Source organism: Anopheles cruzii, chromosome 3 (assembly GCF_943734635.1).
Source record: "Anopheles cruzii chromosome 3, idAnoCruzAS_RS32_06, whole genome shotgun sequence".
Classification (NCBI taxonomy): domain Eukaryota; kingdom Metazoa; phylum Arthropoda; class Insecta; order Diptera; family Culicidae; genus Anopheles; species Anopheles cruzii.
The window spans coordinates 71,901,283-71,972,231 of NC_069145.1; the positions used below are offsets into that span (position 1 = coordinate 71,901,283).

General features: G+C 51.7%; 3 protein-coding genes across 3 annotated transcripts in view; 1 reads left to right on the plus strand and 2 right to left on the minus strand.

The window, feature by feature from the left end:
• Positions 1-30,790: 30,790 nt before the first annotated feature.
• On the minus strand, positions 30,791-31,675 carry LOC128273746 (COP9 signalosome complex subunit 8). Its single transcript, XM_053011780.1, has 3 exons — positions 31,556-31,675; positions 31,417-31,487; positions 30,791-31,344 (listed from the first exon to the last, which is right to left on the minus strand). Exons 1-3 carry the CDS (start codon positions 31,610-31,612, stop codon positions 30,909-30,911), a joined length of 564 nt encoding a protein of 187 aa, XP_052867740.1. The 5' UTR covers positions 31,613-31,675; the 3' UTR covers positions 30,791-30,908.
• Positions 31,676-32,485: 810 nt separating this feature from the next.
• LOC128273717 (MPN domain-containing protein CG4751) lies at positions 32,486-37,531 on the plus strand. The gene is made up of 6 exons (XM_053011746.1): positions 32,486-32,563; positions 32,650-32,757; positions 32,830-33,082; positions 33,152-33,254; positions 33,320-33,738; positions 33,804-37,531. The coding sequence occupies exons 1-6, from the start codon at positions 32,486-32,488 to the stop codon at positions 37,529-37,531; spliced, it is 4,689 nt and encodes a 1,562-aa protein (XP_052867706.1).
• A 6,895-nt stretch (positions 37,532-44,426) lies between these two features.
• Positions 44,427-70,949, minus strand: part of LOC128275652 (mucin-19) — a 105,212-nt gene continuing 78,689 nt past the window's right edge. The window contains exons 3-10 of the mRNA XM_053014232.1: positions 63,984-64,164; positions 63,669-63,794; positions 62,292-62,437; positions 51,706-52,818; positions 49,972-50,371; positions 49,667-49,817; positions 48,189-48,394; positions 44,427-48,116 (exon numbers count right to left, since the gene is read on the minus strand). Of these exons, the coding sequence (XP_052870192.1) occupies positions 44,546-48,116; positions 48,189-48,394; positions 49,667-49,817; positions 49,972-50,371; positions 51,706-52,818; positions 62,292-62,437; positions 63,669-63,794; positions 63,984-64,164 (5,894 nt within the window). The 3' untranslated portion in view covers positions 44,427-44,545. The remainder of the gene's footprint in view (positions 48,117-48,188; positions 48,395-49,666; positions 49,818-49,971; positions 50,372-51,705; positions 52,819-62,291; positions 62,438-63,668; positions 63,795-63,983; positions 64,165-70,949) is intronic.

The following is a 70,949-nucleotide window of genomic DNA, read 5'->3' on the forward strand; positions in this document are numbered from 1 at the left end:
AAAAGGATTTCTGAGACGTAATGGAATTCCCATCGAAAAAAGCTCGCATTTGATTAAAAACGGACCATGTGAAATGTGACAAGTAATGTGGGCAATATTTCCCGCGAGTAACGAATGGCAGCGATACCAGCCTCCTGCGATTGTCACATCCTGACCCATAAGTGTAAATTTGAGACACCGAGTAGCTCACACGTTTTTTATTTATTTATTTATTTATTTAATCGAGTAAACGGGCTGCATAGCTTGATTGACAACTTACAGGAGGAGCTGAGAACGTATAGCACAACTGATCACAACTGCAACTAACTGGTACGTTTATAATTATGTTTATATTTAATATAATAAAATATAAATATGTTGTATTCAATTAAGTCTTAGCTCGTAAATTGCTCATTTTACTTCTTGCTTGCTGAAAGTCGGTGAAGTTATTGTCAAACCCTAATATTCGCTTTCTTTATTTGATTCTTATAAACGCTGCGTTTGGCTTCGGCTTTCGCTTGCCAAGTTTAAAGTGCAACCCTGTACCTTATGTTATCTCAAAACTTGTGTGAAACCCTTCACAACGAGATCGTTCCCCAATAAGATCCCAACAACCAGAACTCGGGAGCCCGGCAAGGACTCGGTTGGGATTGAGTCATCTGCGTGCACGAGAAACTGCGAAACTTGAAAACGTTTCGAAACGGGTGTCGCCGCGGTTCCGCGCCCGTTTCGCGAGGCCACCTACGCTGGTTGTCAACGTTACCGTCCGTCCGTCCGCCGTCGCCGCGAACCAAACGACGGCGACGACGACGACGATAACGATTCCGTACAAATGGGAATAATTTTCATCATCGCGCCTCACGGTGGCGCGGCGTGTGACAGATGCCAAAAGTGGCAAATTAATTAGATTCGCTCGTTCCCGCGGCCCGGTCGCGGGTTGCCGACAAACGCAGGGGGTGAACGGTGGGGTGGGACGCCTCACATGGCCATGGGGCGTGTGCGCGCCGGGCAACATTACGTAAATCGAAATTTAATCGATCAAGGAAGCGGAACGGAAAACGAACGAAAAAAAGAAGAAAGAAACCGCCACGCCAGCGACGAGCGGCAGCGGTGACGGTGGCGGCGTCGCGGGGGTGCACAAGAAAGCGGCGTGTCCCGACCCGAAACCGATCCCGACGGTGGCTGGTGGTGGTCGGATTGGAGTGACATTTGTGATAGGTCGGGTGTCGGTGTCGGTGAAAATTAACGTCCGACCGAAGCACGAGTGAGACAGAGAGGGAGCCAGAAAGAGAGAGAAAGAGAGCTGGAGAGTGGAAAAGAAACGGGGCGCTTTTCAGCACTTCGCCGTCCTCCTGCTCCTAGACTCGCGCACGTCAGCGCCAGCAAACAAACAAACGCGCCACAGGAGGGTGAGTGAGCGAGAGAGAGTGAGCTCGTCCTGCCGCAGTGCCGCCGCACACACACACGCGCGCAGAGCGAACCCGAGTGGGCAGGGAAATGGCCACCTGTTGCTGGTCGGACGGGCGCCTGCCACGTCGGCCATCACGGCCCCCTGCGCCACCCCACGTGCACGTGTGCGCCTGGCGCGCGCACTGGAGTGAGTTAATTGAGAGCGAGCGAGTGAGCGTGAGTGAGCGTTAGTGAGCGCGAGTGAGATGTCCGATCCGACAGCCTCCGGTATCGGTGGTGAGCCCGAGCGACCGCCGATTTTTTGCTCCCTGGCATGGCGTTTGCGTGTGTGCGGCCGCCAGGAGCTGGCTCACTCTTGAGGTGAGCCACGGAACGTCGTGTCTGGTTGGGAAATTATAAACTTCCGGTTCGCTTCACTGCCGGGGCCGTGCTCCATCATTCGCGTGACACGTCGCTGGGTTCTCTCTCTTTCCCTCTCCCTCCCTTCGTGCGTGTGCCGCTGTGGCGGGGCGGCTTATCAGGGCGGCAACAAGACAACACCCAGGCGAGTCCCAGGCGACGACCGCGGCTTAGCAGCGTGACACGTGTGCGTTCCCACCGCGCCCTGACGCGCTCTGATATGCGCCCGGTTCCACGTGCTCCGCCGGCTGTCGCCGATGAGTTTCCGTTTCTCCGCCTGCCCTCCTGTGTTCCGTTGCGATGCCTTCCGACGCCTTTCGACGTTGGACCTTTTTCGGGGTTTCACGCTTTTCTTGGCCCGAGCCATTGTTTTCCTTTCCCATTTGTCCACTCGACCACGCAACGGTGCTTATCACACGGCCAGGCGCCGCCACCGCCGCCGGCGAGTTCCCCCTATTTTTCTTTTGAGGCACCGAACCCCGAAAAACCCGGCCGAACCCGGCCGCCCCGCCGCTGTCACAATATTACCCTCTGCGCGCGCGCTTTCGGGCGTGATTGAGGGTTTAATATTTAATGTGGCACCGATGGGATGTGGAGAACCGTGCGGTTCTGCGGTAGTTTGGCCACAGAAACTTGGCCCGCCTTCCTTCCGCACGGAACACCTGAAGCTAATCCTTCCGCAAGGCGTGCGTGCGTGTGTGCGCGTGTGTCGGTTTGTTTGTTTGTTTTCTCCATACGCGCGAACCGTTCGCAGCCTGCTTCGGCAAAAGGGGTTTGTTTCTATTTCGTCGTCGTCCCCTTCCGTTTGGGAAGGGACGCATTTTTTATATCTGTCATCCCGAATTCGCTACGCCACCTCCGCCACGCACCAGCACCTTCCTCCGACCGCCGATGACACTTTGTTTATGCTCGACGCCCGCCCGGGGGATTGTGAGTTGTGACTTTTCTCCGAACGAGTTCGGTCTTTCCCGGCCCGGCTACCCTTCCGGTCGCGGATCACACTGGACACTGGACACGTCCCTCGGGCCCCTGGCCCAAAGTTGGACCAATTTCGCACGAAACGTGATCCTTTTTACCCCTTTCGGGCGGTGCACGTGGCCGGCGCAACGCCCGGTAATCCAATCGGTAAGGAAGGTGGTGCTGGTGTTTCTAGGACCGGTTCCGGCGGCAAACTACTTCCGTTGTTCTCGAAGGGCACTGGGCAGGATGAGGAAAGTGTAAAAAATGGTGTAATTGAGCCATCATTCCGATAGCACCGATTCGGCGTGGCTCACACGCCACTTTTTAATATCCTTGAATCGGCAAGGGGCCGTCAGTTACGTTGAGTTGCAAAACTATTCAAACAACATTCGATGTGTAAATCTACCAATAATTCGCTCGACTGACAGTCCTTTGCTTGATAGACTTTCGATGATTCCATTCCATTTCCTTTTTTGATCTCCTGATACGACTCGACTTTTGGCTATTTGGCTCACCCGACTCTAACACTATCTGCGTTACTGAGGACTAATAGGTGGTCTTGTGGGGGATTTCAATGGTCCTGAACACATGAACTGCCACGGTAGTTTAAAGAAAACGAAAGGGTAAATTTAATTTAATCACTTTGTTACTTCATTTAACACTTCTAGTGCAAAGTTAACATTAAATAGAGTCACTAAATAGTCGAGTGTTGTTCGTTTTTTAATAATACTATCAGACCCGGCCAACTTTGTTCCGCCTCAGAGGCAATAAGGAAACAGATTTTGCATTTTGTTCAGGTAATTTTTTTTATTAGGAATAGGAAAAATTTATAAAAACTAGTATTTTACTGATTCTTCAATAGGCTTTTTCAGATTTTGTCAGATTTTTTTTCTTCAGTTAAGCACCTTGTGACGCACTACATTTTTTGTTTTATTATCAGGCACAAGAAAAAACAACGCAGACTCGTGAACATGCTACATATAATTGACCATGGGAAAAACATTAATTTTCCATATTTAGGACACAAACTTTCAACCTTGTGATTTGTTTATGGTCCTAGCGAGTGCAAGACGGATCGGAAATTGAAGTCTTTTAAACTGAAACGGCATATCGATTGAGATCATCGGAATGAGAACTTTCTCACCTTAGAATTTTCCTCTGTATATCGGCGCGCAAATCACATTGTTCATCAATTTTCTTACCACCAAACGCGTACCGTTGCACAGTTTTGGCTGGTTTATGTATCGAAGCATGATTACTACGGAGCCAACCTTTAGGCTTAAATTATGCGGTGGTAAATCAGTCACATCGAAGGAGTTTGAAAATTCAATTGGATAGTAGGTGGCTTCATCTTCATTTGTTACACAGTCAATAGACAAACAACAAACAAATAAACAAACATTCACTATTTTTGTAGTTGGAAATGATCTTTGGCAATACTTTGTTGATAAGTTCGTCTTTCGATGAGACAAAGTTGCATAAATTCTGAGGAAATTAAATGAATTCGCTTCATTCGACGACAGGTACTCGACCATTGCCAAGTTCCGGTGAGCTGGACATATCATGGCGCACCATGAACCAGCCCCCAAAGTCTTCTTGTGCCCTCCAGGAGGTAGAGCCTTACGCGCTTATGTAGGTATGCGCTCTTAAAGCGGTCCAAGTAACGAAAACTAAACACACCTGCCACACCGGCCGGCCAGGGGTTACCGGTGGCAACCTAAGCAAACCAATTCCACCCGAGCCCCGAGGTCGCGCTCCCAATCTGATTAACCAAATAAATGGTGAATAAAAAACAACCTCGGCATCGGCAGAACTCGGCGAAACAAAGCGCCGGACAAACTCCAAACACAAACAAACAAACCAATTGCAAGGAGACGCGCCTTAAAGAAGCACCCGACAAACCCGGCAAAGTGAGGCGACACCGCCACGGCGGGTTGAAAAATGATTCCCTCCGGGGGACCAATTTTCCACCGACCTACTCTCGCCCCCCGTGCCGGGTGAGAAATACCAACCCAAACAAAACCAAAAAAAAAACCAAAAGAAAGCTGTAGGGAAATTTTCCCCCGTCAGTTGTGCGCCTCCACCGGCCAACCTCTGGCCTCGGGCTTCGACCGGCCGACAGATGGATATCGGTGTCCTGCGAAAATCCAGTGGCGGGGTTACGAGACGAGCAAAAGGGTCACCGGTGTCCCCCGGGGGCAGCGCGCTAGGACGACGACATCGAACCCGATCCTTTTCGGGGGCGGAGTGGGGGTCAGAAGTTTGTCATTCGGGTGTGGCGGAGTGGCGCAGCCTTCCAGCCACAGCCACCGTGCGCCCCTTCATGCGGCGCTGAAGTCGGCATCGGGATTGAAATGGAGAAGCCTGGGAAGGAGACGAACGAACGAGACTAAAATAAATTGCCACACTCCGAAATCCCTGCTCGGGTCTTTCAGCGCCGGCTGTGTGATGGTTCTCCGCTGTCTCCCGAGCTGAGAGATTGCCCGAGATGCCGATTGCCGGAACGTGAGGCGCTGGTTTGGGTTGCCTCCGTTGGCATCTCCGTCGGCGTCTCCGGCGAGCTTTTCGAGGGGGAATCTCGTCTCGAAAGAAAGCGGGCAGCTGCCCACGCCACGATTGGCACGAGCACGGATTGCGCATTTTGCTCCACTTTCCATCGGCCCCTGTTAGAGAGAGACGGAGGGAGAGAGAGTGAGACAGAAATAGAGTGAAAGACGGAAGCCGATAAATGCAGCCGATTTGGTTTCGCCTTCGACTCGAACTGCACTTTGCATGGCCGCCTGCCGCCCGAAGCCATTTGCATAAATTTGGAACCACAACGCCCGTGTGTGTGTGTGTGTGGTTTCGGGAAAAGCAATCCCCGCGCGATCAGCGATGCCAGGTGAGCCAAACGTGACACATTTCGGACACCGAGGCCAACACCAACCACGTGCAAGGCGCGCGCGAGAGCGCGGTCGTGAATGGAATGCTAAAGGAATGCCGCTTCGCAAAGAGTTCTCCAACCCCCGCCACCGGAAGTGCACCCGGAAGCCACTCCGGAACACGTGCGGCTTGTTTTGTGTTGGAACTTTCTTCTGCTGCTGCTCCTTCTTACGCCATTTCCTTTGCGAAACAATTTTCCCAAACCGAACCGGAAATTGCCAACACCGGGCACAACACCGCGAGGCGCTCAACGATTCCTTGCGCATCTTCACCACCAACCACCGGAACAATCGAACCGGCGGCGAGGCGGAAAAAAAGAATGGTTGGCCCCCCCCCAAACAAAACGGTGGTCTGCTCGAACGGAATCGGAATGTGCTGCACGAGGAAAACGAGTTGGAAAAGCGAGTTCGAAGATACGGGAGACGCGGGAAAATTGCGCCACGGTGGACGACATCAGCCCCAAATCATCAACACACAACGGCCAACCGGATGCCGTGTGAAATGGAACTAGAAACCGATGCGAGGGGAGGGCCTGCCACCGCAGCCGAGCCCACTTCCGCTTCCGGAGGGTCCGAGCTCGTGGGAAGGATAAATACTTTAACCTTTTCTGAACCGCTTCCGGGCGGGCGCAAACTTTTGACTGCTCCGGGCCGGCCCGGGCCGGGTGCAGTTTTCCTCGTTTCCGGGGGGATTTTCTTTTTGTTGTCCACTCCCACCCGGCACTGCCTGATGCCTTTTCTCTGCCAGCCAGCTAGCAGTTTGCCGGGGCTTTTGCTCAGATCTGGTCCCCAGCACTTGGAGGGCGTTACTTCGATGGGCATCCTTTCTGTGCGCGCCCCGCGTGTGTGTGTGTGTGTTTCTCATTTTACACCCCCACACCGGGCGGATCCGTTGCCAGTGGCAGCGAAAGCGGCAGTCAATAGAGGCACCACCGGCACAGGAGCAGCAGCAGCATTAGCAGCGTGACGCTTCCTTCTGCCGGTGCATCTGCTGGAAAACTCCAACAGCCTGCCCCATGGCGCGCTGATGATTTGTGTCTCGGTCTCGGCACAGGAAGTGGGTGGTGCCCGGGGGGCATAATGACAGCGGGCTGCGGTGCCGGAAATGGCAATGGATTGCTGCCATGGCACGCCCGGCCATGGCGGTGGTTCCGTAGGGACGCACCGGGAAGCACTTCTGCTGTCAGCTTGTGGCAAACTTTCTTCTTCGCTGCCTTCGCCTTCGGGGTCTCTGTGTGTGTGTGCGACCGTGTGTGTGTGTGTGTGTAGGACACTCTCCGCACCAGAAAAACTTGCACTTCACACAGGTCCCCTCTCCGGAGGGATAAGGCACGCTGAGCAAATGCGGCTCGCGTGCTTTTCGTGCGGCCACCGGAAAAATATTGAAAAATTGCCCAATTGTTATCCCTTTTTTTTGTTTTGCTTTCTGAAAACAATAACCAGCGACGACGACAAACGAAAACAGTACACTTGCGATTCGCTTCTGCCGTGGTGCTGTTCGAAACTCGAAATAAAATACGTCTCAAATAAATAGCGGAAAATAAATTGCGGCAAACCCGACTGGACAAATCCGTTGCGGCAATGGAAACGAAAATATTGCCACCGAAAGCGGCAGCGAAAGAAAATACAGCCCTTCCAAGGGTCCGCTTTCGGCGGAATTAATTAGTTAAAGTCTTTAATTGAATGTGGAGGCGTGCGAAGTGCAAGTTGCCTATAAGATCTGCAGCGACTAAGTATCATCCCAGAAAATGGGCTTTTGATGACTCGCTTATTAGAAATGAGTCAAAGTCACGCAAGTCAAAAATGTTTGTCTCTCTCGCTGGAAAATTGTCCTTGAAAAAGCTCATTCGGTTCGGATGAGCTTAAAGATGAGCCACACGGACACAAGGCATGTTCCACGGCCAATCGTCTCTACTTTAAAACTGGTAAAGGATCCTTCTAGTCTTGAAGAAGTCACACCACACAAGACACCAAAATGATGGCCACCGGCAGTGGCGAAGAAAGCCCACCGTGCGCGGAGCATTGGGCTTGCCGTCGAGAGGCAACGGACGATGCCAACTGTGTTTTCGCAATCCCCACACCCAGCACCATCATCGGCACCATCATCGGCGTCATCATCGTCAGCGGGCATCAGCAACAAACAGGCAGCCGTGGCGAGTCATCGCATCAATATTTTTCCCTTTGCTCCGTGCTCGGTGTGCATCCTGTTGGCTCGGCCCTGCCACCCCCAAAACCACCCACCAGCGTCGCCCGGGCACCAGTTGCCTCATCTGTCATGCTCATGATTCCCCCCAACCCAGCCCTAGGGCCACCCACCCAATTGCCGTGCCCACCAAGCATTACGCCGGACGCCCCCGGTGCGCTCCGGACGAAGCAGGCGTCCTTTATTTCGCTTTTCTCTCTTTCACTCTCACGCTCACTCTGTCTCTCTCGGGCACCATGGATTCGGAGCGGTCATAAATAAGAAAGGAGCCCGGCAGTGGCCACAAAAAATCCTCCCACCCACACCGCATCGCCCCCACCCCTCGGAGGGGTGTGGGTGTGGGAAAAAAGGAAAACTTCGTCGAGGGAGTTTTGTTTTGTTTTTTTTTCGCTCCACTTTCTGGGCCACCATTCGTCGACGACCCTTCAACGGCCGGCCTCCGTGGCCATCGATGGCGCTCGACGGGTTTTTCTTTTTTCCGCTTTTTTCCCGTCTTTCACCACAAACCGCCATCGACCACGACCCGCGTGCCACCCGCCGCTCCACCGGCAGCCGGGTTAGGGTTAGCAGCAATCGCTCATTCGACCGACGCGTTCTTCGTCATTTTTACGTCCACCATCGCCGTCTTGTCCCCGTCTGGGGTTGGCCGGGGGCCGGGCGATGGGCCTGAGGATACCTGGGTCGCTTCGTAGCCACCGGCAGCAGGCGCGTGTCCGGCTGGCTTGTCATTTGCACAGGTTCACCGCCAGAACGACGGAACGACACGGACCAGGAAGCCCAACCCAATGAACCCCAACCGCCCCCCCGCGGGAGCCACATTAGTCTGCTGGCTGGCTCTGCTTCCGGGGCCACCGACAAAGCCACCTTCGCTCGCAACACACACACACACACGCGCCCGCACACACAGACCGACACAAACAGTTGCAGACCGCAGTCCACCTTCTCCATTTGCCTTCATTTGGCCCGTGTCGGTCGGGGGCCGGTGGGCCGGGAAACTGAAACTTTCCCATTGGGCAGACTAATTCCTCCCCAACGCCATCCCCCCCTGCCGGTGGTGGGCGCCCGGCAACCTTTTGCTCTTGGCCACCACTCCAACCCAGGAGAGAGAGGTCGGGTCGGGTCGGTGAGGATTGAATACTCTTTTTTCGCTCGCCTGTTACGACGCGCCGACGGCACACTGGGAGGGCTGTCAAGAGCCTGTAACGAGAGACCTGCCGAGAGGCGAAAGGAAGAGCTTTCTGCTTCGGCTTTTGGCCTCGGTCTTTCGCACTTACTAAACATTTAATAAAATTTCATAAAATTTCATAGAATTCATAAAAATGAACTAGATGCAGCATACTAGATGGTGTTATTGGAGAAGGTATGACTTTAATGGTAAATCAGGACGATGCAGTTAATTATCCAACAGACTTTCTTAACTCGTTTGATTTACCAAGACATTTTGAAGATTTTGAAGTTGAATGTTTGTAGCTCTGATTATTCTTTTGAGAAATATCATCCGCCGAAACTTTGCAATGGTCCTCGGCTTACCATAACAAGGTTAATGAACAACATCATCAAACCCATCATTTTCAATGGAAAATATAAAGGAGGATTGCCCGAATTGCCTAGTAATAAATTAATACCAAATGAGAAACAAAGTCGAACAAACTTTCGGTCACATTGACTGGTGGTAGATTCACTCACTTAAAACAGAGTAGGCAACTCGCCCAATCCTCTTCTGTATAGCTTTATAGCTGGGATCCAGATTTTTTTTCTGTTTTACTAATAATACAAAAATTACGAAAAGGATGTTGTAAGGTTTGAGCCGAAATTCGGCACAATATTCCCCCAAAAAGGCATACCGTACCCCAAAGTAAGGATCACTGATCGTGGGCTCTCGACAATCGTTAGAAATTCGGTTTTTATTCGACTTCCAGCGCTCAAATAAAAAAAAAAATATTTAAAAGGAAAAATTTCAAAATATTAACACTAAGGTAGTAAATAAAAGAAACGGAGCTTCTTTTGTAAAATGACTTCTTAAGAAAAAAAAATTTGTCACGAAAAATGGCCACGATTCGGCAGATCTCTCGGAAGGCTTCTACGGCTCTGCCCATCCGACGGGCAGGACCGTCCATCTATCAGCCACCGGTCTGCTGTCACCTCTCTCGCTCTCGCTCTCTCCATCCCTCTGCAACCCCGTCTGTTGCTGCCTTCGTTCGAGCGATTTGCTTCGCTGTCCTGGCCCACACCACACCCCATTGCGGTCATAGTCCTGGTGCTGCCGTCCACGCTGTCGATGCCAACCGTCGCCGTGTGCGCGCCCGCGTGTGTGTGTGTTGCTGATGCCCACGGGCTGCTGGGATGTTGTTTGCTGCACGGGTGGAAATTCAATGTTCCGTTTCGAGCAGAGGCAAAAAAAAGCCCGGGGCCAGCGATGATGGCGGGACCCTTCCGGTGGGCGGGCGAGCTGGCGCGTTCGTGATGATGGTCGGTGGCTGTGGGACACGGGGCGAGGATTTGGGGTTTTTCGGGAAAAAGTTTTCGCCGCCAGCAGGCAGAGGCAGCACACAAAACACCAACAACCAATACACACACACACACACACACACGGGTGCGCGCACGGTGAGGGATTTGGCCGGGAAAAGGACGAAAACCGGGGTGGGCGATAGAGCCGGTGGCAACGGAGCTGGGGGGGGTTTGCATCACGCCAGAAATGGAACGGAAAGCTGATCCGCCCGACGCCGTCGCCGGTTACGGTCGGTTCCGGCCCGGGAGGGGCGATGCCGGAAATGCGGGGTAGGATTATGGTCGCCCAGGATTGGGGGTTTGCCCAACCGACCGGGCGTGTGTGTGCGACTGGTTTTCGTCCTTTTCGCTCGGACGCTCACACCAGCCCGTTCCTTCTCGCTCGCTGTTCGATACACTGTCACTCGGGGGGCCTGCTCCTTGATTCTTCACGTGACGTGAAGCGGTTGGACTGTGAAAACTGTGCACGGCAGCAATCGGTCGCCATCGCCTCCGTTTGGGGTCGCCGCCGGCCGTCGTTGCCGTGCCGAACCGGGCCAAATTGGTGTCGGGACCGTGCGGGATTGATACGTTCCTGGGCTTAGTTTGCTGAGGGGGGAAGGCTCTTTAGGTCGATTCTTCGATTCGTTCGATCAGCAAGCGTATTGTCAATTATTATTTTCAACAACTTTCAAGTAATTTGCCACCTGAAAATCTTCAAAGAGGTTCTATTACACTTTGTTTATTATCTTTTTTTATTAGACTCAACGGTACAAGATCCTTTGCAGTATTGGAATAGGTAAAATAATAGGAAAATGGAGTTATCTTAGTTTATTGTATCAATAATGAGGCTCAAACAAAAAGAAGTTCGGCATCTTTTATTCAGATTAATGGCCCTTTGCTTAAACTTTGAATAGTATCTTCAAATTTGGTCACAATTTATCAAAGGAATCTTTCTCTAGAGAAACGCTTCGACCAACTGCTTCAAGTCTGCTAATTCTGCAAAGCATTTCTTCTCACAGGGTGACAGGGTGACAGGGTGACTCAAACAGAGCAGTAACAGAGCATATGCATAAGAACGGATTTTCGGGTTCCAGGCACCTGTCAATCCGTGGCACACGGCGTAGCGCGTGTCCCCCCGGGTAGGACGACGAAGCGAACGTCACAGAAATGTCACCAAAGGGAGCGAAACCCGAAGAAAAAACAAAAAAGGCAACCAACAAAACTTCCTCCAAACCGTCGCCTTCCGTGGTGACGATTTTATTCCGAGGACGCGGATGGGCGCGGACGATGACGGACGGTGCACGGCGCGGGGTAATGGTGTGGTAAACTTTTTCTGCCACCCTCAGCGAGGCATCTCGTCTGCGCCGTGCTCCCGGCACGTGGTGCCTGTGGTTGGCCCGCACACTGAAGTCACGACACCGGCAGCAGCAGCAGCAACTTCTGAGCCCGTGCCGTGCCGAGTTGGAGAATGTTTTTTGCTCCAACCGTCGCGGGCGGCCTGCCCAAAGTGGCACAGACTGAAACGGCAGAGAAAGAGAGATGGAGAGAGAGCGAGAGAAAACGAGAAGGAATGAAATCCCTGCCGGGTGTTGAACGGCAAACTGACGGAAGGACCTTCGTGAACGATCGAGCGATAAGACTCAAGCGCCCCAGGCCGGTGGCCCAACCTCGCCGGAACGAGTACGCCGCTGCCGCGGCTTGAGCGAATTGTCCCCGGCCACGGAAGGCCGCGACCGGAAGGCACGGGGATAAGCTCCCGGCTTCGGCAGCGCAAACACTTCAGTTGGCGCGCGCGTGGCACATCCTGGGCCCTCGAACACGGGCCCGCCCGTGGATTGGTCCGGAAGCCCGGGTAGCGGACCGGATGATGATGATGGTGGTGGTGGTGATGATGATGATGACGACGCCGACGGTGGCTGTGCTGAGATTTGCCGGAGGGTGATTTGGGGCTCGGATTCTTTTTCTACGACTTTTTTGCCATCGCACTTCGCTTGGCTTTTGCCGCCATCTTTCGCCGCCGCGTCGTCAGCTTCGCGCGGCGGCGTGCCTCTTCGGTGGCGCTGATCTATCGCTGCGGGCCGCACCAGGACGCCAATCAGTTCCGGGCTGGCCTGGGGCTGCAACTGCATCGAGTGATTCCGACGGCGGGGCAAAGAGAACGCGCAAGGATGGGCCATTTTTCTTCGCTTTCCCATTTGCCGTCAGGATGGCCGAGAGAGGATGGCAAAACTGGGCGCCCGGGAGCGTCGCTAGGGGCACTACAGCAGTTGCACGGCGGCGGGTCGGGTCGTTGCACGTCCACGTGGTTGGCTCACTTTTGGGGCCAACTAATTCGATTTTGATTATGAAAAATGCGCCGCGAATTGAAAAAGACCGTCGGCCAGACTTTCCAGACTTTACACCGGCCACGTGGGGTGTCGCTTTAAAAGTTTCAACTTTGCGATTGGCGTTCCAACGGGCGCGGGCTGTGCCCTGCGGTTTTGAATGGTAATTAAATGGAACGGACACAACAGTTGAAGGGTTTGCTTTGTATTTTCACATCAGTTTTGGTGTCATTTTCCGAGGAAAATGATCAACGGTCTGTTCAGAAGGCTGGCCAAATAGTTTTCCAATTAATTCACGAAGGCGAGAATATTCTTGATGAACTATAAATTGATGAGTTTGACGAATGAAATTGAATAATCAATTAATGAAATGAATATCGCTCGATTTCCCTCGATGCGTTGAAGGTACTAAGAGGGTTTCGTTGAGTTCCGTATTAAATTGCGAGTGTTCTCTGATTTCATGATGCACTGCGTTGGCTGGAATTGAGGAAAACTATCGGCCAAACGTAGATATGCTTGATTAATGCAACCCTTGACTACTGCTAGTAAATCCTGTAAATCTGAGATTCATAAGAAATTAACATTACGTAGAAATGAAGCATTGGTTATATTCTTCATTTTTGAATAATATTTATTGAAGTAGGATAATTAGTACTAAATTTCAAAGGAGATAACCGGTGTAGGAACTGAGAAATGAAATGAACGCAATAACATCACGACACTGATTAGAGGACATATTGAAGTAAATAAGAGACGAAAAATGGTTATGCGTACGACAAAGAGTAACGGGTCTTTGTATCGGACGAGAGACGACCACGCAATAATTCTGAATTCCAGATCAGGACTTGGTTTCGAGAATCGACCGGGAGCGAGAAAGTTAAATTGATCAAGGAGTGTCGGCGAGTCCATACAGGAAGAGCCAATGCGAAAACAAGGTCCGATCATTGCTTCTTGAATGTTATGTTAAGTTATAACAAGCACACCAAGCACATCTAATATAGCCTCTATGATAGATTTTATTAAGACTCTTGAGGGTTACTTAAAAATGTTACAATTAGCTGCAGGCCCCAGTGTCTCCGAGACTGATTTTAGCTCGGATATCAGCGATCTTATTTCCGATGGGTGATCAATTTCTTCCCGATTAATGCGCGTTTGTTTTTGAGTTGCGCATTACGAAGAAGCATACCAGCATACCGATAATGTATTTTGGTATCCGTTAGCGCAGAAATGTTCCAGAAGTAGCTTAAAAGAACAGTTGACCTTTCACGTAAAACATCAAGGCTTTGCTATTACCCAACCTAACCTTAGGTCGCTCCCCTATGAAGTCCGGAGTCGAGCCGAAGTTGATAGTAAATAAAGTTAAGCCCCCGGTGGAAGGCCCATTGTACTGCACCGGATGTGAGGAGTCCATGGATGATGGTCCTCCCAACGAAGGAGTTGATAAAAATCGTTTCCCTAGCGCACCAATCGCCGGGATGCAGGCGAAACAATAGAACCAGAGCCACCGATGGCCGCAACAGCGACAAAAAAAAACGTCTCCGTTCCCCAATCGAAACCCGACTGGTGAAGGATGTCATCACCGGAACCGGGCCGGTCATCGCCTGGCTACCGTAATCCTGGCGCGACCGCTGGCTGACGCCCCAGGCTCCAACAGCCGCCGCCGCCGGAAAAGACCGTTGCCGTTGGCGACTGTCGAGTGGGGGAAAGATGAAAAGTTGGCACGAGCTTTCGGACGGGGGATTTGGGATTTTTGCGCGTTGCCCTGGTCTCCCGTTGCGCTGCCCGTCCGTTCACTTCCGCCTCGGTCGCTCCACGTTTGCTTCTTGCCCGGTCGATGCTTTTATGTTGCCGTGCGGCTGGCGACGGCCGGTGCCATTTCTCGCCAGACGGTGCCATCCATTTGGCCGTCACCTACTCATCTTTCATCCACCCGTCCGCCGGTTGCCTCCGGTGCGCTGCTCCGGTTGGCTGCGCCCTTCGGGTTCGATGGGGCCGGTCAGCGCCAAGCTCTGCCCGGTGGATGGTTCCCATTTTTTGTGCCATTTCGTCTTCGTGGCTCACTTCAAAGCTTCTGCGGCGGCGACGACGGCCGCCATTTGCTGGTCACGTTTCACTCCCGGGGTCCACGCTTCGGTCTCCATGCCGCCCCCGCGCGCTCGTTACGTAAGTCACCCCCGAGGGCCCGGGTTCGAAGGCACCATCCCCCACGCCACCGGAATATTGGGATTTTCCGTTTTCCTCTTTTTTTTTGCTTCCTTTTTTTGCTCTTACTGTCCTGTTCATCATCATCCCACCGAGCGCGCCCGCCTCCAGCCCACCAGAGCCTTGCCAACCGTGACCCGGGGCGAGCGACCGGCGCAAACCAACCGAAATGATTCGGGTTGATTGGAAAGATGTCGAAATGGTCCGCAGGTTCCGGTCCCTGGTCCGTCGGGTTTGCTTTCTCCTCCTCCGGGTTCTCTTCGCCATTAATTCCGCTCTTGCCTTGCCACCGCTCGCTTTCTCTGCGCTCGTCCTCGAACCAAGTTTACAGTCCGCCACTGGAAACACCATTAAGCGCCGTCGTCTTCGCTGTCGTCCTTTCGCTCCGACAACCGGGTTGGGGGCGGCGGGTGCAAGAAAGCGGAAAGAAAGTCCCTCGTGGCCGGGTGGGCGTTTAACCTCGGCCCCGGCCCACTACCAGCCAGCCAGCCAGCCTGTTGCCAGCCAACCGGCTAACCAACTTCCGCCGGGCGCCTCCGGGTACGAAATCCATCTTATTCGATTAGAATCGGCTCGTTTGGAGCGACACCCGGCGGAAGTGATTCACCGCGGTGCGTGTCGACGGCGCGGGAGTAGGGGTGCGGCCGCCGGGAGTTCATGCAAAGCTTGCGCCCTCTGATCTGGCTGATGGGAGCGATGACAAGGTTCCGACAAAGTTTAACCGTGGCTTTTGAGGACCGTAGGCCCAGACGACGTTTGACGACGTTTTATTTATTTACGCACCAGCCAGCGGGTTGGGCGGGTTGTGCGGGGGTTGTACGCAGAGTTTGTGAAGGCGGGTGGCATTCCTCTTCCACGCCAGGCTGTCGAAGAAGCGAAAGTGATTAGGTTTTTAATTGATAAAGCACGGGACGGGGGCGATTTGCTGCGGTTTGATCGAAGTAAGCTGAGGAGTTGGTACAAGGGAAAACTTCAATATTGCGTTCGGTCCATCGGCGCTCGGTTCAAGTGTATTTGGCGAACGAGATGCGGAACGAAGTAGCCTGATCAAGCGACGCCGACGAGCCATCGTTGGCGATGGTTTGGGATGTTAACGTTTAATGTAACGATTCACAAAACTGTGCCACCATGTGCCGTTTCGTAGTTTGAGCAATTCAACTCGAAATTTTACTCGAAACTCTTATATTTAAAAAAAAAAGGCCAGAATCATACATCGACCTTGGTACTATGGTAGACAGAAGACCTATGCATATAAGAACCAGGAATAAGGGATGATAGCGAACTGGAAACAAACACGTCAAGCGAACTGTGAATACGAGAATTGAGGAAAAAGGAACGTTACATGAAATAACATTCAGCCTAAAAACTTTCGGCCTTCAGTCCTGCCGAATAATTTTTGACTATTTAGTGAGTAAAGTTGACAAAAAGAAAAATTTGCATTTCGTAGACGTAGTTGGTTGCAAAACTTGTGCTTTAGTTATGGAACAGGTTTATTAAATGGATAGGGACGTCATTGTTTGTTGATTGTAAAGAAATCGCGACAGCTAGAGTCTGTTCATTATTTTCATACACTCTTTAAAGAACCATTGAATCTTTTATTTTCAATGGATCCATGAGTTTTACATGATAGAAGACGCTTGTTTATCTCTTCTACAGATTCAAAACGGTTTCTACGGAGCGCCCACATGAGTAAACCAAAAAGCCACAATCAAATTCGGTGGCTGCGTTGCGATATGGGTCAAATTTGTGACGAAATAATTACGAAAATGTGATGCAAAAATATCATGTTTCGTGTACCAATCGACATTTCACTTCTCTGACGCCCAAACGGTCACTCATATTGATTTCCACTGATCCTTTCGGCATTCCAACAGAGTGAGCAAGATCTCGGACTGGACTGGTGAGTAAGATCTCGGATTTGAGGCCCAAATTCTTTGATTTTATTGACGAGTAGCTCATCAGTTGATGGTCGTACTGGTCGTATCTCGTTTTTAACACTTTACCGACCCTCTTTGAACATTTTGTAACATTTATAAACTCTTGTTTTTGGTAAAGCTAGGTCACCAAAGGCCTTCAGCTTCGGTCTGTAGAATTTATCGAAACATTGGCGAAAAAGATCCACTAGTAAATTAATAGTAAACACAATTACCTCTACCACCGAGAATTGGGATCTATGCGAAGAAGCACATCGGACGTTGCCTTTGCCGTTACTGATATAAAACGAGCGCCGCCATAGTGAACTGATTAACTGTGCCAAAAATGGTGCCGCTGGTTCTGCCGTCGGGCACGAGTGGAACAACGCGGCACGGCCAGACACCGCTTGTCCTTCGGTCGCGCCCGGTAATCCCAGGGCGCAAACCCATAACGGGGCCGTGGCGTGCTTCGTCCTTGTTGGCGAGGATGTATTTCCCCGGCCGAGCCCTGCACGAACGACGGCACGCACGCCATCCCGCCGACCGGCCGGCAGGACCGGCGGATCGCACGTTCCGTTCTCCCTTCGCACCGACACCTGACGCAAGCCGCACGCCAGCGTACCACCCATTAGCCGGCAGCAATTAGTGGACCAATCGAGCGGAAGCGCCTGGGAGCACCGGGAGCCATCAATTAAATAAAATCACACGGCGGCGGCGACGACGACGATGGGGCAACATTGGTGTGGGTAGGCGGGCCCAGGCGAGCCGATTCTCGCTCCGAGCCCCGACACCATTTCCCGGGCGCCATAATTTCAATCAATTGAAACGCATGGCTCCCTCCCACGTGGTGGTTCCGGCCACCGCACGGGCCATGGGACCCATTTGCATAAACGTGTCTTCGTGTCGTGATCACGCAGTTGCCCGGGGCGGTGCCCCGAGGGGTCGCCCGAGGGGTCGCCCCGGGGTCGAAAGGGGAAACATTATTGGAAGCAATCTTTTAGAGTTTTTATGCCACCCAGAGGGTGTGGTCCCTTTTCCCACTTCTTTGGCAGGCAGCTTTAATGTTATGCATTGGTCGGTGCGTCAACTAGACGATAGCAGACGACCGCGGGTGATTACGATTGTGAGGGTTTCGGCGTCCCAAGCCGGGTGAAATGAAAAGATTTTTTGGGCGTTCTTCAATTGCGTGTGAAATTCCTGCGAATGATTTAATTATGTTGAAATGTTGAACCGCTGATTGCAGCCTCACATTACCGGCAGATTCGGTTCGATTCGTGAATACTCAAGGTTTAAAAAAAGCCACTGAAACAACTGTGTGGATTTGTTAATGTTAATGTGCAAAAAAGGCTCAAAACTATGTGCCATGAGCTGTTGTACCGAAACTGTGAATTACCTATTTGCGAACCTTTAAAACCTTCCACAGTGTTGATCTACGGGGAACAGAGTATTTAAAGACGTGAAAAACTCGACGTTCGTATCAACTCCCCGCTTAAGTTTATTTTCCATTTTCCTATTTCTAGTGAAATGTTGATTCGTCGGCTTGAGCAGACCAAACTTCCTAAGCCAGCATTTGCATATCCTCTAATTATAAATTTCGTGGAATTCGAAGTTTACCCCTTTGATCGTAGGTCGTGTTTTGTGAGGCACCGACATCGGACTTCATGCCAGCGGCCCTTTTTTGACCCTCTTCACCGATCTTGATGGGTTTTATGACGACAGGTCGGTTTCGTCAGGACGTGGTTTTATCAGTTTTCGACGCACCCAAAATGCAGTTTACGAGTGCCTATCCTTTTTATTGGTTTCGAATAATCGTGGATAATGAGAATATGGCTAGAGAAAGTTTTCGAATAGTTATAAATACTCAATGCGTCTCTTTGTCCGGTGACTGTCCTAAATGTTGCCTAGATTTGCGCTTGCTTTTTTGGATTCTGTGTGCTCTGTGTCGTTCCGTAATTTCCGTAATTTCGTCGTCGGTTTGTTGCTCGTCATATTTGCCATCGCATCTTTCTACACAAAATATTGTGAGCATTTGCAAATTCGAATTGCTGGATAGAACTAATGTTTTAAATGGGTTAAAGTTAGTCGAATAAGTCGCGCCCCTTGGCAAGGTTGGTCAAACTAATACTACCCAATACAAGAACATGTCTTCACGCATCTGGCTTGCTCGGCGCTAATTTCTGGCCCAATTTGGAATCACCAAATTAAATGGAAGCGCTCCGACACCCAAATACCCTCGTCAGCATAAGCCCCCTGTGCCCGTTCTTATGCTTTCCATTTCGATATCGACCGGGAATTTGGGTGTCCTCCATTTATTTTCGGGGCCCCGGGTGCTGCCGCAAATCGATGCTGCCGCGGCGTGCTGCTAATTCGTACCGGCGGCCCTCGCCCGTTCGATATGCCCCGGGAAATAAGTACGCCCCGACCAACCAGCCAACCAACCAACCAACGAACAGAAAAAAGGATCCTAATTGTCACCTTCCGTTCGGTTTTGTGGCCAGCCGGGCCGGGCAGAGAGTTGGGAGGAAAAATCATCACAAAACGATCCGGGTTTTGTTGGTCCGGGTGGTCGGAAGGATTTGTTTTTTTTCCTCCCTCTCTCTCTCAGGGCCATTAAGCCGGAAAGGAGCACAACCGAAAGCCGGGCGGCGTGGCCGGGTGAGAAAATTAAAAGAAGAAGGAAAAAAGCGGTGCGGAACGAACCTTAAGCCGGAAAACTCAAACAATGGAAGCAACAAAAAAAAACTCAATCCGCTGGAGCGCGCTGGCGTGGTGCTTGCTCCGTGTGGCCTTTTCCCGGCCGCCCTTTATCCGGGATGGATCAGAAACGAAAACAAAAAAGCGTTCTCAACGTTGCCCGAAAAACTTTTCCACGCCAATCGGGGGGCACACGGCGGGTTTCGGCGTGGGTTCCCAGATTCTGTTTTTTTTTTGGTTTTGGTTTTCACTTTAAATCCTCTGCGCGCCACACAACGATCGATGGCCGCACGGGCTTCCGTTGTCCAGGGGCTACTTTTGCACCGCCGCCGCCGCGCAGCTCCGTGGTTCTGCCGTTTTCCCGCGGCTATCGAGCCACTTGACGAGCCGCCTCCAGAATCATCCGGCAGTCCCGGTCCCGGATTGCCGGACTCATTTTCCCACTTTTTTTTGCGCTCAACCGGTGTGTGTGTGTGTGTGTTTGCATTTTCCATCGGCCCCCGTGTGTGTGTGTGTGTCCATTCCGTTTCCAGGTTGTTGTTTTTGTGCTTCCGTAGGCTTATTTCGGGGGCAGGGTGCAGGTGGCGGACGTTCCGGACGTCACGTGCCGACGGGAAATAGCCGCACGCCACACGGAACGGAAACGGGCGCTGTTGATTCCGGGCCCGGCCCTGGTCCCGGGCCGGGTGCTGGTGTCCGGCGTGGCCAACCGGCGTGGGTCGGTCGGTCGGGTGTTTTTCCGGGCGCTTGTTATTGCTATTTTTTCGTCCTGCCTTCGGGCGGCTTTTGCGCCGCCGATGCTCGCCACTGACAATGGGTTGGGACGTCCGATGCGGATCCGGAGGTTGTCTGTTTTTTTGTTTTGTTTTCCCTTTTCTGGTGCCACACAGCCAGCCGACCAAAGCCACCACGAATGCACGGTGAGCTGGAATCGGATGCTGTGGGGGCTAAAATTTATAATTACTCCACCACGGTACGATTTATGGGCCACGGGGATTCCGATCCATTCGGGTTGGTTCGGGGAACTTCTTTTTTCGGGCCATCGTATCCCTGGTAAAGGATCTGCAGCAGAGATACGAAGAGACTTTAATTGTTAGCGTGAGCTATGCTGCGGTCTTATTATTTCCCGTAATTAAACAGGGCGCTTTATAAAAGGAGGAGATGATTGAAATATTTGCAGTTTTTTCTGTACTTTATTGGATAATTATATCTAAAATATTAAGTTAAAGTTTTATTAATATTTAATAATTTTCTGTCAATGTTGCTGCAACTTCCATGGGTTATTTTGTTTAAGAAAAAACTGTTGGAAAAGCATATTATTGAGTTTTGAATATGGCCTCCCGTTGACAGGATCGACGCAAAGTTCGACGGGAAAGGATATTTTATTGCCAAACGCGCCCATCGCTGGACCCGCTGTGCCTGACGGCCTTCGGGCAACTCGGTACGGCTCGTGCGGTCCATTCCAATCGCACGCCGTCCATGAATTACGTTTTATCCCAACCAGGCCGGACTCCCCGAGGGGGAATTACTCGACCTGCACGGCCATTACTGGGCAGATCCGGGTCTCGGCACGACCTTCGGTTTTTATCTCACATCCCGGGGTCACACCGTTATCCTGCCGTCGTGCCGGTTGGCGTTGGATCCTGGCAGCATCGAAATTTGCGCACGAATTGGGGTCGGGTCCGCCGGATCCGGGAGTGAGTCAAAGAATTAACCACCGCGGTAGAAGGGGAAGAGTTGGCCGGTGAAGGGTAGAAATTTACATGCAAACCGGCCGCACCCACGGTGACTAGCCGGTGCCCGGACAGGCGTCCTTAGGAAAGGATTATCCGTACCGACCGAGCAGTGGGCACACTTTTAATGAGTCGCAATCTTACGGCATCTTTCTGCGTTGACCTTTGCCCTCATTTCGTACACTCGCCGCCGTCGCCGCCGGCCATTCCCACCATTAATTCCGTCGGGTTGGACCCATCGTCCCGGCGACCCATCATCACCATCATCATCAGCGTCGGGCCGGCCAGCCGGCGGGCGTCCCTCTCCCAATAAACCGAAATATAGATTTCACGTCCGTTGACAGGCGGATCGTACGCGGCACCAGGCGGCTCCATCGCCCCCGGGGGCTGTCAATCCATCGCCATTAATTCTGCTGCAACCAGTCGCCGGGGCCTGTCACGGAGGTGTTCTGAATGACCGAAAAGGTGCAGAATAAAATCAGCACCCGAGGCCCAATGGTGGGCGGGCTGGCTCGGGGATTACGCGAGGCGCGTTACCAAAGGCGAATCCTTTCGGCTTTCGGAGGCGACCAGCGAGCCGGCGTCCTTGTCGGTTCGGTTCGATTCCGTCGTCAAGGGCGACGGATCCAGCAGAAGCTGGGTCGATTGGGTCGATCCACCGAGAAGGGGCCTTCGTGACGCCCAAAATGCTGGGTGAGTTGGTGAAACAAAAAAAAATCGACCTCGGCTAGCATTGGCTCCTGATTACTGTTCACCGACGCCGACCGGGGAAAATTATAGTCCCACACGAGCCAACACACACAGACACGGGCACGGACAGACATTACTGGAGTTAAAACAAAAAGGTGATAGACAGACAGCCAGGACGGTGAGGGGGCATTTGGGGGACAGAAGGGCAGCGGCCTTAGCGGGTGGACAGTGGGTGGCTATGAGTGGGTGCAGTGCAGGGCTGCTGGTGATGGCAGTAATTTTGCACACCATTGAAATGCGGCCACCGTGTACAGTCCATGGCCAAACGGTGGCAACAGTCCTCTCCGAAGTGTGATGTTTTGATGGAAAACAACAGGAAGTCGATTAAGAGCGTAACTGCATACTGAAGCTATGGTGAAAAGTAACAGAAAACTATAAATAATATAATATAATGTAATATAAAATAAACAAAACTGGTTGAATTTGAGAGAGGTGACCTAATGATCTTGATAAATTCCATTCCATCCCTCTTTTACTTGATATTACTCGAATAAACTTAAAACTGTGCCTACAACGGGTTGGTATCATTCTATCGTTGGCGGAATTGTGCTCGAATTTTACTTGTCACATTGTGCTCGAATTTTATGATCGAATTACATTCATTCATAAGTTATTCATTAGTTGAGTTTAGTTTAGTAACAAAACAAACAGGCTGACAACATTTATGAAAACAGCTTCTTCGTTTCGTGAAAATATGGAATGAATGAATTTTGAACGCACTTTTCTATTGCAATAAGAGAAGCAGTACTCAATAGCAATAAGAGCAGCAGAAGAGAATATCCTCAATATCTCATACGTGTTTGTCTCATTGTTTTGCTCAATTGATAAACATGATTGAGTTTTTGAACATGATTTCTTCATTTCTTTCAGCTGCTGGATTGATGGATTCAATTAATTCAATTATCCAAGAGCATTACTGTTTATAGGAGTTATTCAGTAGCAAATTATAGTTATTCAGTAGCAAAATTCGTTACCTTTTTAAAATGGAGAAATAGAAAATGTACGAAACTGAAGTATGCATTGAATAAAAAGTGTCATTTCGTGTTCTGCGTTAACATATGGCGTCACTCGTAATCAGATGTTAATTAAGTGAACGTTTCAACTGAAGCCCTGTAAAATTTGGTTCCCAAAAAGAACTGTAAAATGTTTTCCCACCGGGCGGCGGCTAAATGCGGCCGGCACTGTAGCTGTGCTCTGTGTCGCGAGCAGGAACGGAACTACCGCAACACGCCACTCCGGGGGCCACTCGTCGTCTCCGGGCGTTCGGAGCGGAACTGACGCTTGATTCACGTAAATCATTCGACCCGGAGGCCCGGGAAGGCCGCGGCTTCCGGCCTCTCCAGCCCCCACAGCCAGGACGACGACGGGGCTGATGATGGGCACGCCATGGTTCCAACTTTCGGCGCGCTCTCTCGCTTCGGTTCGGTTGTGTGATTTATTTCACCTGTCACCTGCCGGCCACGTTTGCCGGCCCCGGCCCGAGCGCACATCGCACGTTCATTAGCATTCCGTGGCCATCGGAGGCGTTGGCATACGCCCGACCGACCGACGTCGTCGTCGCTGTCGCCGGCGTCGTCGGTGCCGTCGAAACGATTTGACAGCCGGCGCGATCGGAACGATTGATGAATTTAGGGAGGCTACAAAATGGTGGCCAATCGGTTCAGAGAGAGTGGGAGTGAGGGAGGGAGAGTGAGAGAGAGAGATGATGATGATGATGCACGGCTCAATCTGCTGCAGCGGTTGCACCTTGTTCTGGTTCTGGCGTGGGCAATTCCGAACACGGTTCGGGTCGGAACGGAACAACGGCCGGTTCGATTGTTGGTCACCGGCCACCGAGTGACGATTTTTTCGGCAGCATTGGAAACGCTCAACCGACTGTGACAACTTTTTCGATTATATTAGCTTTCATTATCGTACTGTTTTTGTGGAACTGATCAAGGGTTGGAAAATTCGTACAATTTTCTACTTTTCCTCTGAAGGTGCCATTGGTCGCTTTTTGGGCGACACTCGCCGGAGTCGGCAAAACTGCGACCTGGAAAATCTATATTTGGGTTATGAATTTATTATCGACGGTAGTTTTTCACCCATTAATTGATGAATGAGATTGGGATGTGCTTAACCGAAAACCCTACCATAGGTTGGAAACTTTTGATCGATCTCAGCCCTTACAACAGTTTTCACAAATTTTAATTGTTAACAATGTTAATGTAATGTAATGTATAAATAAAGTTTTCACAAAATGAAATGCAGAATGTGATAGAAGCTACGGCGCATTTGAAGCAACAAGAATCTGCTGACTGTCGCTGGGCTTCAGGCTAGCATTAGATTTGTTTTTGATGGGATTCAACAAAAAACCGCGAAGAATGCAACAGACAACATATCTCCAAAGGAGTTTCAGCAAAAGTGTGAAAAGCGGAGTCCGCATATAAAGTATAAAGGTCAATTGATGCATTTTATTGTGTTTTCACTGTCCATAAACAACAAAAATTGTTTCGTATGGTCGCGGAAGCTGTCAAAGTCCCACGGACCCAAACGGAACACGTGAATATGCATTCCTAAGGCGCGCACCACATTATTTTAACAATAAATTAACCATTGAAGGAAGTCATTTTATACGCAAATGTTTAACAATTACCTTTATATTTAATTTCAAAAACGATATTTTACAAATGTAATTTATTTAATTACTGTATTTAGTACGGAACCATCTTTTACTTCTTCGATTTCAGCTGCGTGCTGGGGTTTGTTTAAAACAGTAACAGTAGCCTTCCCTGGCACGTTCGCCGGCCGGTAACGAAAGCGGCACTGCGCCAGCCAAAGGCAGCACATCGGCCTGCTGCCTAATTGAGCGGTCCTGTGATCCTGTCGCCTCCTCGTACTCGTACATAATCATCGGGCATCGTCTAAACGCGCTCCGGTTCCGGTGGCCTGGACGGGGACTATCCTTCGACTCGGCTGCACTCTTCCCGCCCTCGACGACACTCGACCGCAACTGGCTGGTGGGCTGGAAACTTTGAAAGTCCACCCGCCGCCGGTTCCGCCTAATGTGACAAGAGTTCTGCCGGCCCCCGAGAGGGTCCAAGATTACCCTCTGAGACTCGCCGAGTCCCGGTAGGACGGAGTGGTAGGTCATTAAAATTCTCCCACTCTCCCTTACGAACCCGTGTCGGTATCACGGGCCGTGCGTGTAACGCCGGAGCCGGAAATGATACTCACCCAAGCGGACATCCTTGCGTTCCCCTTTCCCGCGTGCCACGGGCGCTTAATTTTTGGTGAGGCCCAAAAGTTTTTCCGGACAGATTTCCTCAATCGTTAGCCAGACACGGTGTGGACGGACGGAGTGTGAACTAGCCTCGACACACACCGAGGCACGGGGCAAAGGTTCATTAATTATGTAACGCGACCGGTGTGTCCTGGCTCCGAGGCGCACAATTAGACGACCGGACGACCGACCGAAGGTCCTTGGCCTAGAGGACGACATTCGGATCCGGTGTGACGGAGGTGCTCAAGAGTGATGGTGTGCCGGGCCACACCGGTCACACCCGGCTGCTGCCGTGCTCGGACCGGGACCGATAATCGACCCACCGGAGACGGGACCGGGCAAAACCGGTCGCCAGCCAGCCCGCCGGTCCCAAGAGACTAATGTCGGTGACGACGCCGAACGCCCGGACACGGACACCGGTGGCCCTTGGTGGACCGGTGCCCTTGGAAAGTTGTCGAACGAATGCACGGCACACGTCGCGCTGGAAAATGGGAATAGGATCCCCCTGTTGGGTTGTTGGGGGGAGTGTACGATTAAACGGTTCGGGAACGGTCCGGACGGGCGGGACCGGACCCCGACGGCACCACGATAACGATGTAATTGCTGGGATGGGGTCGTGCCGATTGCGGGTGTGTTATGGTGATGCCTGGTGAACGGGCCCGCTGGCGGTCCGCTAATAGACAGCCAATCGGGCCAAGAGCATTTTAAGCTGTTTTGCCGGTTTTCCGATCCCCGGCAGCCGTCCGTGTCTCCTTTTTGCTTAATGAGGTTTCGCAAGTGGATCCGAAGGGCCGTCGTCCGATGCCGATGCTGCCGGGCGCAGAGACAGCTCATATTTGCCAACCTCTTGCCAGGTTTTACAAAACTGTGTTTGACACTGGCGCACAATGGCGGCAGCCGTTCGTCGGGTCCGGCCCTAAATTAAATTGGAAATTGATTCGAAAGGATCCGGGTTTCGAGTGGTAAGTACTTTGTTGCGGTGTACTGACGTACTACTTTTATTTACTGCTAGTTTATGCTTCTTTGAACGGGTAATAATGTATATTAGTATTAGAATAGGTGAAAATAATTATTTTTCGAGCACAGCAATTGTTAAACGAATCATTTCAGCTATATTTTCAAGTACAAATTACTATTTATTTATTTATTTATTAGACCAGATTTGTGGAGAGATAATTCTTCGTTTTTGCATCTCGATAATGCACCATTTCACACTGCACTCGTGGTTTGCGATCACTTCTTCCCAAATTCGTTCCGTCATAAATTGTCCACACGTTTGTGGTCACCTTTTACAGTCAATAGCCAAGATAGACCTTGCTTGCCTTTTCGGACCTTGCTTCGGAATTGCTAAGAGAACTAGAACTAGTACTAGATCTATTGCCTAGAGTAGGGATTATTTTAAATGCAAGGCATAGATTTGGAAGAATAAAAAAAAGTTTAGAGTCACAAGGGAATCCCGATATTTTTTAGCTACAATAGCATATGAAATCTATTGAGGTGGCAATTTTAATTCGGAGTTGAGTAGAAGCTGTGCGGTTTCTCAGCGTAAAACTTATGTAAATCATTTTCGGAAGCTCAGTTTATTCGCCCAAAAAATCCGAGAACGCCCGATTCTTCAATTAACGCACGTTGTGTTTGTGAAACATCATCATTCAATTCAAAGGATGGTCATATCCTTTGCGTTGGGCTTTTCGCATCATCCAAGCTCATTCGAAAGCTGCTCAAAAATATGCTCCAAATGTAACGGGAAACCCCCTGAGGGGAAAAAACGCCAACGAGCGAATAATATTGATTGATGACTTTCTCTGGCGTGTGCCAAACAATCGAACTAATAAAACTCGTTTTAAACAGATTCTAAGCCAATTTGGAACGAAAACATACCACAAAACTGGGTAAACAAACGAATGGGTATATCAACAGCAACCCACTCCCACCCTATTGTTCATTGTTTTCTCCGTTGTTACGCGTGGCTCGTTTCAGTTGGCCAAACTCGCAATTTAACCAAACTCAGTGGCCGGATGCCCCAAATGTGTTTGCCTTGCAATCACCCGAAAATATGGACCCCAAAGTATGTTCCGCCGCCGCCGCTGCCGCCGCCGCGTAAGTGATCGCTGCGCAAATGTGGCGCAATGTGCATCGTGTGTTCGCACACACACACATACACGATGATACCTGCCGTGCGGCCGGACGGCCATTAAAAAACGCGAAACGCGCAACGAGTTTGCAGCGCAAACCTTGCGGCGTGTGCATCCTTTCAGCGCATCAGCAGCGCGCGCGAGAGAGAGAGACAGAAATTGATCCTCCTGGCCATGTCGTCCCACCGTGGAAACCTGTAAACGACCTCTCAACAGCGACCGGGCCACGTTTGGGGCGAGATGCTAACAAGGCATCAAAAGTGGGATGGAATTTCGCTTTCGTTCCATCCGCTTCCGGAGGCCATCATCATCAGCAGCGGCAGCCGCGGCAGCATCCTCGTCGCGCGTACAATCACTGCCCGCCGGCCTCCTCCCCGGCATCCCTAAAGAGGCACCCTAACTTTGCGTCAACGAATCAATCATCCGCCGGCGGCCTCGCCGTCCTCCGCCGTGCGGCTCACAGTGGTGCGTAATTTATTAAGTTTAGGTCAAATTATTGCAAATGAGCAGCGCGCGCTCCCTGCAATTTCGGTGCCGGTGGCTTTGCCGCGCTCCGTTGCCCACAGAGCGACCGAGAGAGAGAGAGAGAGCGAGAGAGAGGGATCGAGAATAAATAAGCGCGAAATTTGATGCAACCCCATTTGGCTCGCGTGTGCACCATCTCCGTCCGGGAACCGTGCTCCGGGAAAAAAAACAGGCGACAAACCCCAACAAGCAGGATGATGGACGGGCTTCCCGTCGGAGCCTGTTGTGGCATTTTTTGCTCGTACACCCCCCGGACGCCACTTTGCCGCTTTCCTTCCCTGTAAGGGCCACTGTTTTGGGTTTTGGTGTTTCTTCTGGTCGAAACCAAAAATTACTCGCCGCCGCCCGATGCGGCGCGACGTGCGAAAAACCATCGATCCATCGTGAATATTTGATCCATCACATGCCGTGCCGGGCCCCCGGGGTCACTGAGGGCTTTTTTCGATTATGTGTCGTGCCGAGGCGTCGTCGTAACGGATCCGGAGGCTGCCATTAGAGAACGGCGGTGGCGCGTTCTGGCAATAATGGTGGAGGGCCGCGTAATGTGAAGCCGAAAAGAGAAAAAATCGACGGCAATCGGGAGCAGCATCGAGCGGCATAATAAATTCATGAACCTCCGACGGTGGAGGGGCTATGCACATCCGAGCGAATGGCGGCAAACTGTGGTTTCCCTTTTCGGGACGACACTGATTTTTGAGAAGCGTCCTTCGCGAAATTTAATTGCTTTCCGCAGGTGTCCTTTTTGGGTTTCAGCGCAACTTGAAATGGTCGTCAAACATGGGATGGGTTTTTCTTTATTTTTCGTTCAAGTGTCGGAATCATGAGGTGAACCGCTAATGCGTGGACCGACCTGTTGAAACCGTTTGTTGGCATGAATTGGGATGTTGATAAGTTGTTATTAAACCGATACAGTATAGTATCGGTCGGTGTCCTTGGTTCCGAATGTTCCGACAGCCGCCTGGACGGAGCCTAAAAAGTAATCCTGCAGAAAACAATAAACTATGTCGGTTGTAAACCGAGATTTCGTAACATCAACATGGTCCAGACATTACCAGAGCACCGAGACAACGGAGTCTTGATCGGAAATCTTCCTTCTGCCCAATAAACCTCTCCTCAGATAATATATCTGAAATTCATTCAGAACGAAGATTCGTTGTTAAAGTATTCAGGTGAGTTCAGCCCACTGATGCGAAAAAGAGGTAAAATTTGAACCATTAATGGCGTCCAGTAATCCGCTTGTCCGGTGGCACATCGACAGCCCAAAAACCGTGGAAAATGCAGCTTGCCTGCAAACCCCAGTAATGGCCACGGACTCCCGGGACGCGATGTCTCGTCGACCGAGGTAAATGATTTATTGATTAATCGCTACCGGGCCAGACCGCGGTGGAGGCCGTCTTTTTTCACGCCACGGCCAGACAGCACTCCCCAACCCGGCTCGCCACGCGTGTCGCGGTGAAAATGTGCCAAAAAGGCTACCAACCGATGGCCCAACATAAATCGTTCCTGCTTGGCCACCATTTCGGGAGGCACGCCTCGCGCTCGGAACCTTGTTCTAAAATTCAATCAATGCCCACAGGCCGGAGTCCCCGAGAGCCGCAAACCGGGCGCATCTCGTCATTTTAACAAGACGGGAAACTGCGTCTGGCCCGTTGCCAAAACATTTACCAAAGGCGTGATCGCGGTGCTGCTTAGAAGAGCCCGGATTCGACCGAAAGGTGTCATTTTCTCGCGCCGACCGCGCGCAATCTGTAATGGGAATATCATTTTTTAAAAACGCATTATTACTCATAATTGCCAGTGTAATAGACGTCATTTTGCGACCGGGCACGATTATTCTTCATTTTAGACTAACGACCCGTTTGGCCAACCACCAGCGTTCTCGGGAGTTGCTCGGGAGTTGTGGCCCTTTTGTTTGGTGTCTTCCGTTCTCCGGGTTTCGCCCAACTCTCGGCGTGTCCACGGTGAAGACGTCGCCGCGCAAGTACTTTCTCATTACCGATGGGCAGATGTTTGATTATTTAAGCATACTTTTGCACGACCGAAGGTTTTCGGTTTCGGCTGCCGTTTGCATGGTTCGCCGCTCTTCGGTAATCAATGACTTGCGTCCTTTTAGGCCGCTCATTAATAATTGATTAATGAGATTTGATGTTGCCGCGTTCGCCGACGGTCGCCGCGCTGATGCTGCGTTAGGCTCGTTGAGAAACCGGTCTTTCGGCACAACGATCGCTTGCATTACGCTGCGTGTTGAGGGAACATTTGCTGTACCTTGTCGGGGAACCAATGCGCCAATTGCAGACTTGTAAGGGTTGTTTTTGGATCACTTGGCAAACGCGGTAAAAAGATGTGACGGTCGTGGAGACGTTAGAAACTCATATCGAGAAAACGGCATCGATCATAGCCACAACTATCCCAATATGTCATGGATTCTCACTCTCCACAGAACTTTCCCTTAAAAATTTCCGCGAGGCTGAACTGATTGCAATGAGAACTCCTGTGTTGACTTTTCTACTGCTGACCTCTACGAGCACTATATCAAACCTATTGTTTATTAGGGCTGTGTTTTACCGAGAAGCTTCACTTTCTCGTGGATTCACAATAAACCACCACTTATGATCGGATTGAATGATCTGTTGCAGTTTTCAGTGGTTTCTTCGTGTGAGGTGTTAATACGGTCGCAATGTCATTTCAGCATTGATCATTTCGGCAGTCAATTGTATTGTTGTTCCCTTTTTCTTTCCGGAACTGAAGAGATGAACTTTTAAAACCGCGGAAAAACGATTTTTGGTTTGAAAATGATGCCAACGAACAAGGCAGGCAGCCTTTTTTCCCAAGACACACTCCGTCAAAACTGACAGCCTGTTACTTTTACCACAAAGCCCAAGTCTCGCGCGCAAATTAACATCCGGATTTATTAGAAAATCATCGTAAATTACATATCACCAACTTAAATGTGTTTGATGGATTCAGTATTTCTATACAGTTGAAGCGGAATCGTTTCCCCAATGCCCCTAGTTCTCGAGGAACGACACGAAGTCGGTCAATTTTTGCAACTGATCCTCCGAACTGACCACTATGGGTTTCTCCTCGACCGCCCGCTTCGGGATGATGAGCCGCGGCTGCGGACCTTCGATAATCTCCCAGTTTAAGCTTCTACAGGTGTCGACGATCATGTCCGGCGTTTGGTTCGTCATCTCGGCGAAAACGTTCTCGAAGATGGAGCTGTACGCTCGCCCGATCAGCGATATGGTTTCTTGCTGTATTTTCTCCTTCAGCTCAAACATCAGCTCCGACACGTGCTTGGACCAGTCGTGGTTGATGGCCTTGTAGAAGCCGGTCGTATCGTTGTTCCACAGGCTCACGTAAACCTTGTACATCTGTTCGAGTTCCGCGTTGCTTTTCTTCAGGCTAGGCGGCAGTCGCTTCCAAAGAAACCGGGCGCTGGCTCTGTGGGCGTTAGGAGAGCTCATTAGTAACATGCAATCTGGCGCATTCAAACCAACGCGTTCTTTCTCTTACAGATCATTCTGGTAGAGGTATGCCGCGAACAGTTCGGAGTACAGCTGTATCGAAACGATCCCGCTCGGTGCCTGAAAAGATGCGGAAGTGACACAATGTACAGCTGAAACTAGCAGCGTGCAGCGTTTCGAATGCGTACCTCCAACTCTTGCTTCTCCAGCAGCAGAGTTAATTGTCTTATTTTCTCGGAAAACATTGCCAAGAGAGTCTATTATCGCTTTATCACTCGATGATCTCGCGATGCCGCGTTTGTTTACTTCAATTGTCGTTTTGCCAAATGTCCTTTTTGACAGCTGCTGCCAGTTTCGAATTTCGAAGTTCGTTTGCAGGGTTGTTCCCTGCGTTTTCGCAGGGTTGTGCCATAACTTACCCAGGATTTTATTTTCTATCTGAAATTTGCTTGTTTTCTTGCATTTATATTCGATGCATTATTGTAATGCATCATGCAATGCGATGCAAATTATTGAATTTATGGTCCAATATTTATGGCAATAGATTTTGTGCAAAACTAGACCATTTGAAATCTACTTACATTATGCAGATTCAATTCTTTCGCAGTTTTGTGTCATGTGGCATCTTCATTTCTATATTTTATTATACCAATAACAATTTGTTTTGCCTTTTATCGCGTTTTCTGGCTTCTTTCAAACTGTCAAATTAGATAAAAATTACGAACTCGGTTCTAAAACCAATTACCCCAGTATAAACGCAGAACGCATTTTGGCGTCCCCTGTCTCGCTCGCACACGCCACACACACACATGCACGCACGGCGTTTTGCCATCAAACAAGAACGAAACACAGCAGGCTGGGATCGGAGTGTTGCTTCACGTTCTGCCGCAATAAATGCAACGAATTGTGTCACGAAACCGAATCCCGATTGTTTCCCTGCACGCCCGACAGTGCCACGGTTGCGGGGAACAGTGAGAAAGGTGTTGCAAAAGTCGCCGTACAGTGGTTTTTTGGCGATACGGTGCGCGGTGCTCGAGAGTGGTGGGAAGAAGAAGGAACCCGAAGCAGAAGACATCTCCGTGCGCGCTGTGTGAAGCTTCCCGGAAAGTGGTGCAACCATGTCAACAAAGGCCAGCGAAGAGGAAACTTCCTCCCATCTGGACGAGAGCGATATCGGGGATGAGTTTAACGATGATGTTTGTGTTGCTTCCCAGTTTCCCTCCTAGCGGTCAGTGTATCGGTTTTACTAACAGGATCTTTTTTCGGTTCCTCATTCGGCCAGGATGTCGAGAAACTGGGATATTTCCCCGGAAAAACCGTAACGCTGCAGATGCTGCTCGGAGCGCACGTCCTCCAGCCGGGCAAGGGAGCGATGACGATCGAGTATCTGGTACGGAGCGGGGCAGGATTCACCGTAGCTTCGGACAGTGGTCACTCACCACCGTCGTGTTTCTCTCCGCAGGGTCAAAAGTTCGTCGGTGATCTGCTGGCGGACGGGAAGATCAAATCGCAGGAAACGGAAACCATTTTCTGTTCGCCGAGTGCCTGGGCCATCTACTGTAAGCGAATCATCAACCCGGACAAAAAGTCCGGCTGCGGTTGGGCGTCGGTGAAGTACAAGGGCCGCAAGCTGGACGCCTACAAGGCGGCCTACTATCGCAAGCAGCAGAAGGAGCGCGATCAGCATCAGAAGGATGACCTGCCACCGGGTGAAGGTAAGTTCCGGCTCGAAATGGGTGGCTTGTGACATGGAAAGTAACCAATTTTGGTCCCCCACACGACAGAACTGGCCGAGGAGACGGAAGAGGATAAGACGGCGATGGAACCACCGCCGGTTCGGCGGAACATTGTCGCTCACAACACGATCAGCAATCGCAACGTGATGCAGTAAGTAGGCGTTGAAATCGATGCCAACGTTGATCGTTACCATCGTGACGTCTTTCTTTCTTCAGCGACTCAAACACGTTGATCGAGGCTGTGCCGTTCACGTCGCTTGGGAAGATGCAACCGTTCCTGGTGACGGTCAGCACGTCCACGCTGCTCGTGATGGACTTCCACTGCCATCTGACCAACCACGAGGTGTGCGGATACCTGGGCGGCACCTGGGACATTAATGCGCACAATCTGTCGATCACGCACGCGTTTCCGTGCCGCAACACGCGGCACGATCGCGATAAGGCGGCCCTCTGCGAGCTGCAGATCCAGAAGCTGATGATCAAGAAGAACATCAATCTGGTCGGTTGGTACCATTCGCATCCCCGGTTTCCGGTGCAGCCGACCCTGCGCGATTGCGACGCCCAGCTCGACTACCAGATCCGGATGCGTGGCCCAACCGAAGCTTCGTACATTCCCTGCATCGGCTTCATCTGCTGTAAGTATTTGGCCAGCGTTCCGACGGTGCGTTCGTACCATTACCGTGAGCGTTTACTTTTTCAGCACCTTACGATGAGCAGAACACGGCGCTGGAGTCGAACGTAATGTCGTTCTGGGTGACGCCACCGCCGGAAAACCGTCCGTCCGAGTACGGCCGGCCCATGCTGATGACGTACACGCTCGTGCAAGACGAAACCCTTTCCGAGGACGTGAAGGAAGAGATGATGCTGACCGTCGACTACTACAAGCAGTTCAAGCGGGAACTCATCAACTTCCAATCGATTTACGGGGCCCGCGACGTTCCGTACATTGAGAAGCTGCGCCGCTCGCTGTCGCCACGCTTTCCGCGCGATTCCACCTCGGGCCACTTTTGGAACTGGGTTCGCGAACTGCTGGGACTCGATCCGGAGGAGATCCCGGAGGTGGCCGTCGTGGTGACCAGCGCTCCGGAACCACCGATTGCACCGCCTCCCACGGCACCGGCAAAGTTGGGAGAAGAGCCTAGCTCGGGGCCACCGATTGTCAATTTGGTAAACAGCGCCGAGGAGATGGAGACGAAGAACGAGGACGATTTCGATTCCGAGATGGGCGATTCGGATGTCATTTCGCTGAAGGATGAAGACGGCAAGGGACCGGCGGCGGTCGGTGGGCCGGCCATAGCAGTCCCCAGCCTTCAGGCCCAGCTGAAGCGTCCGTCCGGCTTGAACATGACACCATCGCCCCTGTCCAGCGCGCTCGTTGTGCTTCCAACAAACCTCAGTCAAACGGCGCCACCCGGCCAACCGCAGGGAGCCCCCGGGGGTGCCAGTGCCACGGCCCCTTCTGCCGCCACTAACCTCAGTATGAACAACAACCAGGCACCCAGCTCTGTACCACCACCGCCCAGTTCTGTGGCCAGTAACAATCATCAGACTCCGGCGGGTCACCACGGAACGCACGGTACCATCACGGTGGCCGGAAGCTCCCTGATGAACGCCACAAACACATCGTCACCGCGTGACAGCCCCATCACGATCCCTTCGAACTCGGCCAGTCCCGCGAAGTTTGAGGTACCGGTCCGGGCGAGCCCGTCCCCTGCCAAGTCGGACACTTCGTCGTGCCGCAGTCGCACACGGAACTCGCCCGCCCCAAGCCCGGGCAAGCTATCGATCGGCGACATTCTCGGCTCCAGTAGCTCCGTCGGCGGTGGTGCCGGTAATCGGAATAGCCCCACACTCAGCTCACTGATTGGAGGCTCTGGCGGTGGTGGTGGTGGTGCTGGTGCCAGCTCCTCGAATATCCACGACCTGTACGCGGCCACCTTTGCGTCACTGGGCACGGCGCTACCGGCGAACTTACTGTCGCAAGAGTACGCCGCTCTGTTCGGTCAGGGACAGGGCGGTGGTTCGGGTTCGGGTGGTGGCAACAGTAAGCAGCGCGATGAGTACGGCCTGTCGGCACTGACCGCACTGGCACAGGTGGCGGCCGCTTCCGGTCTGTCCAACTCGCAGATCAACGAAACGCTTCTTCACAGTCTCAATCGCAGCATGTCCTCGAAAGCGTCGTCCGGTGGTGGCCAGGGTGGCTCCTCTTCCTCGCCCTCGACCATTACGTCGAACAGCGGAGCGGGTTCCGGTGGCGCCGGCGGTTTGCCGGCGATTCCGAACATGAAAGAGTTCATGCAGCAGCTGGAAAAGGGCAATCTCAGTCTGTTGATGCAATCGCAGTACGGCGCTAATCCCCTGCTGGGAATGGGTTCCGGTCCCGGAATGGGTGGTGTTGGGGGCGGTGGAACACCACCACCCCCCACCGGTGGAGGAAAATCCGGCTCGGGCCGGTCGAGTAAATCGCGCTCGAAAGCAAACCAAGCGGCAGCGGCCGCCGCAGCCGCCGTGGCGGCCCAGCAGCAACTGCACCAAGCGCAGCAGGCGCTGCTTCAGCACCAGTCAATGATGGACTACGCGGATTTTACCAGCAAATTCGATCAAAGCAAACTGGTCGACCTGATGAAGACGCCCGAATACTCGCAGATGTTGCTCCAGCAGGCCCAGGCCCTCGGCAGTTTGGGTAGCGAAATTTCCATCGTTAAGAAACCGTCCGGCAAGGGTGCGGGATCCGGGGGGAGTGCGTCCGGCGGTGCCAACAACAATCGTGACTCGACGGGGCACGGACCGATCGGAACTCAGGGGAACAACTCAACTTCGAGCTCGAGTTACGGCGGCGGACAGCACTCGTCGTCCGCCATCGGTACACCGTCGTCGATCGGTGGGGGCTCGAAGAAGGAATCGGCCCAAGATTTGATCACCAAACTGCGGACCATGTTTTCGACCGACTCCTACCTACCGCCGGTGCCGACGGCGGCCGACATCAATCTGCTGGTGGAGCAGTCGCAAAAGTATCCCGTCATCCAGCAGATCCTCAACTCGGGCAATCTGGACGACATTCAGGTGCTGCTGAAGGCACAGTCCCTGTCGAACAATGCTCTCGATTTTGCCTCCTTTCTCGGTGGTGGCCCCGGCGGCACGAACGGGAACTCGATGGCGGCGGGTCACGGTGACGGAGGGTCCGGCAAGGGCGGCAAGGGAAGTGCCCTGAAGGATGATGCCAGCAGCAACAATATGACGACCGCTGCGGCGGCTGCAGCTGCCATGAACCCTTACTTGGGCGTCACGAACCTTTCGGCACTGTTCGAACCGATCCAGCGTATGGGTGGTTCCCCGAGTGGTGGCGGTGGTGGTGGCAAGGGCAGCAAAGCGGACAAAGCATCGATAGCGGCGGCAGCGGCGGCCGCCGCGGCAGTCAGCAGTGCGTCCATCACGAATCCCACCGATATGCTGAACAGTTTGTTCACGTCGGCCGCCCACGGTGGTGCCGGAGGTTCGGCCGACATGAACGCTCTGCTGTACAGCCAGGCGGCCGCAGCAGCCGCGGCCGCCGGAGGAAAGGGTACGGCCGCGGATTTGAATCTTCTGTTCGGTGGCGGCTCACTCACGTCCAATTCCGGATCGTCCGGTGCGTCGTCTGGTGGTGGTGGTCCGGGTATGAGCGCTGGTACCGGTTCCGGTGGAAATGCCGGTGGAAAGGCGGCCGCTGCCGCCGCCGCTCAGGCCAGTCTCGATTACCTGTCGATGTTCCCGAACTTTTCGGCCGCGGCAGCCGCGGCCAAGTTGCCCGACATGTCGTCACTGTTCAGCCAGGAGAAGTACGAAATTCCGGACCCCCTGTCGAAGGCGACGCTCGAGGCGAACAATATGTATCTGGCCCCGTCGGCCTCGCTGCTCAAGCTGCACCAGGAAGCGTTCAACTCGATGCTGATGAAACCACCGAAGTCGTCCTCCAGCTCGACGTCGTCGTCGGGGAAAATCGATACGCCGCCACCGAGCGCCTCGATCATCCCGTCGCCCGGGTCCCGCTCGACGCCCACCAAATCGGCCAATCGCGAAAGCCCTTCCCTTGGTTCGGCAGGCGGTGGTGGTGGTGGTGGCGGTAGCGGCAACTCCAAGTACAACTTTTCGGCCGTCGATTTGGCCGTCTCGAGCGTGGTGCCATTGGCCGCCAGTTCCCCGCTCGGGGGAGCCAGTGGCGCGGCGGATCTGTCGCGGAAAGCCCCTCAGACGCCACCCGTCGACATGTCGCGCTCGTCACCGGCCATCCCCGCCACTGCCACCTCGCCCGGTGCCGGGTCGTCGTCCTCGTCGTCCGGCATACTGCCGCCGTACAAGAAGCGCATGGAGTTTGCATCGATCGCCGACCTGGTGGCCGCTCCACCGGCGAAGATACCGAAAATGTCGACGGAAAATCTTGACCCCTGAGGTGGTGGCGCGCAGGACACGTGGCCGAAGAATCAGCCTCGTGACGCGTAACTCGCCTCTGCTTGGAATGCAATCGTCGTCGTCGTCGGCCGCCGGAACAGTGCAGGAATCGTGTGTCTCGCGTATGTTTCCGTTCCATTTTTCCCTGATTTTAATTTTAAACAACCCTTGGCCATCTACCAGGTGGTGGCTGAGGTCGGGTGTGGCGCAAACCCAACCGTATTTAAGTTCGACCGTACTCCGATACGACCGTTCGGCCGCAGAGGGAGAGGGAAAGAGTGCTAAGAAGGTGCTGGAGTACTTCTCATCGGTGCTTGGTTCAGTGGGGCCGATGGCGGTCCGCGAGGAAAAGAGTAGGTACTCCCCCAAAAACCGGAGTACAAGATCAGGGCCAGAGGCCAGCTGGCAAGCTTAGGATAAGGCGAATCTCAACGTAGCAGTGAATAGCAATCGAAATCCAACTTTCATCTTCGTCCCATCGCCAAAGGGACCCAGAGAGCGAACAGTGGAACATTTAAAAATAACATTTATACATTAATATTTAAGCCCCGGAACCGGAATCGGCAGACGAAGAGCACAGAGAGCTCGGATCAATCGGCAAATCAATCGATCTCCCTGTCGAACCAGACTGGGAGGTGTTGACTGGAAAACGGAGCGTTTCCTAAACCCGGTTTAGTATGGCCGGGGAAATTGGATGTGGGCCTGGGCCTCTCCCGGATAACCAGCCAGTCAGCCAGCCAGAGCGCACAAGTATTAGAAAATAAATACCTTAATAGTATTTTATGTGTGATCGAACAGAGCGTGTCTTCAGCATTTGAATTTCGAAGGAAACCCGAAACACCACAAACTACATCCGAAACTTTCTGGCTAATGAAAACAACACACTTTCAATTAAATTCACATAAAAATAGAATCAAAATAAAATAGTTCAAAAATCAACAAACAATAACGACGCAAATCGCGTATTTCAAATATTTTGGTGCAAGTTTGAAAGGAAACATTTCATACCAATATTACACGATACGTTCAAACGCAATATTTCACTTGCCAAATATTTTGATGCAATTTTCCAGTGCTCTGGTGCTACCTACCAGTCGCTCCTGCTCCCCTAGTGTTTTTTACGGTTCCAGAAAGCCGAATTTTGTCGGGTCATCTGGCGAAGTTTTGATGAATTTTTGGAGCGGATTTTTCCGATTACGAAAAAAGACCTCACACTGGCAGCGTGTTACGGAAACCGCCCAAACTACTGGAATGGCTAAGAAGTGGCGCAGCATGCGAAAACCTTTGCGTCACAGGTTGAGAAGAAAAGCGCGAGTAGCGCTTTCCCAAATGTTTTCCCTGAAGCCTCCGACGGAAACTGATTTTCTTTCGTGCATTGCTACGAGTCTTACCTTACCTTTCTCCGTCCATTTCTTTCGATTGCCAATTTCTTTCCAATTCCAGCGGAAATAAACAAAATTCTAACTTCATGTCACGTGAGAGGCGCGCTTGTGATATTATTAGTCCCGGCAGTAACTAACCCGAAACACGTGGTGTGGATATTATTTGCATTTCTTCATTTTTTATTATTCTCATCATCTTGAAGTTATTTTCTTTTTTTTTTGTTGCCTCATTTTCAACATTTTCCTTTCACTTTACTCATCTCATCCGGTCGCACATTATCCATTATTGTGTTATCATTTATCATTACATTATTTTCTTACATACTCTCTCTTCCCCATAATCGTTTCTCTTTTTTTATTACCATAGTTATTTAGTTTTAACGTTTCTCCTCTCGCTCGCTCCATTTCTCTTTCGCTCTCTCTCTCTCTGTTCGCGGCGCCGTCGTCCACTTAAACACTACAATAAAAAGTAAAGCTGATCAATATCAATGTATGAATTCAGAATCGTAAATTGAACACAGTGTTTACGGTTTTAATTCTCTTGTTCTCACATGTTGGTTGTTTTTTTTGCTTGTTTTGTTTTATTTCATTCTTCTTTGTCCCTTTTTATTAATTATGTTTCTGCTGCTTTATGTTTCTGCTTCTTCTGCTGGTAGATATTTTTATTTTGTCGTTCGACTTCGTTCTCCTCTATTTGCATGTTGTTTGCTGTCTGTTTACTGTATTTCTCCTCCCGCTCTCTCTATCTGACTGTTTTTTCACAATTTTGGGAGGTTTGTTGCTTTGCTTCTGTAAATTTATGTTTAGTTTGTGTCCGATTTCGGTTGGCGTTTCGAATCGTTCCTTCGTTCCTACGGTGCACACGGAACACACCTGGGGGGCTTGTGAAAAAACGAACGTTTTTGTTGTTGTTTCTGGTTGAATTGTTGCTCATTTGGGTGGTTGTGTGATTTTCTGATCGTTTCCGTTTCCGCTTCCGAATTCACAACATTGCGGCGCACAAAATGATGATGGAAACCAATAGAGTGAGTAGTGAGTAGAAAGTGTGTAAAGCAGCATCATGCTTGCTAACTGTCCTACTATCGGGCCCCAAATCTGGCGCGTCGAAAGGAACAGAATGGAAAGGAAAAGCCTCTAACGATCTCGCGCGCCGGCACATCATCTTTAGGTTAGCACATAGTTTCTGGTTTGTTTGCTTTAAGTGTAAATAATTCCTTCTAGTTCTTTCCTCGTTTCCTCTACCATTCCGACGATCCTGCTGCTTCCGGTTTCTGCGGTTATTTCTCCCATTTTTTTTTATCTCTTTTTTGCTACATTTGCCCTATACGCGTCGTCCTGTTTTGTTTGCGATGTTTGGGATCATCGTTCCTTCCCGGTGTGTGCGCGGGATTGCGCCTCAATTGTTTTACGTTTCCCGCATGTGTGCCAAGTAAAAATCGTTTCTACGTCTCGCACTGCGGAGTGCTGCGGAAATCGAACGCCTCGAAGCACGAAAACGGGTCCGGGGCCGCGGGTCATCAAATAAAACTACAAAAATTACAGTCTAAGCCGTGGAGCGGTCTTCGGCCGACGATCTTCTCTACCCAAAAAGTTGGTTGAAAAACTCAACACACACTCACACAAAAAAATGAACACAACGAGCGCGAATGCCTTTCAAGGATGATGATGCCGGATGTTCCCGTTCTTCGTCTCCGTCCTAGAGCCTGTCCTGCCCTTTTGCCTTAAATGTCTTAAAGATTTCCCTTAGTTTCAGTGGGCAGTGGTGTTTGCTTGCTGTACGCTGGCGACGCTGCTGATGGAGGGTTGGCTTTTGGTGTGTATGTGTGTGTGTATGTGTGATTTTTGGGTCAAAATCCCACTGTTCACTGTGTTTCCTTAGCTGCGCAAACTTTGCGTCACTATACTCGACCCGCGAGATGGTGGAAAAATGGTTCCAAGGCGCCACACACACGCAGACGTCCGGTTTGCTAAAAAGATCGCTGATCGTCGCGCCGAACGAGTTAATTTACAATGCTCTCTACACACAAGGATGGGTAATGAATTGTACAATGCTGTTCGATGTTCATAAAAAGTTGGTTGCATTCTCGCACAGTTTTTAGATTACAGGTTTGGTTGTTGTTGAATGCTGCTTTTAAGGTTACTATTTTCACACACGCACAAACACTCAAGTCAATGTCCCGCCTCTGCGCAACATTGTCGAGAGGGAGAACTTCGGAACGTGAGCGGCCACCGCTAGTCTACTATACGCAAATATATCAAAATACTACTACACGTGTTGCTGTGCTCCGTTGCTCATTCTCAAGGCTTTCCACACTTGTGTGTCGCGAGTGTTGTAGAGTTGTGTCCTTCTCTTTCGGGTCCGCTCCAAACGCGTCGCACCCGTTCAATTCCCGTGCCGCGTGTGGTTCTCGGACTGATCCCAGCACAACGCAGCTCCGTTTGCAAGCGATTTAATTAAATTAAGTAGAAACGAATTTTGTGCGCGAAAGGAATAAACGTTATCGTTCGTAGCGAAAAAACAAAAACAAACAATTTCCCTATCTTTCCTCATCACGCACACACTCAAGCGCACACACACACTGGGCTACGCGGATAGACGACGGTAGTAATAGCACAACACACACACGCTAGTGTTAAGGGGTGTAGTAAGTAGCAATAGTGATGAGTAGTTGTAATAGTAGTAGTAATAGTAGCAGATATTTAGCAGATACACACACACTTGTAGCGTCCTCTTAGCGTCTAGTGTAGTTGTATACAGTTGTTGTGTGCTGTTTGTTGTGTGGTGCTTGTGCCGCCGCGTCGTCCTTTTTCTACACGAAAAAACTATCAAAGCAACAGGTCTGTGGGCTCCCGCTAGCAGTAGCAGGCTTTGCAAAGTGCACTCCTAATCTGTGGCCTACTTTGCTTCTTGTGTTTCACACACTGCGCTTTCGGTTCGGTCTAAATCGGTCCTATTTCCCGGAGTTCCCGCGGATCCTTTTTGCTACTTTTTGCTGACTTTTTCCTACACACACACACACACACACCTCGCGCGTTTAGTAATGATAAGTAAGAGGAACAAAGCAGGCTGTGTTGCGGTGGTACGGGGCCCGGGCTCGGGGCTCGTGGCTCTTTCCCTCGGGCGCTAACACGAATGGGTTGATAACACAGATTGATTGATTGATTGGGATAAGAAGAGAACAAACAAAAACAAAACAATAGAGCATTCCTACGTAGAGCTACGCGCCGCACAGTTTCAAAAACGTCGATTCATTCCACTATTTAATTCTTTAATTCTCTCTCTCTCTCTCTCGCTGTCGCTTTCTCCTTCGCAAATTTTTGAGGAATCTTTCCCTTTTTCTTCTAGCTTTATATGGAAAAATATATGTATGATGCGTGGTACATATAAATTTATATTTTCATGTAAGTATATAAGATATTTGTATACATATACATATATATATATATATCTGTATATATATATATATTTATACGTTTTCATATATTTGTAAGAGGAACGAACGGAAAACCAGCAATGGGTTTGTAACTTAGTTGTTTGTTTGTTTTTTTTTGTATGTTTACTTTTTCATTGTTTTTTTATACGATAAAAACTAATCATAGGAAAATAACGTTCATGTAAAGCTTATTTTGGCATTTTACAACTTCTTTCTCTTCTGTCACTATCTTAGCACTGCTTCTACTCCTTCTTTCTTCATTTCTCGCTCAGGTCTGCGCAGGTTTTCACCGCTTTTTGCGGTTGGTTTTTTTGGGAGTTGTTTTTTTCGTTTTCCTCCCCCCGTTTTCTCTCAGAATTTGACCGAATTTTCATTCAATTTTCATTTCATTTCTGTTTCTGTTTTCTTACATAGTTTTCCCGTTGCTTGTTTGTTGGGAGGCGGAACCTCACAGCAGCTAGGGGGTTGTTTTGGGAGCGAGTTTTGTTGTTACGTGGAATACGCAGTTCTCGATCGCCTCGATCCGATCTTCTGTGTGGTACACGTCGTTTTCAGTTTTATCTAAATAATTCCATCCCTTCCGCTGTTCTACATTTATTTGATTCTTTTTTTTTGCTTTCTTTTTTGGTTACTTATTCTTATTACGTTGCCCTTTCACGATGTGTCTCTAGTGTTTGCTGTGTAGCGCTTAACTATTTCTTGTTTCTTGTTTGCACATTTTACATGGACTTTCAATCAAATCCCTTCATCAGCTGCTCTAAACCACTCTGCACTGCCAATTTTTGAATGGAAACATCCTCTCGAGGACACTAACGCAGGTCTTCTCCGTAACTGGACCGGACGCTCCTACCGGCGCAGCCCCTCACAAAACCCTTACCGCTCGTTCATTTTCTGTTTCTACGTCATAACAAAAAGAAGAGGCCTCCAATGGTAACAAGGGGGTGGCACTCGGCTCTGGTAGTTGCAGTTGCAGCAGAAGTAGTTACGGTTGTGTACACGGTAGCGGTATTCGACTAAACGAAAACGAAGAAACACTAAACCAATCTCACTTTGGCGTTCCTTCCGCCTATTTTCTCTCCTATCCGCTGCTGGCGGCTGGCTGGCTGGCTGGCTGGCTGGCTGGCTGGCTGGTTCTCTATGCTTTACATTAAGTCTACACACACACACACCAACCCACCAAACTCTACGTATTCTATTCTTTTTTTTTGTTTGTGTTGTATAATCTTTCCTCTTATGGTTCTAAGGGTTCCGAAATTCCGGTTCCATCTTTCTGTCCACCTTTCGCTGCTCACAACAGGTACGATACGACGCGCGTGCGTCGCTCATAATTCCCAAATGGCCCTGGAAGTGTGTGTCATCGTCGTCGTCATAGCTCATCGTCATACACATTGATCTGCTCTCCTTTCGCTCCTAATATTAATAAGTCTGTTTCTGAGGTGTTTCCATTTTATCGTCTACCATCGCGCTTATTTGCAATCAAGAAGATGTTTATCTGTGTTTTTATCAGTTTTTCCCTTTTCTACCAAAAACTTACGTCTCAGAGGAGCGAGTTTGATGCCACAAACTATGGAAATTACAGCGCACCATAAGGGAGCGCGAGAAAGACAGGTAGAGAGAGAGAGAGAGAGTCTTCTGTCCTGTACATGGCGTATTTTTCGTTTACCAGTATGAAAAACCTTGTTTAATATTTACTTTCTTACTTTGTCTAATGGTTTACTTTAACTCCTACACTTGCTCTCTCTTTCTCTCTCTCTCTCTGTTTCACCCTTATTCTCTTGTTATATTATTTGTTTAATTATCTTTTCTTCTTCTTGCTCATCAATTGTTGTATATCTGTTTCTGTGTGTGTGTATATGCATCTTCTTTCCTTCGATTTGCGATTTATTTCCATCTTGTTGTTGGCAGTTAACGGTACATTTTCCTATGGTCTGTCTTCTGTTTCGCTTTCGCGTTGTCCCTTGTTTGTTTGCGACTCTTTTAGCTACTTCTTCTAAGCTACTGTTTGCAATTTTGTTTACTTTTTACATATGCTTTACAGGGGTTTGTTTTTTCTTCATCATCTCCATCTGTTCTGTGCTCAATGCATCATGATAGGAAAATTGGTGTTACTTAGTGGCTAAATATAAGTTAAGAGAACGTGACAATGGAACAAAAGAAAGTACAAAACACGAAACGCCACGAGCACAGCGTGAGCGTGCTTACGCTTGCGATGACTGAGGGGCGCTGCCGGTGGCACTACTGGGGCCACTTCCGCTACCACTTCCACCAGGGCCAGCAGCCGCAGTGCCCCCGGGGCCAGCCGCTGAGGGTTGTGAATGTTGTTGCTGCTGCTGCTGCTGCTGTTGTTGTTGGTGCTGCTTTTGCGCCTGCGCCACGGACCGGACGAAATCGATCTGGGCGTAGGTGAAGGCGGAACAACGCACCAGTTGCTGCTGTTGCTGCTGCTGGGAGGAAGAGGACAGCCCGGCACTACACCCCGCGCTCGGACTAGGGCTAGAGTTCATGGAGTCGATCGAGCTGTGACTGTCGTTCGACATCAAACCGACCGGCGGTTCGTCGACGTCCATCTTTTGCACCGCTCCGGCTCCGGGCGTTGTCGGTATCGGCGCCGTTGGACCGGCGGCGGTGCCCACCGCGCTGCTCGAGGGCAGCTTGGTGCAGGGCGGCAGATCGAGACTGGCGTAGTGAAGCTCCCGCTCGGAGCTCACCGAGGGTGGCCGCGAGATGATGTGCGGATCGGTGATGGAGCTCACGGAGTCGGGCCGCGCCCCACCGCTACTGCCGGGGGCCAGCCCCAGACCCGCGAGGGCCGTGCACGACGCCGATGGGCTTTGGTTTTTGCTCTCGCAAAGCGTCGACGTGGACGACGCGGATGACGAGGTGGCGGTCGTGGCTGCTGATATGCTCGGAAGTCGCTCACTGTTGGCCGAACTGGGCCGCATCGCCACGCCACTACCGCTGGACGTTCCCGGCCCGGTGGTCCCGGTGATCCCGGGTGTGCGATCCCTAGCCCCGATCAGCTCACTGTTGACACTGTTTGGCCGCGGGCTACGATCACCCACAGCGATCGCTGGCTCCACCCCGCTGCTGGTAGTCGGTTCCGCGCTTATCACGCGCCACTCGGACAGCTGACGGGCGTAGCTCGGTCTCGCGGAGTGCGAAGTGCCGGCGGTGACTACCGTCGTAGCCGATCGCAGCAGTTCCGTGTCCTGCGACGAGGCGATCGGCTTGAAACCCATCGCCGCGGCTGCAGCCGGATGGTTCGAGAGGAGCGTAGATTTTTTTGCCACCAGCACCGGTGGTGCGTTGACGGCCGTCGTGGCATTGGTGCCTCCGCTGTTGGAGCTCGTGGAGCCACCGGCGCTACTCGCTCCGCCGGTCCCGGTGGCACCCATCGAGGTGGTCGACAGCTTCCGGCTGCTGGCGGGGTTCATTAGAGCGTAATCGCCCGCGCCATCGTCCTCCGCGAGGCGACTCCGCAGCGACGGTGCCAGATCCGTCGGTGTGGTGGGATTACTGGACCGCGGCACCGCGGGACAGTAGTTGACGTAGTCCGGTTCGGCTTTAGCGACCGACTGCTGCTGTTGCTGCTGCTGCTGCTGGCGTCCCAGACTCAACTCGGCATAGTTTTGACTCAGGTCCTCGAGCGGTTCCTTTTTCGTGTCGCCCGGAAACGGTTTCGTCGGACTGCCGGGGCTGAACGGGAAGATGGTGGCCTGGCTGCCGGACGGTGTTACGATACCGCTGTCACGGGAATCGCACCGAGCGCGCGCCAGGGCGGAGTTTGCTTTCGACGGACTAAAACCCACCCAGCCGCTCTGTTGGCCGGTCGTCGTCTGGATCCCACTTCCACTCTGTTGCTGCTGCTGCTGCTGTTGGTGCTGGTGCTGCTGCAGACAGACCGTGTTTTTGCGTGCCGAATCCGGATTCTGGCCCAACAGGGGCAGATAGGTAGGGATGTTTGAAACACCACCGTCCGCTCCGTCGTCCTTGGACTCTTCGCTCAGATCGAGCCGACACTTGCCGGGCGACGGATGAATGGTGATCGGGGCCGACGATAGTCGATCCTCCGATCCACCGCCACCGCTACCGCACGACATGTTCATGTAGTCGTCATCGCTGGCCGGCGGTTTCATGCAAACGTCGCCAGGGGCGCCCGAGGTGGCACTGAGGTTGTGAGGCCACGACATCTCCATGTAGCCTTCCGGTGCGCTGGACGATTCCACCAGCGGGTCCGCGACGTCATCCTCCGTGTCCGGGTGCATCATCTTCTCTTCGCTGCCACTGTCCGTCCCGCTCATCATCAGCGGGCTCATGTTCAGGTAGTCTTCCGAAGGTACTTTCGTAGCGACTTGCCGGGTGGCACGGGTGGCCGCCGCTGGCTGAGCCGTCCCCATCAGCCGAGGGTACATTTCGAGGTAGTTGTTGTTCCTGGCGCCTCCGCTCCCACTGGCGATCGCTGGCTGCTGGCTGGGACCGGCCGGTGTGGCGAACTTTTTCGGCGAGTTTAGGATCTGTATCGGCGAGCTGGTCGTTTTGGGTGACAGTATCGTGGCCGCCGGGCAGTCGGGCACATCGTGGCCACCGCCTCCGGGGGTCATGTTGAGATAGTCGCTTTCCTCCACCGGGGCCGCCGACGTCGAGGACTGCGAGTTGAGCCGTCCCGGGCGCATCTCCACGTACCCGGCGACGGCGTGTGACGCGACGATGGCCGCTCGTCGGGCGTCCTCCTCCGTGTCACCGTTGTTGTTGTTGTTGTTGCTCCCTCCCGACATGTCGAGGTAATCCTCCATTCCGGGCTCGGACTGGGACACTTTCTTGAGCGGGGTGCTACTGCTACCCGCCGCGCCATTCGGTCCCGCCGCTCGAGTCGGCAGCGAGTAGTCGATCTCCATCAGATCACCCATCCGATCGAACGATCCGTGGGCCGTCAGCTTCACGACGCTGGGTCCACCGTCCGGTAGCAGCGAGCCACTGCTCGACTTCTTGCCCAACAGACCTCCTGCTCCACCGCCGTTGCCGCCGCCGCCCGTTCCCGTACCGAGCGTTTCGTCGAGGTGCATCATCATGCCACTTCCGCCACCAACGCCACCGCTGGCGTAGCTGCTGCCGGCATTCGAAATGCTGCTGTTGCTGTTGTTGTTGCTCTCGTTGGCCGACAGGAACGGCACGATGATCGCCGTTCCGGCACCGTATCCCCCGACGCGCCCCCCATCTGAGCGGGGTACTTTGGCGCGCGATCCTACCGAGAACGCTCGCACCCGGGAACTGGCCGATCCTCCACCACCGTTGCCTCCTCCGTTCCCGCAGCCGTCACCCGTGCTGAGTATGTCGAGGCGCAGCTTGCGCTTGTTGTGCTCCGGCCGGCTGCCGACCGAGTACGTGCGGTGGGGCCGATCGTTCAGCATCATGTCGCAATCGTCCGGCCCGGATTGGCCGATGTAGGCCGGGACCTTCTCCAGTGACAGTCGCAAATCGGTTGACGGTGTGCCGGACGTGATGCTGCAGCTCGATGCGGCCGACGACATTCCGCCGCCGCCGCCGCCACCAGCGGCATTGGCGAGCCGATTAGTGAGCGTGTTCGGGCCACCACCGCCAGTTCCTCCGTTCAGCGTGCCAAGGTCCATGCTGAGGTACTCCTCCGATGGCTGCAGCACAGTGGGTACCGCGGAGGACACGACACGGGGCATGCTCATCGGGACGTACCCGTCGACGAGATCCTCCGCCAAGCTGGACGCTCGGCTGTGGGCACTCGAGCTGCTACACAGACTGCAATGAAGAACGGGACGGGCGTGTGAGAAATGGACAGGATAGGGATGCCGAGATCCGCTGGCTACTTACCCGCGCGAATAGTCGGCCACCGGGGACATCGCCATGTAGCAGCTGCCGGACGGGTCGCCCGGGGAGCTGCCGCTCGGGCTGCACATCTCCATGTACGCGCTGCTGCCGCCCTCCACGGAACCGACCGTCGACGGTGGGGCCGGACTGCCGCCGCGGCGCCCCATCATGCCCTGCGGTATGGGAAGCGAAAAGGAATTAAGGTGATGCTGATGCGGTGGATTCCTTGCCGACGACACGGATTTTTTTTTTGCATGCAAAATGGTGGCATTGGGTGTGAGTGTGTGCGTGTGAGTAGAGGAATGTATTTTGCAACAACTGAACTGTTTCCATCAAACGATCCTTGCGCTTCGTAAACACGATGGGGGTGATCGACACACCGTCAGCTTCGCCAGTGTTTTATAAAGTGAGATGTCCTTTTTCTGGCCGACGGTGAACGTTTCTCACTCGGCTAGTGAGCACATCCAATCACCGCAAGCCGCCGATCTCAAAATGTCTCATTGGCGCGGCCTACTTACGATTGTGATGTGGTGCTATTCAACTTCCCGAATTGTGTACGGAAAGCCAAAAGAAGTGTAGCTAATGCACATTTTAATATGTAAAAAATGGGGATATCTTCTTTTTGAATCGCTTTTTTTGTGACGTTGAATGTTAGGTTGAAGTTCAGCAAGAACAAAATTATGAAGATTAAATTACATTTGTAAAATAGAATGTAAAAAAATCTTGCCTAAATCTTAAAAAAAAATCGATATCTAACTAAGGCCTCCCTTATTGTGAGAAAAGCTGCTCTGGAGTGATGATTTTTTGGTATGACTCAATTATCATTGTAAAAAGGAAACTTTCTGCTATATCAGGGCTAAATGAACATTAGGAAATACTAAACGAAATACGGATACTAAACTTGTTTTCGCGTAGGTGGAATTTATCTTTTTCTAAATTTGTTTGGTTAAAAATTTTCTTCTGTTTCAAAGATCCTCAAATACAGCAAAACTATCATTTACACATCTTTTATAACGTTTTTGGCTGCCTAAATTAAATTTTCATCCTCGTATTTCGTAGAATCTTTGGTGTCCTTGAACTAAACTTCTTTTTGCTTTCCACTGTAGTAACCCGCGAAGCTCACATTGTGACCGAACAGCAAATTCTGCCTCTGACAGAGGTGAAATGAGATTCACTCCTCACAACTGTTTACTGATAAACATCACCAACGCTTTCTTCAGATGGGACGTTACAGATAAAAAAAGGATTAAAAGCTTGACAGCTTCCCTTTCCAAAAAACCACTTGATCGAATATCGTAGACCAATTTGGTGAACGTTCACCAGACATATTATTTGTCCGGTGCAAACTACGATCGGATCTCGCCGGATGTCGTGTGCACCATTCTTACACCGCAAAAAAGGACACCTTTCAAAATACGCTCCCAATGCACACGAAGAAGCAGCAGCAGTCACCCCTGCGACCAACCGATCCGCGTACTAACCTGCGCTCCGTAGTCATCGTGATGATGATGGTGGCTGTGGTGATGGAGATGGTGCGGCAGTCCGCCGCCGGTCCGCAGATCGATATGGCTGTAGTCCTTGATGAACTCCTCCGAGTTTTCCTCCGGTATCGAGCCGCCGGAATTGAGTTGACTGCACGCGAAGGGTGGTGAGGGTGTGCGTACGGTGGCGAAAACGGCGGAAGCCCAAAAAGAAAGAACGAAAAAAACGCGGAGGGCGTGAGATGAAGAAGGGGGGCGACGGTGCGCGGAACCGGAAGCTCGTGGGCTTGTTCTGTTGCACTCACTTAATGACCTTAGAAAAGCCATTGCCCTCGTCCGGGGTGAGCGAACCGGTGATGAAGCTGTCCGTCGACTCGTCGATGCTGAGCGACGAACCGTCACTTCCGGTCGAGTAGGCGCCGCTGCCGCCGGGCTGAGGCGGCGGGCTGAGTGGCGACGAGTTGACCGGCGGACTGTGGCTGTGGCAGCTGCTGCTGATGTGCATCGAGTGGGGCCGATTGCTGGGGATCATCCGGGGCGGCGGCATGCCGCCACTGTTCAGGATCAGCTGCTGGTGGTACTGTTGCTGCTGTTGCTGCTGCTGCTGGAGCTGGTGCTGCAGCTGCTGCTGATGCGGCATCGTTTCGCTGGTCGTGCGGTTACGCGATGGAAGACTGTCGCAACGTTCGCGCGCAATGGCGATACCTGCACAAGCCGCCCCGGAGGGTTGACAAAACAATAGTGCGAGATTAGTGAGGATCGCTTGGTTTGGTCGCTTCTACCTTCTACCGGCCCGGAACTACTCCCGGAACCGCAGGAAGCAGGCGAGAGATCGCCAAACTTCCGCGTGGGGCAGTTCATATCAAGAGGAGTGAGATAGAGAAAGATAGCGAGATAGAGAGACAGAGAAGGAAAGCAAGATCGCATGCGCGATCATCCCGCTGACGTCGATGACCGCCTGTTGCGGTGCGGCCATCTCTCGCGATAGGGGGTGTTGATTAGTAGTAGTTTCGAGTAGGAAAGAAAGGACACGAAACCATAATTTCGAGATGCAGATGCAGTTTTGATATAGTATCCAGGAGGACGATCCAGGAGAAGCATTGCGTTTGTTGTGAGAAAGGCAGGATCGCAGAAAGGGGTGGTGATTCACACCAGAGGATCAACACGACAATATGGGTTGGATGGTGGGTGTTGGGTGCATGCAAACAACGGAGTGCGGGATAAATACTTGCTTTACTCTCTTGCGCATACCAACACACACTTCAAACAACGACGACGGAGTAAACTCAACACGCACACACAACACACTATCATATGATGCGGTGATAGTGATTCGGATGAGGATGGGGTGGTGATGATAAGGGGTGTATGTTTGTGGTCCCAACCGTGAAATGTGCGTTAGACCGTGGATGGACCGGGCCCGACTGGTCCACGAGGAGCTATTACTCCTATCGACGCAACAAACACCGATGACCAAGACCCTGTAGCGTTCCCCGATCACATATTTGCTCCGATCGAAGTAGAAGGTGATCTACGAGCCGTCATCCTAATGCCTAACGGTTCATCCCCCCGCAGAAAGGATTCCCCCAAAACACCCCCTGTGGTTGCTGCCAATTTGGTAGAACTTTACGCCGAAAGGAAAGGATCGAATTCACACACTGCGACTCGCGGAATTTTGCCTCGAAGGAAGGAACAAACATCGAAAAAATATTGGAAAAACACATAAAAAGTAAAGTGACTAAATAATGTAAGCGCAAAAAGTTAAAAACAAACATCCGAAACGAGAAACAGAAACTTCGGAACGGACCAAAAGTAAAATGGAACACAAAAATAACATAAAACTACGAAATCAAACGAGAAAACAAAACGGCCAAAGGCCAAAGAAGGCGAACAGAGTGCGAAAACGGAGTAAAGAAGTAAAGAGTTGTGGGAACGAAAAGAACAAAAGTGTGTATAGAACAAAATGCAAATGCAAAATAAAAGGAATAAAAGGTGGAAAGAAAGGAAAAAAAGGATCAAATGAAATACAGAATACATACTCCTGCTGATCGTACTACTGCCGGCGCCAGCAGTGCGGCCACCACCGTTCAGGCGCCGCAGCGCCGCGGGCGAGGAACGTTCGTTCGTGCTCTTATGGCTACTAGCGTGATTGCAATTGCTACTGCTACTGCACTGTGAGGGATTACTACAACTACCGAGGGCGCCATTGTTGCTGTTGCTGTTGCTGCTGCCGTTGCCGCCGCCACTGCTGCTACCTCCGTTGCCGTGCTGGTGATGGTGGTGGTGATGGTGGTGGTGCGTCAGTGACGAGAAGGATGACGACGACGACGGTGAACCGGAGGACACGGCCGTCTGCAGGGTCATCTTGAGCTTCTGCTGACCTGGCACCGACGACGATGGGGACGTAGTGAACTGTAGGTTGCTGCTTCGCAACAGGCGACTGATCAGTTGCATCTGATGGTGGCCACCAGCACCATCATTCGGTTCGGGCTTCTTCAGATCCATCGGCAGGTAACCTCGCTGATCCTCGATTATGCTCTCCATCGAGCTGCGCGACGGGACCAGCGAGGCGAACGACGGTGACTCCGTTCCAGCACCGTTCGACATCGGTGGGACCTCCTGGCACTGGTAGTGGGGCGAGGTGGACAACAGCGGTGGCGGTGGCGAACAGCCGCCATTCGCCGGAACGACGTGCAGGTTCGCGGCTGACAGCAGATAGGACGAGGACTTCCGGTGGGGTATCGTGCTGGTCGCGCCGCCACCTCCCGGTGGTGGTCCTTGAGTGTAGTACTGAAGATGATGATGATGCCCGGACGTCAAGCTGGTGACACGGATCGCCGACTCCTCGGTGAGGGGCAGCGATCGGGTTCGATGGTGTACCGGTTGGATCGTGCCCATCCGGCCACCGCCGCCGTTGGTCAATCCTTGCTGACTTCCGCCAACGAAGATCACACCACCACCAGCAGCAGCACCACCAACACCGCAACCGGCCGAGACGCTGTTCTGGGAGGAAGATCGGGCACTACTACTCGCATGGATCGCACTCAAATGGTTCGTAACGCTATGGGGAGAATGGCCTAACATGGGGGCGCTGGGCAATGATAAAGCTCTTTGATGGAATACCCCGGCGGAGATGGATGCGGATGTAGTAACTGCGGATAGAGAGACAAACGGTAAAGAGAAAACAGATTGAACACACTCTCGTGGCTGTGGGCGTGTGTGTGTGTGTTTGTGGGGGAATTGGTGTGTCTCGATGCTGGGGGTAGTGTACCCGTATCTCCGACGGAGTTTTCGTTATTCGTCGGGCGTCACGAGGTCTAGAGGTCCAAGGAGTGTTCCGGAAGTGTTTCCCGGAGCCCGACGAAGTTAGTACTGTACACGCGCTAGCCACCAGTGAAGGGAACTGTTAGCCGAAGTTACGAAGCAGCAGCAGAGGTGAGTGGTTCAGGTCTAGAGTCTAGACCAGATCTTCATTCAAGAATCTGGACCAGTTAGCGCGTTAGTTACAGGAACTGGGAGATTTCGAATCGGGGACATTCTTTGGAGATGCAAGCAAATGGGGTGCGGGCAGCATGCCATCTTTAATGCGGACCTTGATGAGCATATCCGGAACGCGGCCGATTTCAACCATCAATTAGCTTCGTTAACCGAAGTGATGAACTGGATGAGGATTTATGATACTCCCGAGCACGGAGTGGCGGATTTTGTGCGTGACTGATTCCGTAGCATTCGCGCGATTGTAGTTCGATGTTCCGGGGTTCCGGGTCGTTCGCGATTTTCGCTATCGCATTAACCGCGAAACAAAAACGCGGTACGAAACGGTGGACCTCGCCCAACTGCGGGGGGACTATAAATCATCTTTATGAGGTTCGTATTTCAGCCCCATCGGCGCATGGCGCGTGGCGACACACGGCGATGGTGGTGTTCCGAAGAGCTACAACTTTTAATTACGCACATCCTTACGCAGGTGGGGTGGGTGATTGTGTTAGGCGGTTATTACTCCCCCGGACGATGGTTCTACACGCCCGGTTCCGAAGATCTACACGATCGGTCTCTCTATGGGCGGGTTTGTTGGACCCACGATATTATATAGAACCCCACGGACAGTGCAACATCTGGCGACTACGGACCTAAAAGCGTACTGTTTCCTGTACAACCACTACATAGGATTCCCCGCCACATGTTACGTCTAGAATAGAGGAGGTTAGTAGAGAGCCAGCGCTATCGAGCTACGACCTAGGGGGCTAAATGTACCGTAATTTTGGGGTGTAGGTTAAATGAAGTATCTAATGAAGCCATACGAAACAACCGGAGGACGAGATCCAAACAACAACAACGACGAAAACGACGACGACAACAGCAATAGCAACAGCAGTGGCGCGATTCGATTTACGGCGAGAAGGAAAACCCCCACGGGAAAACCCACAGCAGAAGACAGCAAAATAAAACGACGGAACGGTTCCCCGTAGGCAGCAAATTTAATTCGCACAAAATCACAGTGCACAGTGGTCAGTCCACACACATATTTTGCAACATTATACACATATTGCTGCGGGCACACAGCAATGATATATTTATCGCTGAAGATGAGTACTTCTGGGCGTGAACGTATAAATGAATAAGTTACGATTGCCAATTGATGAATTATACGGCCTCCCTTCCTGGGTTGTTGAGTGGGTTGGCGTAGTTTTCCCGAAATTTACGCCCGAGTAATGTCTCTATCGCGGCGGGCCAGCGGAGGGTCAGGGGGACAGCGGAGGCATTGCAAAAATTGCACCCACTTCCCAGCGGCGATCGTTTTCCTCACTTCATCAAAAGTCTGCAATAAAGCTTTCCGGTGCTTAAGCTTTATGGAATGGCCGCCGCGCGGGTTGTGCGGAAATTATTACTTTAACGCATATTAAAGTGGAATGGGTGTATGATTAACCGGACGCGATCGCCAAAGGGGCGAGAGATTTCGGGGAATTACACAAGGTTGATATTGACCCGGTTGGAACGACATGCAGTAGCGCACAGTGTATGGTCTTTTGAGGTTTAGATAACCTTACGACACACATGAATTGATCATTTACTAGTAAAACCCACCTCGAATGGGTCCAGTCCTTTGATAGACTCTTCGCTTTCGAAGGTAATGAATTCTATTGGCTTAGCAGCACCCCAACTTAACGTTCCTGTTGGACCGACGACAGACAGCTGATAGAACGCGAAGAAAAAGAACATTACGGTTCAGTGAACGGTCTACTCCTCCGTTGCTAGTTCCAGGGGATCGCATTTCGTTCTCCGTGCACCGGCACACATCAATTAAAAGCAACACTTAATTCCAATGAGCGATAGGGAGCGCTTAAAGGAAAGGTTGTGCGCACCTTAAACTGCATCCGTGAGCTGCGCCTGGCGCTGCAACGGTACACTGCACAGGCGTGGCCATTTGTTTCGAAAGTAAATATAATTTATCTTTCTCTTTCCACGGTTCCACGGTCACGATCAATCCCGCGCCGCTAATCAATCCCGGTCACGGGAGCCGAAGTCACGAAAACAACCCGTGCGTTTCTGCGCAACCCTCCGGCATTTGTTTAGATAAGGCCAAGACGCATCCATTTAGGGGGAGGATACGTTGCACGGTGGTGCACCTGAAATGCCCCATAAATCCGCCGCAATAACAACACGCGCCCGCGTGTTACTGATTGCGGCTTACCTCAAAAGGTTCAATTAATTTTCGTTTAATATCCGCGGCCTAATGAGTCTGTGTGTGTTGATACCCGTCGTTTCACCCGTCAGTGGCCCAGAACGGAAACTCCCCACACCGGATTTCGACCCCGTCTGTGGTGTTGATGGCACGTGCCACGGTTATCGATAATGAGGGGCCACCTTCCGATGGGCCACATTTCCAAAACACCCACCCCATGGTTGGGATGGCAAAATGAAAGTTGGACGGAATTTTCGGCAAACATCATGGAAAATGGAATGAAAGCAAAACATAAAAACGGAACACAGAGACAGAGCATCGCTCCGGAGGAGAGGGCACCGTGAGAGGTGAGATGAAACGGGTGCAGAGGTCACGGTGGTTGGCGGGTCTGCTTCGAAAACAGGGGGCGGGTAAGGCGGGCTCTATCGCAGCGAAGCGGATCCGAGTGAGGCCCCCGAGTGGGCCGGGCGTGAGGTGGCGTACCTGAGACGGAGTGGCGCCGCAGGGAGCTGCGCAAACGTCGCAGCGGGTGGCTGGAGTTGCAGAGGTAGATAGAACCGTTGGCCGCCGTGTGGCAGCTGAGGTTACGGGCGTGGTGGCGCCTCGTGCTGGCCACCGACTTTGCCGCCGTCGACGGCGGCGGTGTCGCCGGTGGTGGTGGCGGGGGAGGAGGAGGTGGCGGGGGAGGAGGTGGCCCCATGAGGATGGCGACCCCCGCCGGTGGTGACGGGGGTGGCACCGCCGTCTGGATGCTGAGCGTCGACGAGCAGCGCGAGGACGATTGGGAGGAGCTGGAGTTGCCGGAGAAACTGCCGGACGAACTCCCGGCATCACCGCCGCCGCCCCCCGCGGCACCCGGACAGTCGACTGCCATGGGTGTAGCAGCGACGGAGGGGCCACCACCACCCAGGAGCGTGTTCGTAATGCTGGCCAGCAAGCTGCTGAGGGTGGCGGCCCCCGTGGAGCCTTCGCCGCCGCCGCCGTGCCGTGTGCTGGCGTAGTGATGGAACTTACTCATCGAGGCCGAGGGCGACGGCGGGAGCATCATCATCATGCCGGCCGCCGCCGCCGACGCTGCCGCCGATGACGAGGACGTCATCGACGGCGTCGCAGCCGAGGACGTGGAGCAGCTCGACGTCACTGCGAGGCGAATATGGGATTCACGGGTGGATTGGAAGGATACGGGAGATAGGAATGGTGAAGAGAGACGTCGAGTGCCCCGGAAGGGGACAGAGGCCAATATGCATAGGAAGAGAAGAAGAAAGAAATACAAACATTGATAGTGTAGAGGACCATTTCTCACTACAGCCAATGGTTTGGGTATTTAAAATTTAGCAATTTTAATTTGGATTTTCTTTAATGTACCAATTTGAACAGGAAAAGTAAACAAGGAAACAAAAAAAATCAAAATGTCATCTGCGTGACGGGACGTTAGAGATGAGATGTGTTTCGGTGTGTTGAGTAGTTGAGTGTAATTTAGACAAAAATTGGAACGAAGCCCGCAATAGCAGAATAAAAGGAAGAAGTCAAACAGAAAAAACAAAACTCTCTAACGTATCGAGAAGTATCATCTAAAGCCAATTGGTGAAGAAAGTAAAAGGGGGTAACTAAAATTTAAATGAACCAATCTGTTTTTGATTTTATGATCGCATCATGAACGGTGATCGAGTGAATCGTGTGACTGCATCGTCATGGAATGGCGTGACAGATAGAGGGAGCCGATTTGTAAGTGAGAAACTTTCCACGAAATTATGTTTGTTCCTTCTTCGAGGGTTTGTTTGCTTTTCTTTTTCGGCTAGGATCGCTCGCCAGGGCCACACCAAAGATCCCACATTTCTTTTCTTTTTTCCCCCGTTTTCTCCTACGAAAGGAATAGCCATGGCCGTGGGCCACACATTTTCCGAGGATGCTCGGAAAAGCTTTTCTTCCGTCCGTCCGATACGTGTTCACTCAAATGAATTGATGAGATGAACGAAGTAATAGGTGCGAGATGGGGACTGAATGGCGATCGCACGCGGTTTGTTAGATGAGCAAAAAATGGTGAATGCATTCGAAATAGGGGAAGATAAGGTAGATAATAAAAAACACACGAAAATATGAGGTCCATGCGAAGGAAAAAGTAAACAAACATCCAGAATTGTCATCCAGCACACAGCATGCGAATGAAAATCATGCAGAACAGGATAAGACGCTTTTCGAGCAGCTACTCGAATCGAAAGACAGGAAAGGAAAACAGACCGAAAGAGGGAGAGAGAGAGAGCGAATTGTGAGCACATGCAAGGCGAGCCGATCCCAGTGTGCGACGACCGAAAGCTGGAGTCCCTGAGGATGTTGGCTAATACCCCGCTAGCTGAATAATGATAATTGATAGTGCATCATTTGGAGTTAGCCAACAGCAGGTTCGACGTGAAATCGATCGAGTCCACCGGAAATGGAGGTCGCTACTGAACCGAGCGCTGGTCGATGGCGTAAAAAGAAACATCAAAACGATGTCCAGTGTAGTAACATCGCCGGCACCGTAAACATTGACTACTTTGTCAAGATCGTATCGCGCTCAGCGCGTTTAAACCGTTTAATAGCGCTACAGGCGTCTCTGGGTGCGTGTACCGGGGGCTGCGGATGCGGAACGGATGTTTTTATCGCTTGGAGAGCCTGCGAGCCCTGCGCGATCCTCTATCGTGTACTGATCGCTTACCAGCTAACCAATCAGCATATTATGATTAGGCCTCTGTGGGGTGAACACACAGAAGAAGAAACAAAAAACAAACAAGAGGCAGATCACACTGACCACAACGGTGGCCAGAGCAAAATAGAGCAGTCCCAATGGTTGGGTCATCAATAATTCATGCTTCGTCGTGCGTCGTCTGGCGTTAACGAGGTGCGCCAAGCGTTATGCTCGCGACGACGACAACAACGGGGGGCCCCCGCAAATTGGTGGGGCAATTAAAACGCTGGCAACAAATTGAAAATTAAATTAAAAAATCCTAAAAGATCCCTATAGTAGTAGCCCACCAAAATAGGCGCGCCCCTGCTGGCTGCCCATTACAACGCGCGGCGCGCTCCGGCGTCTAGTCAATTAGTCACGCTTGGGTATGACTAATTTATTAGTTGATGTGTTTCAAAACAAACCACACAACACGACACGCACGGGGTGTGTTTCCCGGTGTCGATCTACGGGTGTCCCGCGCGTCGTGTGTTTGTCGCTTGGGAAGCTGCTCTAGGTCCCCAAAAATACATCAATCTTGGCGATGGTAGCCAGTGGCCATAAAAAAGTTGTTGTTCAAGTTACTTTGGGTACATTTCGAAGTGTCCTGTGGACAACGTAGGAGACTGTGACCAGGACCAGCAGGAGTAACGCAGGAGTCTGTCAGAGAGCGAGCGAGTGAATGGGAAACACTGAATGGGCATCAACAGGCGAAAGTAATATCCGAACCAGCAGCAGCACCATCACGGGGTTCATTCGAAGGACACGGTGAGCGATGAACACCACAAATGAAGCGGAGGCTGTGTCGAGGGCGGGTTGAGTTAGAGGCGCACACAGATTGATGGGATGGATAGCATATGAATTAGCGGCCACGGGAAGCGACGGAAAGCGAAAGCTTTGTTGGCGGAAGCCCACCACAGCACACAGAGCAGAAGGAAATGGTAGAAAGAGAGCGAGCTGGGTGTCGTAGGGTGGTCAGGAGCTCGTCCCGTCGGAAAAAGGATAACGGAATAGAAGCCAAGCGCACCGCAACAGATTCCCCCCAAAAGGACATAGAACACAGGCGACACAATGAAATGAGACAGAGCGACAGAGAGAAAGGGAGAAAGGAAAACCGACCCCGTGACACGATGACAATTGTGCGGGGGAAATTGAGGAGTATTAGCCGGGGGTGGAAATGTATAAAATAAGAAACGGAAGAAAGAAAACACTTCGGGGTCGTACCATGGTCAGTCGTCGAGGAGGACGACGAAGTCGACGGCGATGACGACGCCACCTCGGTGGTGGTGGTGGCGGCGGCGGCAACGATGGTGCTGCTACTGGTGCTACTACTGAAACCTGTGAGGCCGGTGCTGGTACCTGGCGGGGGTCCAGCCGCCACCGCCGCCGCCGACGGGAGCCCCGGGTGGTGGTGGTGCTGATGGCCGTGATGGGCCGGGGGATGGTGATGGTGCGAATGGAAGTGGCCAGCGGTGGGCGGAAGGGCATACGAGCCCAGCGCATGGTGAGAGGGGTGATGGTGATGGTAGTGGCGTTGCTGCGCCGACAATGCGCCGCCGCCGCCGCCACCAGCCTCGGGCGGAAGCTTCGCGAACGAAGCCCGCCGATAGGTCGTCGGGCCACTCGGCGAGTGAGCGGTCACACCGAGCCGGGGCGATCCGGACAGACCGCCGCGTCCAGACACGCCGGACACGGACGCTCCTCCACCACCGGCAGCGCCAAGCATGGGACTCGAGGTGCCGGGAATCAGAGGAATGTAGGCGTCGGAGAAGGACGAGGAGGACGGCGAACCGGAACCGAGGCTGGCGACCGACGAGCTGCTGCTGTACAGGGCACCGCCGCCGCCACCACCAGTGGACATCTGGCGTCCCACGACCGGCGAGTAGGTCGAGGAGGAGGCGGCAAACGGCGCAACGTACTGACCGACCATAGTACTGGCGGACGCAGCCACGCAACTAGCGATGGTGGTATTGCAAGTGGTAGTGACAGTAGTAGTGGTAGTAGTAATAGTAGCAGAAGTAGAACTAGTAGTAGTTGAGGTGGCGGTAGTAGAAGAGCAAGAGTAGGTAGCGGTGGAGGTGATGCCGAGCGGTTTTTCCGAATTGGGGTCCAGGTTTGGAGGTTTCATGGTTCGGGGGGTCGCGCCCGACGGCGGCCCAACCAGCACGACGGTGGTGATGCTGGCGGCCGACGACGAGGACTCCGAATTCTGTGCATCCGAATTGGCATTTTGCGTGCTTTGCTCTTCTGGAAGATGCAACAAGATGAGTTTTATTTGGTAGCTGGTCTCTGGGTTCTTGAAGGGTCTGGGAGTAATAGGGCAGCGGGGACAGCAAGGAGCGAGACCGTCGCGGTAAGTGAAGCACACGGGGAGATCCTGACGCAAAGAGAGACAGAGGCACACAGGTGAAGAAAAAGGGTTTTTGGAGGTGACGTCACAATGATGATGTAGGTACAGAGAATGCTGACCAAGAACGCCTGAAGTTTCGACCAACCCTACCCACGTGTGCTACTCCGGAATTCGAATCTTCGGAAACTCGAAGTGGACATGGATCAGAAATCGAAAACCGGAGGAAGAATTGAAGACACGAAGAAGAGCCACATCAAGACAGGACACTGAATCGGAAAGAATTGAGTCTTTTCTGATGGTTCGCCCCACACAGTTCACAGAAGCATTGGCAGAACTTTGTCCAACAAGAAGGCGACGGTGGGCCCAACAGTTCCGGACGAGGACCGTCGAGGAATCGGCATTAGGAATTAGTAACACGGATAGGACTTTCACACACGTCACGGCAGAACGCTACGCTCACTAACTACGCTACTCGCTACGAATGTACACCGGGAGAGAAAGAGAGGGAGCTTGATGAGCTTGTCCGTCCCGGACGGACAGAATTAGGACACAAACACGAAACGGAAACTAAAAAACAAAACACTAAGTTAAGAACTAGGATGTTAGCTGCACAAGACAGATACAAAAGGTACGGCATGGCATGTGGGGCACCCTAGACGAGCACAAACTCCACTCTCCACCGGGATTAGGAAAAACTCCACAAGTTAATCAAAACCAAACCAAACCAGCTCGAGCCGCACACACGGGGGAACCACCACTCTCTACAGCTCGCCTAATCTCGGTGACACAACTACAGTACTAGTGGGCAGGATGGTGGGCCCAACGGCAAACTAAACGGGCCAAGGAAGGATGAGAACAACGGATTGCGACTGGCGTGTGGTTGGTGCAGTGTTTGTGTTTGCTCGCGTAAGAACTGCGACTACCTACTGCTACCGAACTACGCTGCTTGGAGGGCTGGATGTGAAAATGCTGTAAAATCACTACATTTGGGACCAAAAGTGGGAAAAAGTAATTTGCAAGATGACGCAAATCGTTGATGTCGATAAAGAAATAAGAAAATGAAGAATCGGGGAAGTATTGTGATATTGTAGAATGGATTCCGATCTAGAAAACTAGAAACAAAAAACAAAAGGCCAGCTACTGAAAAGCGCCAAAGTTCCGGCAGCAGCGGCGCGCGCAATAATGAAAACACAACTACAAAATTTACACTACCAATGCGAAAACTACTTAAACAAACGGCGAAACGGTCACTATGAAACTCTAGAAAGGCAAAAAGAGCCCCCCAAACCGGGAGGTTGGAACGATAAAACAGAGTTGAAAAGTGGTAAAAAAGAGAAAGAAGGAACTAGAAAAATCAAACAAACAGGATAAGAACAGGAGCTGAGAACTACAATCAAACAAACAAACAAACGGAACACACGCGTGGCGTGTTGATTCAAACGCTACTTCAAACAAGTTTGCGGTTGCATTGCTAGAAACTAGAGCCTCTTCGAGAGAGAGAAAAACAGAGTGAGAAATATAGAGAGAGAGTGACGAAACTGGGTGTTTTGTGTTGATTGTGATGTTGACAGAGGGCAAAGGGCGAATAGAAAAAAGAGCGCGCGCACGCGAGAGATAGAGAGAGAGAGAGAGGGAGAGAAAACACAAAATGTGGCCAAACTAAACGGGTTCGCGGGGGGAAGGTAGTAAGTCACAAAACAAAACATAAACACAGATGATCGATAAAAACGGGGACCACGGCGGACAACGGCGCGGAGTCGTCGTGCCCCGCGTGGAGGTTTTCGCTACAAACTACACTGAGCGCTACTGGGGAACGCGGAAACACGCTAACACAAGGTGGGTCGGGGCGTTTGGAGAGCAAAGCCTTGCACGGGAGGGCAGCACTTACCGCTCGACGGCGAACAGTTGATCGGCTTCTGGCCGGTGTGCGTCTGGCGGCGGAACAGCATCGACGTGGGCTTCGAGGCGGCGTTCGCCGACGACGACCGTATCCGGATCATCGGTCCGAGATTGTCGTCCTTATTTTTCGCCGACCTGCGGGGCGGAAAAGGGTCAGTACAGTCAGTCAGTCATCGAGGTGGATGCGGCGCAAGATCAAAGTCGGTGGGAGCGGCAAGATGTTGTCAGAGACTCACTTTCTCCTCGCGACTCTCAATCTTCCCGGCGATAAATTCTGGCAATCGTCGCCCAGCTGCGTCCCCGAAGGGAAGAAGCGAGCGGTTCCACTGAATTGGGCTAATTTCACTCTCCAGTGGCGCGCGGCTCTCCGTTTTTCGGAGAATGCCTTGCCGAAGCAAAAGAAAGGACACTGTTCGGCACGATCTACGTCTACGCCCTCTGGCGTCCGCATCGAAACGGGACCCAGACCCAGGTCCGCGAAGTACAGGGTTATCCATTTTGGTAGTTTCGAAATCACAGAGCTGGGCACTTTACGGTTTTCAAGTATATCTGTCAACCCAAGTGTCAAACTTTTAGTTGAATGTTTGCCATTTCAGAAAACGAATCTCTGAACAACAGAACAATACGTAAACGGCTACGTAAACAAGTAAAATTGCCGCGTCTGGGCCACTCAATCGATCAATCGATTGAAGAGAGTCCGTTAAATCCAGAAAATGGGCGTATAATTTGGCGTTTTGGTGACGCCAATTGTCCATCAAGATCGTGTGATTTTACACCTTTGGATTTTTTCTTACAAAAGATCATGTTAATGTTGACAAGCCTGCAACTTTGGAGAATTCGAAAAATAACATTCGCCAAGTTATGCACGTGGAGGTAACAGCCGAAACGTGCAAAAAAGTCAAAGTTTGAAGTTCTTTTTTGAAACCACGAAATGGATAACCCTGTATTTGCCACAATTCTGCAGCAACAGGTCTCTCTGTGGGCGGTTGGCGGTGGACGTCGAACAGACGTCGACATCGTCTCGTCCGCCAACTGACGAATGGCGGGACGATTCAACGTTTTGTGGGCGCCAGCCTTTGCCTTTTCTTTTGGAACTTTTGTCCCTTTGTTAGCCGACCGAGACCGTTAAACGTGGCGTTAGACTCTCCAAACCGAACGACTTCGCGGTAAGGGCCAGAACAACGAGAGTCCAAATCCAATCGCCGCGGCGAGTGAGGGTGGTCCCTGGGAGATCTGCAGCTGACAGAGCTCCGGTACTCGCTTCTGGAAAACTGTCAGCTGATGAAAGTGAGCGGAAGGCGCGCGTTCCCAGGCGCCTCCCGCAAGACGGTTGTGATGGGGAGGGTTCCTTCGTGGTGATACTTACTTCATGATGGTAGTGTGCATGTTTTGCGCGATGATGGAGTCCTGCACTTCCATCCAAATCTCGCCGGCGCCGGTCTTCGAGCTCCGGCCAACCTCCAGGTAAAAGTAGCGCTGAGAGTTGCCGCATCTGCTCGGGTTGCAAAAAAAAATCGGGTTGAATTATCAACGTGACGTTTATTTAAACAAAAATTACATTAACGTTCGACCGGTTCGATTCGAAAATTACGAAAACGACAGCGACGCCGTGAACCGTGAATTGAATTACTTTTAATTGAATAACGCCGAAAAAAAAACTGCTCGAACGGAAGGAACTCACCGTCGTATCGATGCGAGCGAGAACTCGACCACCTCGACGCGCTGGTCCCCGGTGGCGGTCACCGACGGTCCGATGCGGACCAGCGACAGGATCTTGTCGGTGATGCAGAGCCGATAGTTGCCCAGGATGCCGTAGCTGTCGCCGAGCCCCTTCCGCTGCACGAACACATCCCAAACGTGCTCTGTTGGTTCGAAGAAGAGAAAGAAAAATAGGAAAAATCGTGAAAAATCGCAAAAAAATAAGTGAAATAAGAGAACCCAAAATTATTTTCGACGATGACAAACAATTCCGCGGGCGACACACAAGTGCCCTCCGCGGTTCCGTGTGCCTTCTCGCTGAAGCACTATAAATTATTAGTTGCGAGCCTGATCCGGGGGCCCGGAACAAACAAAATACAAGCAGCGAAAGGACAGCAGAGAAAACCCGATGGTCAGATGACCCACCCCACGGAACGAAGGACGTTCATTAGCCAACTGAATGGTTTTTTCATTCACCGAAAGTGTGCGATTTAAAAGGATTGAAAAAGTCGCCAAAGTGTCACCGGAACACACACACACACACACACGCGGGACCGTGCACGTGCGCGGCGCGGCTATTGAGGAAGTGTTCCGAGCCAAAACCCGAGGTGGTCAATTTAATTTAGATGAGCCGCTCGGGAAATGCTTTTTATCTGCCTTCGTCCGCTGCTGCTCGACCGGGCGCGCCCTACTAGCCGGCTGATTGGTTTCGGAACACACGGTGGCCGCCGTCACCAACCCCCGGAATTGGCCCGACGGCGGCGGCCAGGTGAAATAGATGATAAATTAATTACTTAATGGCCGAGCGCCGGGAAAACTTTTCAGCGTTTTTAAGCCGAGCAGCCTTCAGGAGCAGGAGCAACAACAGCATTGGCCGGACTGTCGTCACCTCAACCGACGATGATAGTGCCAAGGGCGCCTGCCAGGACCAGGAGGTCACATGTTTCGGAGAACCGCCAAACTTTTGGGCGTCGATTATCATTTTAATTTGGTTAAAATGTTGTAAATATTAAGCCACTAAGCGGCGCGCTGTTGGCCATCGGTGTTTACGAGCCGATTCGAAAACGATCGGCACGGCGCCCGGAAGCTCCGGAAGGTCCTTTGCGGCGGTGGCGGAGTTTATGTGTGTGCGAGTGACTCTCTCTTTCTCTCTCTCGTTTGTCACAACCATTTTCCGCCGGATGGCTGCACTCCGGCCAACGAGCGCCACGTGACGGCCGTCAGTGGTGGTTTGCGACAAACTTCACCTGACGGTTGTGGGTTCTGCCGGAAACAATAACAACGCCCGTTGTCAGCCTCTCGGACAGAAAATGGGGTCAACGGAAAATGGTTTTTCAAAAATGTAAATAGCAAAACGGTTTGGTTCGCAAAAAAGGTCCACCAGTAAAGCTGAGTCTAAACAAAAAGGGCCAAACTGCTCACTTAAAGTTTTCTGGTAGATTTATTTAAAATGTCTTTTTATCACTCAATCGTCCAAAACTGTTAGCCGCAATGAGGCCGAACTGGGTAGTTAATACTAGATTTTTGTTATGATTGAACCTACCAAAAAAAATGTGTTTTCAATAGCTTCGAACACCTCACTTGATATGTATGAAAACACAAATGTGAAAAGTTAAAAGAAATTAAGAAAGTAAAAATTTAAAATATTTTAAATCGAAAGGAATTTAAACCGATAAAAATAATTATCTTCTCGTTAACGTATGCGACCTCGAAAAGGCGAACTGTTACGGCTTGGGTGCATTATTAGCATTCTGATTTGTAGTTGATCTAACATAGTATTAATTATTTTCATTATATTCTACCTATTAGTATTAAGAAGGTACGCAGATTCCTAGAACCTCTCCAAGGAATTACGAAACCATTACTGAAGCTATGCAATTGAAGTTTAAAAATCATTCTTAGAGACTTAATGTTGAACATTTCATTCGAATCGTGCTTTTGGTTCTTTCTACAGCAACTAAATAACGTGTCGTGACCGAAGTTGATCCCAATAAAGACTTCCAAAACGAACCGAAAGCTAACCAGAAAAATTCGAAAGAAAAATAAAAAATGAGACAAAAAACTAAAGACGGTCATTGTAGACGGCAAAGACGATATAATATGCAGAGATTCGTGACAACCATCGTTGACACACGTTGATTGCCTTAGCAGGGTCCTTACCTTGAGAGTGGTAAAAGATTTGATTTTCTTGTTTCAATTCCCGTTACTGAATGGTCCGAAACGGTGTGGAAAACGATCGCCGGCAAATCAGTATTAAAGGCAGGAATCCGTACTTTGAGCTTTATATTCGCTCGTAGTGTCCCAATCACCAAACCACATCAACATCGATCCTTACTCCCCTCAACGGTCTACAGTGTGAAAAAGGATGCCCACTGCACGACCCCACGTGAGTACTGTCAAGTGTGAAACGGACCCCAAACAATCAGATTAGACGCTCGTTAAACAATGTAGCAAGCAGACAGCGGAACGTGTCAGCCGAAGGTGATCCGCAGCACACCACAATTTAGCTCCCTGAGCTTCGGGACAGACTAGAAAAAAAAACGAAACATCCCCACTCATAACGCATGACGACGACGACGACGACGAGTCTTTGCAAAAACGTCAGACACCCACCGCAGCAGGAGCCGCCACCGCCGGGGTGTCACCAGCATAGACACGGCCCTGGCCGGGGCACGAGATAATTATGCAACGCGTCGCGGTGCTATACCTCACCGGCGGCGTCTCGTTTCACGGGTAGCGTGTGTTTTAATGCCTTCTGACTGCGGTTGCGATGCACGCGCCACGCCTAATTAATGTGAAAATAACAATTTACTCGCGCCTCCGGGCGGGCGGACTCTCGGCGAAAGACCTACAGGTTCTTCTGCGAGGAGCGGTGCACCGCCGGTGGTGTGTGGCTTTTAAACACCAAGCCCGACAACCCGAAAGCCCTAAGGGGGGGCCCGCCGGAAGCAGCGGGCGGGCGGAATGGAAAAAAGGGAAGTGTAACATCGCGCCGCTATTTAATTCGGTTTTCGGTCCAATTAATCGATAATTGGAGATGGCATGCGGCATGCTGCATGCTGCGGTGGCGGCTCCTGGTGGGGGCCGGCCTCACCGTGTCTTGTTCCGTCTTCCGGCCGACCGGCCGCCCTTCGGCGTCTTGCGGCCCTGCGCGCGGCCCGGTGGTAAACACAATTGCACGCTTAATTCAATTCAATTAGCGACTAATTAGTTCCACGTGGCGCGCGCGACGGATCTCCTGGTAAGTAACGCGAAGCGCGAGCGCGCGCGCGCCCGCCGGAAGTGGTCATAGTTCGATTGGTTTTCGATGCGCCTGAGTTGACGCGGCACCCCCCCTCTGCCGAGACCGAGAGTGACCGACCGCAGAAGTGTCGGTGGCGCCGGCCGGTCATCAACAACTCCCGGGATCTGTAACTACGGGTAATTAAGGTGATACGCGCGCCCGCTCTCTCTCTCTCTCTCTCTCTCGCTGTAGTCGATGTCCGCATTCCGCATTGTTCGCGTCTGGCGGAGGAATCCACAAACTGTTGCTTCGGCGGAACGCGCTCAAGTGGCAGAGCAAGATTAGAGCAATATCCGGATCCGATCCGAGGCGATTAAATTAAAACGCCTCTAAACCTTCCATTAGCCGTTTCAGTCAGAGCCGGGAAAAGTCAAATCCTTGACGGCCGTCGGATTGGATGCCCCGTTCTCGGAGGGGCGCCTTGGTAAGGAGTCGTGCCGAAAGTGTGATCCTTTGGATCATCGTGACGGTTGACCAATCCGGCGGCAAAACACGGATGCAGGCGTCCGTCCTTCTACTCGGTTACGCTCCAAGAATGCTGTATCGGCAAATTAAACCGATAAAAAATCGTATTAGCCAGGAACCGCGCCGCGTGGGATAGAACGCGCCACGTCGTGCAACGGCGCAGATAACCGTTATGATAGGTTAAGTTACTCCATTTGTTGACAGAGCTTGAATTACGCGTGTCTGAGGCGTATCCGCCGAGGCCGAGCTTTCACTCTGAAGACCATGAGCTAGACCCCATAAACATACGGATTTTATCGGCGTCATTAGTTACTTGAGCACACTCAGTGCTGCTGCTGCACACATTGTAGTGCCCGAGGAGGAGGTACAAAATGGTGTGAAATTTAAATAAACTAATAAACAGCGCCAAACAGACAAAGTCGTCGCGCATCCCGTGTGATGCTGCACCCGGGGGACCTCCTGTGCCCGTGTCGATCGAGCGCCAAGACAAAAAGAAGTCCGATGAGCGGCTGAGAGGCAACCTCAGCGCGCACACGAAGCGATATTTACTTGAGCGCATCGGAAGACGAGCTGTTGAGCCCCGAGACCGAGGGTTATGAGTAGTTGCATATGGGTTTGGCCACCCCGTCATGGGTTTGGCGTGTTCCGGTTACTCTAGAGGACTAGAGGTTGCAAACGACCCGGCGTCGTCGTGTCACTTCTTCGGCGAGGACAGGCGCCAGCACTCTCATGACCACCACCCCTCGGTCACTCGTGGTGGTGGTGGTGTCGGTTTCCACTTCGCTGCGGCGGAAAGATGATCTAACGCGCGCCGCAGACGCCCTGGGAGGTCACAAGACGCATAGGGCGCGCGGGAGCGGGAGCGGGTGCATTTGCCCGTGTGACAAATGGTTCTTGTCGTCGCCGTCGTTCCGACCCAGACGCGGAAGTTCTGGCTGGCGTTCTGCGGATTTTTCGTCTACGGATGACGCAACTGGCTCGGCCCTTCGAGCAACATTGTTGCCGGGAGAGCCGGTGGAAAGAGAAAAATGATTCTCGGTTGTCACACGGTTTTAAATCACGCATTCCGATTCCGATGCTAATTCTGAAGCAGACTGAACTCCCACAGAGAGTTCTGAGTGTTACCTATTACCTATTAATTTGAGGCACCACAAGCTAGAAATCAACTAAATGGAGGCCCTTTTTGGGGAAACCTCCGGTGGGACACTTTCGCTCCAACTCGATGACCATTGCGACCCCCCGAAATGGCTCAGTTCTTAGGCTCTCAAGAAGCTGCGGCGAACAACATCCTTCGCCCAAATGGATTACCTCTGGGTTTGCAGGAACCAGCCGCTCCGAGATAACAAACTCCCAGCGCCCCGAAGGAGAAATCCTTCGGGGCGATGTTGGGGCCCCGAGAAAACGCAGATCCCTCGGGACGCACCGCAATCTACTGATACACAACACGCGGCAGCCTGAGCCCCGAAATCAGTGCTGTTGGTCACATACGGAACATAAATCGGTGGACACCGACACCCTCGTTAGCTCGGAGGGCTCTTTTTCGGTCCAGAAGAAAAGAAGAACCTCTGGAGTATTGGACCACGCGCCACGAAAGTCCTTTATGGGTGGAAGATGATCACGCAATCAGGGGCACGTATCCACAGCAAACCAAACTAGCTGAGCGATTCTTCCACTTCGTGCCCCATATTCCTGTGATGCCACAATAAGGAAGTTGCCGCGGCGTGTGCGTGGGAACCGTCATAAATTTGAATTCAATTATGCTCTCACCGTAAATAATGGCAGATTGCGTCGTGCCCGTGGGGACCCAATATTGGACGGACACAGATGCTACACACCACTAGCGCGGCGGGTAGACTTTAGAACTTGGGAGCTTTACTCAAAAGAGCCCCAAGAAAACCTCGGTCCAATGTGGTCCAATTTAGGTGCAGGGTGTCCGTCAACACTGGCCGTGTTTTAGGGCGTTGCATCTCGCGTTATTCCGGATTCCGAACTCCGGAGGGAGACCCGTTCGGCCCATTAAAGGTTAAACTTCGCATACATTATTCAAAACCTCCCGCCGGTAATGTCTCGCCCGATTTTGGCGCCGTCCAACGCGCAAATGTCCACCGTCATGACACGCCAGAAAAAGTGCTCAACCTTTCCGGGTTGAGTGACTCCTTCTCGTAAACCCGGGTGAGGGCATATGGGTAAACTTTGGCAATCCACCGCGAGGCGCAGATGGATGAATCGGAGAGAGTTCGTACGTCTGAAACATTACACCATTCGTGTCGTGTGGGGCGAGTTTGATCGGCCACCCAGACCCCGGGGCGCCGCCGCGTATAGATTTAATCCTTTTAATGATGGCACGTCACGAACGCGCACCGTTGTTCCTGGGAAACCACCGAAACTCATCCCATGACGGCGGTGTTCCGGTTATTAAGAGAAACTTCTGAGCGGAGGCCCCATCCCGCGGTTCCTGGTTTTGCCTCCTGCCAACTGTTCCCAAAATTATCAAATTACGAATGCAACCGGTGCCCCGCTGCAACCGCTGATGGTGGTGGTGCTGTCTTTACTCACTTCGTCTTCGCCACGCTAAGGACGCGCCACCTCGCCAGACTCGAGAAGGCGAATCCTTTTGGCCAGAGCGGAACGGCGTGATGTGCGTGATTTACTGCAGTTTCGATGATTTATGTTTGCTTTGGAACGGAAGCCAAATGCCTTTGGCGTAATTGGAGAAAATTGTTTTCCCGTGCCCCGCCGTTGCCGCCGTTGCTCTGCGCGGCGCTTTGGTCCTCGATGGGTGTGCAATTTGGCAGGTTTAGACCAGGAAAAACCAGGAGATATAGTTGGGTTCAATTATCGTTCATTTACTAGCGGAACACTAATAATGATCGAGGTCTTATAGGGACCAATCTTTCAGCATTCTCCTGCTTTACTTTAAATTAAAAATGGAAACCATTTTTGCGAGGGTTTAGAATGCGTCGGTGGCACCGGGCAGCTGTTGATTTGTGGATGGCGCTGGCTGCAATTCGAATGCCGGTGTTTGCATTTGCGAATCGGACACTCGCCGTTGGCTTGACGCCATAAAGAGACGTCTAGAAGCGAACCCACAACCACCGGGAAAGGAAGGTGATGTCCCCGTCCCCGTGTGTGTAGCGGGCGCCTGCGAGAGGCCCCCATAATAAATACATCACTCCACCAGACGGGGCCGCCGTGGCGCTG

Coding starts and splice junctions, on each gene's coding strand:
- LOC128273717 (XM_053011746.1), top strand. CDS start 32,486: ATGTCAACAAAGGCCAGCGAAGAGGAAACTTCCTCCCATCTGGACGAG. Junction 32,758..32,829: donor CGATGACGATCGAGTATCTG/GTACGGAGCGGG, acceptor TTCTCTCCGCAG/GGTCAAAAGTTCGTCGGTGA. Junction 33,083..33,151: donor TGACCTGCCACCGGGTGAAG/GTAAGTTCCGGC, acceptor CCCACACGACAG/AACTGGCCGAGGAGACGGAA.
- LOC128273746 (XM_053011780.1), bottom strand. CDS start 31,612: ATGTTTTCCGAGAAAATAAGACAATTAACTCTGCTGCTGGAGAAGCAA. Junction 31,488..31,555: donor TGGAGAAGCAAGAGTTGGAG/GTACGCATTCGA, acceptor GCATCTTTTCAG/GCACCGAGCGGGATCGTTTC. Junction 31,345..31,416: donor TACCTCTACCAGAATGATCT/GTAAGAGAAAGA, acceptor TAACGCCCACAG/AGCCAGCGCCCGGTTTCTTT.